The 72089-nt window shown below is 38.7% G+C and overlaps 1 protein-coding gene across 1 annotated transcript; it reads right to left on the bottom strand.

Annotated features, from left to right (window-relative positions):
* Positions 1 to 36919: 36919 nt before the first annotated feature.
* Positions 36920 to 37952, bottom strand: LOC131050598 (uncharacterized). Its single transcript, XM_059210753.1, has 2 exons — positions 37627 to 37952; positions 36920 to 37460 (listed from the first exon to the last, which is right to left on the bottom strand). Exons 1-2 carry the CDS (start codon positions 37922 to 37924, stop codon positions 37399 to 37401), a joined length of 360 nt encoding a protein of 119 aa, XP_059066736.1. The 5' UTR covers positions 37925 to 37952; the 3' UTR covers positions 36920 to 37398.
* Positions 37953 to 72089: the final 34137 nt, after the last annotated feature.

The following is a 72089-nucleotide window of genomic DNA, read 5'->3' as shown; positions in this document are numbered from 1 at the left end:
ACTTAGAAGTTCCCATATGCCCCTTGTTTCGTAATTATTACAAATTTACAAGCATAATGAGAAAAAAATGTCATTGATGTAATGATTACTCGTAGGGAAAACCTGCAGTGACCAATAAAATAGATGGTTCATATCCCACAAAAATTAGAAAACTTATTAGAAATCCTTATGAAAGCCTTCACTTTCTTAAAATATATAGTTGGTTTGAACCTTCACTTTCTTAAAATATATAGTTGGTTTGAACTTTGAAATTGAACTAAATCGTATGGTGTTAAGAATTGTGAGACTAGAGGGACTTATGAGGCATTACATTCTAAAAAACTTAGCTAATGAAGAAAAAGGTTAGAGGGTGAAAAGATCAAAGCAGTAGATTAAATTCAATATTCATCATCCTCCTTTCCCTCTAAACAGATACTTAAGGTGTTTATGTGTTGAGTAGATCCTCTTGTCTTCTAATTACTATCAACATATTTGAGAAAAAAAAATTATTTAGTGACCATTCGTGAAGATTATCTTGAGATGTTTAAAAAATACATGGGTCAAACTCCACAAAAAAAAAATCTAAAAAAAAATACTAGATTTTTTGTTTCTAAAATTTGAAGTTAAGGCTAATAAGAAACCAAGATTTCTTTGTGAGAAGCACCAAATGGCCAATGACCAGTTTCAAATCTCATAGACTCAAAAAAATATTAATCATGCATTCAATTTGGAGAGTAAAGTGCTATCATTGCAAGCGATCTCCTGAAAATCATGAAGAATTGCAACAATAACGTGAGGTGAAAAGCCCTTCCACTCAATTACAATTGGCTCCTATAATATAAAAAGAATACGTTAATGCAATAAATTAAGGAATCAAGGATGGTGTCCATGTCATGCCCGTCTTAAACCTCAAAACAATTACAAACCCTAGTCACAGCAGTAGAGAAACCCTAATCGCAGCAATCACGAAACCCTAGTCACAGCAAACTAATCATAGATTTATATGGGTAATTAAAATGCAAGGGCTGACTCTTATGTGGCACCTTAGTTGATGAGTTCCAAAATTAAGAATAAATTGAAGTTGTTTGAGACCGACCCCTAAAATGCCATCATCATCCACAGAGAATTAAAATAAATTTTAATTGTTTATGAAAGAGGCTGAGCTCTTGGGAATAGATGCCACCCTTATGAAGAGACATATGAGTGGGTATAAAAGAAAGAGGAGGGAGAAGGGGGGCATAAAAAAAGAGAAGATCACTCTTATTTTAGAACAAATTTAGAAGAGCAGCACAGACATTAAGCAGAGCAGTGATCATTCATGGGCTGCAACTAAGATAATCTGAGTACAATGAGAATAACATAAATTAAAGAAGATGAAATATTATATGATTTAATAGCATGGATAGAGATAAGCAACAACAAACTTGAACCTGGAAAGTACAGTTGCAGATGTATAGTCAAGCAGATCAGACATTCTGACAGATATAATCATTAGTAGCTTTGATACCAATTGTTAGAATAACCGGTGGATAACTGAGAGGGGGGTGAATCAGTTGTCAACATATTATATCAATCCACTTTATTACCTTTAACCGAAGCATATAAACATTGAATACCGGAATAGCAGAAATAGATATCGGTGAGTAATAAAACTTAAGTATGAAACAGAGAATCAACACGATGCAACCATACCACATAACACCATGATTTGTACGTGGAAAACCCGGTAAAGGGAAAAACCACGGTGGGAAGCCTACCCACAGTTAGATAATACTTCTGCAGAAAGTATGTGATACAATAAGGGGTATGCACATGCAGAAGGGCACACTGCCTAGAGTGTACTGCTCATTACAAAGGAGTTTCACTGACTACAGAGAGGTTATAACCACCTCAATATAATTGGGCAATAATCCAGAAGAGTGAACTACCAATGATAGTATCTACCATGCCTGATTACAGTTTTGGTTAAGCTCAATACCGGAGGCCTTTGACCTCTTACATAAACCCAATCCGATCACCTATGATCGACCAAATCTCCTTCGCATATGATCTTTCATTATTCACACATTTTATTCCCTGACCATGATCTACAATGAGATCTTAAATCAATTTATACAAACCTTAAGGTCTAGACCAATTAGGTCGGCCACCTAAAAGATATTACAATAAGATCATTACATACATCCATATTACAATGATATAAAATGTCTGCTTTAGACCAAAACAACATTAACCAATCCATAAATCATCCCAGTAATATGTAGACAACACTTAATATCACGTTACATGATACCGGTCCATAACCTAGATAGATATAGGACCTAATAGATCCACCACGCCAAAGCGATGTCTCCAATCAGTCAAGGCACGAACAAAGATCACCTTTTGCATCCTGAATTCCATCTAGAAGCCACACCAACACCACTTATGCATCCTGTCAAAGATTCTTAGTAAAATCTTTGTCGGTAAAACCTTAAACCCTTACCAGTATAGGCTTACTAGAGTGTATGATAGAATTTAATCATCAAGTCAATACCAATTGACCAAAACATACCCCAGAAACATGCAACACATCAAACCAAACATATTCCATTGATCCAAACATGTCGGTAGTATCCAACTGATAGTCCCTTGTGTCGGTAACACTAGTTCTTCTACCAGTAACCAAAATTTGTCTGCCAGTAGCCAATTATAACAACTAGTGTTGAAATCAATGACAAAACATCAATGCAACATATAATCAATTACTTGATATTGCCAATAGATACCACAAAAAAATGGTATTGCAGAGAGGAACAATCGGTCAGTTGTTGAAGCTTCTAGAACGATGCTTATACAAGGAGGAGTAGAAAAAACTTTCTGGAGAGAAGTTGTCAACACAACTGTCTACACTATGAACCAGATATTGATAAAGAGAGGTAAGGATAAAAATCCTTATGAATACTAGTATGGTAGATTGCCTAATGTCAGTTATTTTAAGATTTTTGGCAGTAAATGTTTTATCAAAAGAGGTGGCTATGTTAGTAAGTTTGAGGCTAAAAGTGATTAAGGCATATTCCTTGGTTACTCCACCAAGAGTAAGGCCTGCAAATGTTACATCAACTAGACACAAAGAATCATTGAAAGTGTTGATGCTCGAGTGGATGAGTATCCTGAAGTCTCAGGAGAAACCAATGAGGATAAAAATAATGAAAAACCTTGCATTCTGATTTTGGAACCAAAACCGGTGAAGCCAGAAGCTGGTGAAGTGAATGTTGTTGTACCAATTCAATTGGAATAGGTAGATTCAGAAGAAGAGAATGATAGTGAAGAAGAAGAACCTGAAGATAATGATCATGTCATTCCAAGGTATGTGAGACTCAATCATAATGCTGACCAGATTATTGGAGATAAAGATGTTGGAGTGTTAACCAGGAGAAGAATTAGAGAGAATTCATGCATGATCTCCACTATTGAGCCTAGAACTGCTAAGGAAGCATTTGGAGATAATCACTGGATTAAAGCTATGGAGGAGGAGCTTGACCAGATTGAGAAGAACAATACATGGACCCTAGTACCTAGATCGATGAATAAAATTGTGATAGGTACTAAATAGGTATTCAGGAATAAACTGAATGAAGATGGTGTAGTAGTTAGAAACAAATCTAGACTGGTATGCAAAGGTTATGCATGGGAAGAAGGTGAAGGCTATGATGAGAAATTTGCACCAGTTGCTAGATTGGAAGGTGTTAGGACTCTACTTGCATTTGCAGCATATAAGGGATTCAAAGTATATCAAATGGATGTGAAGTCAACATTTCTAAATGGAATATTGGAAGAAGAAGTATACATTGAGCAGCCAAATGGTTATGCTATGACTGATGAAAAGGACATGGTGTGTAAACTGCACAAGGCACTATATGGTTTGAAGCAAGCACTGAGAGCATGGTATGAAAGACTACGTTCACACCTGATGAAGATAGGTTTTCAAAGAACCAGTGAAGACATGAGTGATGACTTTGCAAATGAGGTGAAAAGTGAATTTGAAATGTCTCTAGTAGGTGAGATAAAATTCTTCATAGGTTTGCAAATTTAGCAGATGAAGAGTGTTATTTTTATCACATAGTCTAAGTATGTGAAAGAGGTATTGAAGACATTTGAAATGAGTGACTGTAAACCGGTTGCAACACCAATGGTTATAGGTTGTAAACTGTCTAAGGAGGATGAAGCCACATCTGTTGATGAAAAGGATCGCATATCAATGATAGGGAAACTACATTATGTTTTTCATAGCAGGCCAGATATTGCTCATGCAGTTGGTTTAGTTGCCAGATTCTAGAAGAATCCAAAGGAGACACACTTGATAGCAACCAAGAGGATGTTCAAATATTTGAAAGGTACTATTGACTATGGATTATGGTATTCATATGTAGGTAACTTTGATTTGAAGGTTTACACAGATGCAGACTGGGCAGGTAATGTTGATGATAGGAAGAGCACAACCGGTGGTGCATTCTTTCTTGGAGGAAGACTTGTATCTTGGAGCAGCAAGAAGAAGAGTTGTATATCACAGTCTACTACTAAAGCTGAGTATGTTGCAGCGTATATGAATTGTACCTAGACAATTTAGATGAAACACATTTTGGAAGGATTCAAGCTAAAGATTACAAATCTAGTAAAGATTTTATGTGACAACACCAATGCAATAAATATTTCAAAGAACCCGGTGTTGCATGCTAGAACCAAGCATATTGAGCTAAAATATCATTTCTTGAGAGAGAAAGTGCAGAGTAAAGGTGTTATTGGAATATGTATCTACCAAGGAGTAGCTAGCATATATCTAACTAAACCTTTACCTAAGACTACTTTTGAGTATCTTAGAGGTCAGCTAGGGGTTGTGCCCCTACATGAGGTCAATTGAGCAAGATCTGGTATACATTAGTCCTAGAGCTAATCGATGAATCTTGAAGCAGGATTGGTGTAGAGTGGAGTTATTCCATAGGGGGAGCATCAAGTTGCAGGTTGATGTTGTAGGACAGTGAAGTATGACACTACATGTTTTACTTTCACTTTGGCATTGTTGTCAAGGGGGGAGAAGAACTATATGATTATGGGGAGAAGAATTGTATGATTGATAGAGAGAAGATCTATAGCCAGTTACTAGCTGAAGACATGGAGACTCAGTTGAAGGAGAGTACATGGTAAAATGTAAACCAGGATTCCTATTCACAATCAAGGGTATTGATACTTGTATTACCATCAATGCCAAAGGGGGAGATTGTTAGCATTTGCATGAAGATTGCATTAACGAAATTTTATGTTGTCATTAATGTCAATTATAACCAGTAATGATGTTGTAATAATGTTGTTTTACAATCGGTAAGTGAGCTTGTGAAGGAAACCAGTATTACTAGATAAGAAGTGAGATCAACCGGTAAACCCTACTTGTTGATATGCTAAACCCTAACCGATATAGCTTGGTGAATCGATTGTATTGGTCTATGATCAAATGATGAGTAGTAATGATTATGCCACATATGCATTTGTATGAGAAAGGTTTCAAATGGTTTTTGGCACATAGAGATAACGGTTTTATCTTGGGAATGAGAAAGTTCATTGCATGTAATGGAAACTATGTGATGAGTTACAAAGATCGATGAAGCAGTGATCAAGGAGCAGTCGAGGTTGTCTTGAATCTTGTGTAATGATTTCAATGTAATCCAACGGTCATACTTAAACCGATTTGTTTGTAATATCTATGAGATCTTAGGTTTGTGATGTGTTATTGACCTATTATTTTGCTTATAAGATCGATGAGTTGTTTTGTTGTAGTGTTGGCAATTTTGGTTGAATGTAAGAGTGATTGGTTATCAAACCAATTTATGTATCTATAGTATGTGTAAAGGCATATAGGAGCATGAAAAGGATCTGATCAAGTAGAGTAGTGCTATTCACTATATCAGCAAACCCATGTTGTTCTCTAACAATTACAACAGTCAAATCCCTTAACCGGGTAAGCTCTAACAAGCTTAGTGTTATTGAAATCCTCTAACCAGGTGATCCATTAGATTTGATTTCAAATCCTCTACCGAGGTTACTCCTAATAGGGTATTGCTTCTAATAGGGCATTATAATCAATCCCTTAACTGGGTGGTCCTTAACAGGATCTGTTCTTAATAGGACTTATTGTAAAGCTTTAACTGGCTTGGCTCCTAATAGGGAAAACTTTAGAAGAGTTCAGAATACTTGTGGGTATTCATCCCCACTGTGGTTTTTCCCATTTGGGTATCCACGTCAAAATCATTGTGTCAAGTGGTGAATATTTTTGTGGTTATGTTTGTTATGGTTAATTTGCTTAGCTGCTAAATCCACTTAGATATGATATGTTGACCGACAACAATCTGAAATGTGCTTTTACTTTTGTCAGTAAAGTATTTGGATATTTTGGTTAAAAGGTTTGAGAGTTTCAGAGTTGTTTTACTGTTATTTTGTTATGATAGTCAACCGGTTTACTTGACAGTGATATTGCATTTGATAGTTCAATGTTTCAACCAGTCAGTTTTGAGTTTAACTTGAGAGGTTGTTTTGTTTAGTGAAAAGTTAAGGTCAGTTTTCTATCTACTTATTCACCCCCTCCCCTCTCAGTAGGTAACTGAATCCTTATTGATTTATCATACCATCATATCTATCTCCATGAGAAGAGCCTGAGTCTGCACCAACCACTTATGCCTCTACTTCCTTCCTTTTCCTTAGTTGAAGCACCCTACGACCCATGCCTTCCACTTATGCCTTCTCCAATTCAATTGTTGCATCCAACTCCATTATTTGCACAAAGGCTTTCACATCCTCCCAGCTATATTTGGCTTCATCTCTGTGATGCACTTTGCATAATCCCTTTGACCATCAAATGAAAGGAATTAAATCCCCACCACGGCCCTTCTCTCTACCTTCCACACCTTCCCGGATATTGAAGCCTTCACCTGGAATAGCCCATTCGAGGAAAGAATCCAAGCCATCCAGGTAATCTCTATGGACAATTGTCTCCATAACCTACTTCACCATGCCCTCTAGCTCACCCACATCCAACCCCCAAGCCATGATTAAGGAGTAGACATCCATGTTTGTTCTATACCTATGCCTCACCAAGCCGAAAGCCATGCCTCAAATTAGTTGCAGACACTTTACCAGTCTTTCATCATTGGAGAGGAACATTCTCCTCAACCTTCTTTCAGAAACTTCAACAAAAAATGGGCATAATTGTCTGCTTGTGTTCACAGTAAAATTTGCCTCCATGGATTTAGTGTAGCAACAGTCTCACAACCCTACACAACAAACTCGAAGCTTCACTAACAAGAAACTATTTGTCAAAGTCTCGAGAAGAGGACAAGCACAAATAGATATATACATACACTACAAAATCGATCATTAAAGTTGCATGTCCTCATTACCCTATCGCCAAACCTCACATCACTTCACTAGACATTGCATTAATTGTGTTTAGGCAGTAAGGATGTTTATTAAAAGATTCAACCAGACACCAATTCACTCTTGGATGCCTTCTAAGGAAAGTTACCTAAAGTCTTCCAACCTTATTTACCAACCTCATTTTGATAGGGTCTCAACCTCCATATTCCTCGATAGCCTAAAATGACTAATTCAAAAATCTTCAAAGGCAGTTAATTCTTCCACTATTTTAGTAATTAAATTTTGGAGGTGTCATGCATGAATTATCCCCTTCAAGATTGCCTGAATAATTATGAGGGAGTCACCTTCCAAGTGTATTTTTGTAGCCCCCAACTTCTTACCGATTCTAACAGTCGTTAATGTTGCCAATGCTTCTACAACATTGTTTGTTCCAAAATCTAATTTATTCGCTCCCAATGCAAAGATATCCCCTTTGCAATCACAAACAATGAAGTCAGCGTCTGAATGGTCTAGGATTCCCCTTAGAAGCTCTGTCAAAATTTATTTTCTACCATCCTTCCAAAGGTTGTTCCAATCCTTGACAATTCATTCTTTTAAACCTGAATTAACCTAGCCAGGCCCCTTAATAGGCCTAAGAGGAATACCAACCCTCTTAACGAGCCTAAGATGAATACCAGGCCAAAGGGCCTATATTCGTTTGTCTTCCAAAGAGAATAAAACCTCTGGATTAAAAAATTGGGAGGCTCCCGCCTCAACTACCTCCTCTATAATATGATTAATTATCCACTTCAATCTATCTATTTGTTCCTCCTTATCTAAGAAAATTTGTCTAATTCTTTTTTTCCAAATTTCCCATATAATTATAGAAGGACAGACCTTCCAAATGCATGAGAAAGTTGATTTTTTCCATACCATGGGCCAACTTTCAAAAACTTTCTTTAAAGTTTCCGACATCAGACCCTACCACCCCAAGGACCTTATCAACATCTCCCAACATAAGGATGCTATGATGTAGTGTAGAATTAAATGATCAATCATCTCCTCTACCTCATCACACATAACATACTTTGTTGCTCCACAAAAACCCAATCTTTTTCTTCTCTCCCCTGTAAGAATGTGGCCTCTAATCACCAAGCAAGCAAAGGTTCTTGTTTTAAGTAAATATTATGTTCCCCAACACAAACTAACCGGCCATTCCTCTCCCCTTTCTTCTACCTCCAATAATTGATACCCTAGTTTGACTGAGTATTTACCTTTGATAGCTCCACACCACACCACTTTATCATCCTTGTTCACCCTTTGAATTTTCCTTGAATTAAAAATCTCTTGCATTAATTCTCTTTGCCGATCTTAGATTTCAGCATTCTGAAGAGATTTCCATACCCATTCACCTCCAAGAGCATCCTCTCTAAAACCCAAGCAGTTGCTAACTTTTTCATCCCAATGCTGAAGGAACCAAAGACTTAAGTCTTGTAATTCACCATTTTCTTCTAAAGTCGATAGACCATTCCAAGAATCATCCCAAAATTTTGGTTCCAAACCATTGCCAACCTACCAATAAATATGTTCAACTATAACCTTTTGGCAGGAAATAATGAAGTTCCAAATTGTTGATCTGGAAGGGGGACTGCAAATAGTAAAAATCCTACAATCTTCTACAAGAGTCCAAATATTTTTCTTTTAAGATCCTAAACCATAGTTGAGTGGGTTGACAGTAAATGTTCCACACCAATTTCGCACCTAAAGCCTCGTTCATGATGTTCCAGTCCCTTAGACCTGCTCCTCCTTTATTCTTTCCCAAACAAATCTTCTCCCACGAGAGAAAGGGTATTTTATCCTGATCACTTACACCATTCCAGAAGAATTTTCTCATCCTCTGCCTAACTACCTTCATTACATTTTAGGAATCTTTAAGCACATCATTGAAAATATAAGAATAACTGAAATTACCATTTTTAACATTAATAATCTACTTGCCAAAGCCAGCCATCTGCTTTTCCAACCATCCATTTGTTTCAAGTAGCAATCCACCAAATCCTTCCACACAGTAGATCTACTTGCTCCTAAAAAAAGTGGGATACCCAAATATTTCCTAGGAAGGGGGCCCAATTTCATACCTAATATAGAACATATCTCCCTTTGTTTTTCACAACAAGTGTTGAAGAATAAAACCACAATTTTTCTCCAATTGATACATTGCCCAGATGCTCTACTATACTTGTCCAAGACCTCTTTCATAACCCTGGCTTCCCTAGAAGTAGCTTCCCCAAACAAAAGGGTGGCGTCAACAAATTGCAGATGGGAGATATTATCAATACCTTCTGCCACTTTAGCACCCTTCCAAATTCCATCTCTCCTTTTTTTTGGAAATCAACCTTCCCAAAGCTTCAACCATGATCATAAATAAGAAAGGTGAAATTGGGTCCTCGTGCCTTAACCCTTTCTCAGAGTCAAAAGAAACCTTGGGGACTACCATTCACTAATACTAAGAAGTGAGGTGTTTTTATAGAACTTTCAACCCAATTCACCCATGCAACACAAAAACCAAATTTCTTAAGAAATTTTAAATGGAAATTTCTATCCACTTCATCATACACCTTCCTATTATCCAGTTTAACCAACATTATTTCAGTACAGGCAATCCGTATTGAATGAATTGCCTCATGCACAACAATAACACCTTCATAGATTGAACAGTTCAGAGAAAAGCCACTACATTATGGAGAGATTACCATTTCAAGAACAACCTTCAACCTATTAGCCATCACCTTCGAAATGACTTTATAGACCATGTTGCAAAGAGAGATGGGCCTAAAATCACCAAAGGATTGAGTTTCCTCTATTTTAGGAATAAGGAAAATAAAATTATTATTAAATATGATGAGCATATGATGTAATTATGATGTAACTATGATGTAATAGTTACATTACATCATAGTATTGTGGAAAACCAATAGACTTTTCCACAACCTCCAAAATATCATTAACCAAAAATCCCCACATTCGCTAGAAAAAGAGTGTCAGAAAACCACCAAGTCTTGGTGCTTTGTCTCCACCCAACTAAAGAGAGCAATTATGATTTCCTCCAAAGAAACACTCTTTCTTAACAAGGCATTTTGAACTTCGGACACACAATGTGGAATAACATTCAAAATTTCATCTATCTAGGAATTATCTTTAGGTCTGCCCCTAAAGGCCTTAGAGAAGAAACACACTTCATTAAAAATTTCATCATTTTCATTAAGAACACTTCCATTGGCATCTTGAATTGAGAAAATCTTATTACAATATCTCTTGACCTTAATTGAATTATGAAAAAACTTTTTATTGTGATCCCCTCTTTCAGCCATCTATCTCTATATTTATGCCTCCAAAAAAATTCATCTTGCTAAAAGCTCTGCGTAAAGCTTGTTGAGTTCTTTATATTTTTGGAAATCCTCCTCTCTCATACCACTTCAATAACTTTCTGATGCAAAACACCTAAATCATGTTCAATTCTAATCTTTTTAGAGAAAATATTCTTAAAAACCTCTATGTTCTACTGTTTCAACTGCTCCTTGATATACTAAAGTTTTTTCAAAGAAACAAAGGCTTTATTTCCAGTTCATTGTGGTGCCTTAGACCACCATTCAACAACTAGCTCCAAGAAACCTGCCTCCCTAAACCATATTTTTTCAAATTTAAACGAGCATCGGTCTGGTACCACATCCTCATGGATCCTTACACTAACTGGATAGTGATCAGAACCCATGAGAGGAAGGATGTCATCTTAAAATATCCATTGTGTCTCTGCCCAACTTCCCCCCAATAAAAGTCTCTCCAATTTCTCTACGATATTTGAAAGACCGCTTTGGCTATTCGTCCAAGTCAACTCTTTGCATTTAAATGAAACTTCAAAAAACCCATTGTTGGTCACAAAATTACTGAAGTCCCTTTATTTTTTATTTTTTTAATCAGTACCGCCTCTTGTAAGAGGGTTTTAAAATGGCATTAAAATCACCCCCCAAAAGAAACAACTTATCACTATTATTCGTCAAAACCTCCGATAAAGCTTCCCAAGCTCATCTTGATTCAACAATGATGTTTGGTCCATAAACATTTATCATATAAGTTTGAATGATGTGGCTTTGACCAAACCTCAACCCATTGCCAATAATTTTCTACCTTGATAATTTGAACTTCCACTACAGCTTCTTTCCACAATATTCTCAGGCCTCTAGAAGCTCCTACAACTTCCAATAAATGACACTTACACTCGCTAAAAAGCCTACAAAACATGGCTACATCTATCCCACATAATTTTAGTTCCTTTATAAACACTACCTCAAATCTTGTTTGCTCAAGGCATCTTTTGATCAAATGAATTTTGTCAGGGGTGTTGTAGCCCCTGACATTCCATGACAGGGCCTTCATTGCTCCCGAGAAAAGGCATAGCCTCTTCCCAATCTTAATTTTTTCTGACTAGCTACACAACTAGTCATTTCCAACTTTACTCTTGCCAATTTAGGTCCTTGTTTCTTTTTTTCTCCAACATTCACCTTTACCTTTTTTGCCAATGTTTGTTCCAACGATCTCTTTTCCATAATACCCATTACCGCGTTCAAACCCAAATCATCCCCACCCCCTACTTCTTCATCTGTAGGGGAATCTGATTCCATATCATCAAATAAACTCCCCTCCTCTCTTGCATCCTCTAAAGATCTCTCCAGGTTTCTAATTGGAGAGATCTGAATATCTTTAAAAATGGGTTCCATATCTTCAACTCATTCCTCTTCAATCTACAGCTACTCTTGAAGTGACTTTTTCAAAGAGACCTGACAATCCTCCATCTCCTCACCCAGTTTTGTTGAATACAATGTGCCACTGAGAGGGTGGGTGAATCAATGGTACCTAAAAATCTTAACCTTTTAAACCAAGCTTTGAGTATCAATTAACAACCTAATCACTAAAAAGGGTATATCGGTGAGAAAAGAGAAGGAATCGAATGCAAACACACAAAGATATACAATCACATAACACTAGATGTACGAGCAAAACCCAATGTGGGAAAAACATCGGTGAGAAATTTTGCTGGAGTCTACTTCTCCAATCCAGCCTCACAATAAAACAATGAATTACAATGATTTAGGGCACCAACCCAAGGAGCACCAACCCCTACTAATTTAGAGCACCAACCCCTGCACCAATCACCAACTCAGTGTAATACAATGAAATGCAACTTAATACAATGATAGCACCTAGTTGCAAATAAGTTTTGCAACACCTAATCAACTTCTGTTTGTCGGTTACCAACTTCCTCTGTTTCACCAGTTGTTCCACTACCAGTTATCAGATTGCTCTCTTCAATCACTTACCAGTTACTCTCTACCTTTCTTCTCTTCTTGTAATCTTCACCCTGCACAGTATCACTCACGGATGCCTTCCTAACTATTCAATCCCCACTAGTACACTTTGACTATTAAGACTATAACAGCTCACCGGTTACTCTGTCACTACAGATAAAGACCTCTTACGAGTTATGTCTGCTAACACCACAATCTAACTATCTATGAAATAACTCTCAAATAGATTGTCTCTCTTCTTTCTCAATCTCTCTTTTCTCTCACAACTCGCATCTAGCATCAATCATCTTCAGTCTCTAGTTCACTTATTTATATCTGAGGGTTCTCGCCAAAACCAATATTCAAATGGTGGCGTGCTAGGGTTTTCCTCCACCAACTCAATCCGCATCAAATCTGATCGGATCTACATTTTTGGAATGATGATCTACATCACATCAATCAACACCGCCATATCCTCACCTTCCAATGCACGTTTTCTATTTTTAGACATCTGCAACTAGTATTTAGGCCTTTCTCTGTACATCGCCATTAATGCTTCAGTTGTTTCCTTCGACCAACGATCACAAGGATCGGATTGTCCTGCAAAATCAGATCAATCATCTTGCCTTTTTGTCTTCCTCGAGCCGCAACATCTTGCCATCAACCCGTGATTTGCGGGTTCTCCATTACTGTCGACCTACTCATCACCTACCATGTTGATGAGCACTTCACCGACCTCTACATGCTCACCACATGTCATCCTTGTCGACATCCACCTCTTCTCAGACTGCTAAGTCAGTGTTGCAACCTCTTTAGACGGTTATGTTAGTTTGGCATCATTCACCAACCAAGACACACTACTGGTTCAACTCACCTTACCAGTATAACCTAACCGGTTCTCCTTCATGCCTGCTAACTTCTTCTCTGTTGGTGAAACCACTTGTCTTGCCATCAAACATAGTCAAGCACATCAGTCCATCGACTAAGACTATTTACCATTGGTGTTGCACTTCTCTTTGTATATCGGTGATCACAATCCTGTTATCCTTTGCTTGCTTACCGGTGCACCTATTTACTGGTAGATGCTACATTTCATGCGTATTGGTAACATACCTTAGTTGGCTACTTGCATCTTGCTTCTTGCATATCGGTTGACATCAATAACAACCTTATTTGTCTACTTGCATACATTGACCATCATTACTCATCGATCACCATTACTCCTCACCGGTGATCATTCCATGATGGTTGACATCAATGACAAACTAATGCCAATGATCTCCCCCTATGACATTGATGTCAACACACCTACAAGACTTCATACTGGTACATTGCTCCTCCTTTGACAATAATGACTAAGGGTCAAGGTATTTCATTATCCGGTTTATTCTCCCTCTTTGACACAATCTGCATTCTACCATAGCTGGTTCATTCTCCCCTTTTGACACAATCTTCATTCTGTCATAACTGGTCCATTCTCCCTTTTTGGTTCATACTCCACCGGTTAGACTGTGTAGACTCCCCCTTTTGTCAAATCTTTTATGTGTGATTGTGATCAATACTAATGCATTAAAACATAAACTCCCCATGTGTCTAGCATGTGGTTCAAGAGATACAAATATATCTATGAACTCCCCCTGAACCATAAATCTCCTTATAAAATTAAGTGCATGAGGTAGGTGACACAACTCCCAACTTGTATCTCAAATACTCAAAAGTGATAACCGGTAATGGTTTGGTGAATATGTCAACTACTTACTCACTTGTAGGGACATATTCTATCCTTACTTCCTGCCCTTCAACTTTCTCCCTGAAAAAATGATACTTGATGGGAATATGATTTGTCCTTGAATGCATAACCAGGTTCCTTGAAATGTTAATTTCACTTGAGTTCTCACACCGGATAGGGATGGGATCATAGATGTCTACCTGAGTATACTTGAGGGTTTGCTTCATCCCTAACACTTGAGAGTAGCAAGTACCAACAACAATGTATTCTGCTTCAGTAGTTGATAAGGAAATTGAGTCCTGCTTCTTGCTATGCCATGAAACCAACTGGTCACCTAGGTAGAATGCACCTCCACTTGTGCTCTTCTGGTCATCAATGCAGCTTGCCCAATTAGCATCAATGTATGCTTCCAAGGTAAATTCCCCTTGCCTAGGGTACCATAGACCATGATTGAGTGTCCCTTGTAGATATCTAAATATTCTTCTAACTGTATTCATATGTGACTGCTTAGGTGTTGCTTGAAATCTAGCCACCATGCATACTGCCTGCACTATATCTGGTCTAGAGGAAGTTAAATACAATAAGCTTCCAATCATGGATCTATAAAATGTACAATCCACTATCGGTGAATCATCATTCTTGCTAAGTTTTCATTCGGTCACCATGGGAGTACTCACCAGTTGGCAATCCTCCATTTGAAACTTCTTCAACATGTCTTTTGCATACTTAGTTTGTGAGATGAATATCCCCTTGTCTGGCTATGAAATCTGCAAACCAAGAAAATATGTCAACTCTCCAAGCATTGACATCTCGAACTCCGACTGCATCTAATCAGCAAAATCTCTACAAAGAGTGTCCTTGTTAACTCCAAAAATGATGTCATCTACATACACAACCACAATGATCATGTGGTTTCCATCTTCTTTGATGTATAAATTGTTGTCAACACTCCCCTTTTTGAATCCTTGCTCCTTTAGGTACTTATCTATCCTTGAATACCATGCTCTAGGAGCCTACTTTAAACCATACAGGGCACATAATGGTTTCATCATCATGTAACAAAAACCTTTAAGGTTGCTCCATGTACACTTCTTCCAAATTTTCATTGAGCAAGGAAGATTTTACATCCATCTGACATACTTTATACCCTTTGTAAGTTGAAAAGGCTAGAAAAATCCTAATTGTTTCTAGTCTAGCTACTGATGCAAATGTTTCTTCAAAATCAATGCCCTCTACTTGTGAGTAACCTTTGCACACATGTCTAGCCTTATGCCTAACAATCTTACCTTCTTCATTCATCTTGTTCTGATAGACTTATTTGGTGTCAATGATGTTCTTGTCTGTCGGTCTAGGGACTAACACCCAATTTTTGTTCTTCTCAATCTACTACACTTCTTCTTCCATGGCATCCATCCACTTCTCATCTTTGTTGGCCTCATTGAAAGTTTTGGGTTCCATCTCTGTAATGAGGCAGAAGTTTACTTGCTCATTGTTCTGGGCTAGTCTCCTTCTTGTTTTCACACCATCATACTTGTTTCCTATTATCTGCTCTTCCGGGTGATTCTTCTGCACATACCGGTTAGGAGTCTTACTGGTTTCATCTTCTAGTTCATTGGTAGTTTGAACTTAAATGTCTTTGTCACCAGTATCATCATACTAGTAGTCTTGTGGTTGTCTTCCTTTATTCAAATCTTCATCAACTCTGACATGAACACTCTCAATGACTCTTCTCAGTCTCTTGTTGTAGCATTTGTTGGTCATACTGTGAGTTGAGTAATCTAGGAATATTCCTTCATCACTCCTAGAATCAAAACCACCAAAACCATTCATGTATCTCTTGATAAAGCATTTACTTCCAAAAACCTTGAAGTATTTGACTGATGGCTTCCAGTCATACCACACTTCATAGGGTGTCATATTACTATTTTTTCTTTACTGCACCCGATTTAGAGTGTACACTTTAGTATGTATTGCTTCCTTCCAATAGATATCCGATATTTTTGCCTCATTCAACATGGTCCTAGCCATCTCCTTGACTGTCCTTTTTTTTCTTTCTACCACTCCATTTTGTTGTGGTGTCCTTGGAGTTGAGTATTGTCTTATGATTCCATGTCTCTCATAGTAGTCCTCAAATTCATTAGATGTAAACTCTCCACCCCGGTCTAGTCTTAGGCATTTTAGATTGTAACCACTTTCCTTCTCTACCATCTTCTGGAAGATCTTGAATCTCTCATATGCCTATGATTTGTTATGGAGGAAGGTGACCCATGTCATTCTTGAGTAATCATCAATGAAGAGCATGAAGTATCTCTCACTGGCAAGAGCTCTTGTCCTAGTTGGACCACATAGATCAATGTGCACAAGTTCAAGTGGCCTTGAAGTATTATATTATTTAGTCTGAAAGGTTACCTTAGTTTGCTTTCCTTTTACACATTCATCACAAAATGTGCTTACCAGTTTGATGATCTCCGATATGTGTCTCACAAAACTCTTCTTTCTTTTTTTGACTAGGTTATCAGAATTTATGTGGCCTAGTCTTCTATGCCAAAACCGGCTCTCATCCACTTGTCCCAACATGCATTAGGATTCAAAACATTCTTTCAGATTGTATACATTCCCATCCATCCTCTTACCATCTGCTACAATATGATCGGTACTCTCCTTCCTTATCTGGCAACTGGTAGAGTCAAAAGTGAATTTATATCCTTTGTCGCACATTTGACTCACACTCAGCAAATTGTGCTTCGGGCCTTCTACATAATACACATCATGACCTTTGAATTTTTCATTTATGTTCAGAGTACATTTTCCCTTTATCTTGATTGAAGAATTGTCTCCGAACCTCACTGAGCCACCATTCCAATCTTCAAACTTGATGAATTTCTTCTTGTCTTCGATCATGTGGCTGGAGCACCCACTGTCAACTACCATAAATTCCTTCTTTCTGCATGTAGTTCAGTCTGCACAATCAAACTTGACTTTTCTTTAATCTTGTCTTTCTCAACCCACACCAGTTGAGTTTCCTTCTTCTTATTAGCTGTAATTTTATACTCTGGTTTAGCGACTGGTTCCTAATCAGGAGTTGTCCTCTTCTGCTTGATTTTCTTGTTCTTACAATTCTTTGAAATATGTCCAAACTCATGACGGTTATAACACTTCACATTCATATTAAAAGATGAGTCTAAAAACTTATTATAGTAAACCGGTTGACTTCTCCTACATTCATAACTTCTATGACCTAAACTATTACATTGATAGCAAATGGCATTCATTTCCTGGAGTGTAGCAAAGGAATTTCTACTTTCATAACTCATAGTGGGCTTATTCATCAATCTACAATCAGCTATCCTATGACCAAAATTTTTACACCGGTAACAATAACCATGAAAGTTTGGTACATATCGGTTTGATTGCCTTGGGTCTACAAACATTTATCTTCTCGGGTTGTTTCTTCTCATGTTGCTGAAGTTTGTGAACCCTTCATGTTCAACATTTTCTTTGCTCCTAGGATCTATAATCTGGTACATTGAGTGAGGCTTCTAGTTCATTGGTTTAGTATATCGATTTGTAGGATGGCCACCTGCAGCTTCTGTATATGTCTTCTTCCCAATGTCTTTGCTAACAGTGAATGTTTTCTTCACTTCACCTTCACTTGAAGAAGTGAAATGTATCTCCTTATTGGATGTGTCTTTGCTATTTGAACTTTGTCCTTCTTCAAATCCTAAACCATCGACATCTTTTGAATGCTTTTGTTTGATCAACATCTTGTCCAAGGCTTCAATGCTACCTTCATACTTGCTTCTCATTTTCAGTTCTTCCTTTCTCTTTTCAAGCTCATTTCTAATCTTCACTATTTCTTCTTCCAGATCTTGATGCTCCTTCTCCATTTTTATCAAGTCACGGGATGTGACTTAACATATCCTCTTAGCCTTTTCCAATTGGAGTTTCAAATCAGTAATTACTTGATTGGACTTATCCAAGGATTGCTTCGAAAGATCTTATACTTCTGCAATAGCATGCTTGACCTTCTTGAGTTCTTTTCTTGTTTTACTCAACCCTTCTAGTGCACTTATGAGTTCACCTTCTAAGTCCACCTCACCTTCAATGTCCTCATCTTCTTCTTCATCATTTACCGGTTCATCTACTACCATAAAGAGACTGAATATCTTTCTCCCTCTCAGCAGTCATCCTCTTATGCACTCTCTTCATTTGTGGCATCATCCTCAATGGTGTATAGGCTTTTCTTCTTCCGCTAGCTCCTTCTTCCTTGCCAGTAAACCTTATTCTCTTTGTTGTTACTTGAAGATCTGTCGGTTCTTTGTAGCTCTTCTTCATCAATCTCGCCATAGGGGCATTTAGCAACAAAGTGTCCTATTTTACCACAGTTAAAGCATTTTAGAGGTAGTTTACCCTTATACTTACCGGATCCTCTTTTGAGCTTCCTCACAAAGTTTGCTACTTTTACATTAGAGTCCTCACTGGATTTACCATGAGCAACTTCTTCTTTTCCTTTCTTGATGGATTTTATGTTAGACAATTCAAATAACTGGAAAACAACTAAGAGGGGGGGTGAATCAATTGTCATAGATTACTAGAACCATTAGCACTTTAAACTTTAATGTCGGAACCCAAAACATTAATATCAAAATAACAGTTAAACCAATTAAGTATAAACAATAATCACAGAATAAAAGCCATCTACATAACACTAAGATTTATATGTGGAAAACCCAATAAAGGGAAAAAGCACGGTGGGAATCCTACCCACAGCCAGATAATACTTCTGTAGTAAGTATGTGAATTACAATTGAGGGGCCTACACTTACAGGAATGCCAACAGCCTAGAGCGCACTGCTCATCACAAAAGGAGCCTCACTGACTACATAGAAATCTAGACTACAATCCAGAGAAGTGTTGAACTGCAAAAGATAGCATCTCCTATGCTTGAGTACAGTTCTGGTTAAGCTCAATACCAGAGGACTAAAACCTCTTACATAAACTCAATTCGATCTCCACTGATCGACCAAATCCTCTGCCTGAATGATATTACATTATTCGCACATTGCATCCCTTGACCATGACCTCTAACCATAACCATGATGATCTACAATGAGATCTTATATCTATATATACAAACCCTCGACCATAAACAATTAGGTCGGCCACCAGATAATAAACCACTTACATAATTACAAACCATGTCGGCCTTAGACCAAACAAATAATATCCAACACATAAGACATCTTGAAAATACATCGAGAGGTCCAATCCACACGTTACATTAAAGTTGGTCCATAACTTAGATCAATCAGGACCCAGTATAGGTCCACACGCTACATCAATGATCTCCATCCACCAAGTCTCAAACATGATCACCAACAACATCCTGAAACTTCACTAGAAGCTGCAACAACACCACTTATGCAATTCATCAAAGATCTTCATCAAAAATCTCTATCGATGAAACCCTTGCTGGAACCAGAAACTAAGCTTCTAAGCAATCACGATAGCATCCGATCACCAGACCAAAACCAATTGACCAATTATGAGAATGAGTATTATGAACAAGTCAATTCCATCACCAAACTATATCGAAGCCTACCAGATCATGTCGGATCTAGATCAACCAGAAACCACTCAACCTACCGGGACCAAAAGGGTGTCGGTAAAGCATCCAAACAACTAGTGTTGGCATCAATGACAAAACATCAATGCAACACATAATCAATTCCACCAAATGGCCAACAATATCCCCCTTTGGCATTGATGGCAACACTAGATGTGAAAAACATCTAAGTACCAAGAAGTGCCAAACAAGTCTCCCCCAATGGAAGACAACCAACAATCTCCCGCATACAGCTCTAAATGTCAATATCTCCCCCTTTTGTTTTTCTTATTCATATATCTCCCCCTTTGATTTTTTCTTTTTCTTTCTTTGTCTTTTTCACGTCAATATCTCTCCCCCTTTGATATCAATGTCAGAAATCTGACAAAAACATCAAACCAAGAATATAAACCACTGAATCAAAAAGCTGACTACTCCCACTGAGCAGTAGCATCCCACATCAGTGTCAGAATGAATAGTATCTTTGATAATGCATGCCAGACTGAAGTCAAACCGCATCAATCAAGTCTCTACCGGAGGGGCATAAAATCCCAATCTATCTCTCAGGTACTCAAATGATTCCTTGGGCAAAGGTTTAGTGAAAATATTTGCAATATTCTCTTTAGTGTTCACATAAACCAGTCTAACTTCATTTACTTCCATCTTTTCCTTCAAAAAGTTATACTTGATAGATATGTGTTTTGTTTTAGAATGAAATACTGGATTCTTTGATATATCAATAGTAGCAGAGTTGTCACAGTGAATAACTACCAGTGCATCACAATCCACCTTTATATCCTTCAACATTTGTTTCATCCATAGAACTTGTGTACAGTTAGTAGCAACAACAACATACTCAGCTTCAGCGGTAGATAAAGAAGTACATGATTGTTTATTGTTGATCCATGAAACCAACTTCTTTCCAAGAAAGAAAGCTCCACCGAAAGTACTTTTCCGGTCATCAACATCTCCAGCCCAATCTGCATCTGTATATGCACATAAAGTAAATTTATCATCCTTAGGGTACCACAAGCCATATTCTGATGTACCTTGTAAGTATCTAAAAATCCTTTTAATCGCAATCTCATGATTTTCTCTAGGATCACTCTGAAATCTTCAAATAATACAAACAACATTCATAATGTCAGGCCTAGACTAAGTCAAATAAAGAGGACCTCCAATCATAGAATTGTATCTTGTAGGATTTACTGGTGCAGAAACATCTTTTCTTGTCAATTTCTCACTTGTAACCATAGGAGTACTTACCAGTTTGGAATCTCCTATACCAAATTTCTTCAACAATTCTTTAGCATATTTAGTTTGACAGATAAAAATACCTTTGTTAGTCTGAGTAATCTGCAAACGTAAGAAACTTTTTATCTCACCAATCATAGACATCTCAAATTCTTTCTCCATAATCTTAGAAAATTCTATGCATAACTTATCTTCACCTCCAAAAATAATGTCATCAACAAATACTTCAATAATCAGTATATCATCATCAGTGATCTTATAATATAAATTACTGTCAGCATTGTCTTTAGTAAAATCAAGCTTCAAAAGATATTTATCCAACCTAGCATACCAAGCTCTAGTGCTTGTTTCAATCCATATAAAGTTTTTCTTAACCTACAAACGATATTTGTGTCATCTGGTAGTGGAAAACCATCAAGTTGCTCAATATAAACTTCCTCATCAAGATCCCCATTCAAAAATACACATTTAACATCCATCTGATAAACCTTGTAGTTTGTGTAAGCAACATAGGCAATAAATAATATTATAGCTTCAATCCTAGCTACAGGTGCAAAAGTCTCTCCATAATCAATTCCTTCCTTCTGAGAATATCCTTTAAAAAACAATCTAGCCTTATTCCTTATAACTTGACCATCCTCATTCAATTTAATCCTAAAAACCCATTTAGTTCCAATTATATTTTTACTTTTAGGTCGGGAACCAAGGTCCATGTGTTATTTTTCTCAATCTGATCTAATTCTTCCTCCATAGCTTTCAACCAATATTCATCTTTACATGCCTCAATTAGTGATACCGGTTCAACTTGTGAAATTAAACATACCTCATTAGTTGTCAGTCTTCTTCTTGTCATCACTTCATTGCTCTTATCCCCAATGATCTGATCTTTTGAATGATTCAATCTCACATATCTAGGAGTCCTCTGACTTTCTGTTCCTCTTCCATGTTCTTCAGTTACTATAGAATTATCTGATACTGTCGGAGTAACTGGTTCAACACTCTATTCCGATAAAGGTGCTACTGGTTCAGATATAATCATTTCCACTATCGGTTCCTTCTCATAAACTCTGATTTGACTTATGTTCAGCTCATCTAATTTGGCATTAGCACTCTCCACAATTCTTTGCAATCTCTTGTTATAACATCTATATCAGCTCATCTACTTTGGCATTAGCACTCTCCACAATTCTCTACAATCTCTTGTTATAACATCTACATGCTTTGCTTTTATTAGAATAACCAAGAAATATGCCTCAAATTTCCCAATGATATCATCTCTCCTGATATAACATTTACTACCAAAAACTATGAAATACTTAATTGTAGGTGTATTGCCAAACCATAATTCATAAGGTGTCTTACCGATTTCTCCTTTGATATGTACTTTGTTGAATGTATAAACTGATGTGCTCACTGCTTCTCTCCAGTAGATATGAGGTAGACTAGCTTCCATCATCATTGTTCTAGCAACATCCAAGACAGTTTTGTTCTTCCTTTCCACAACTCCATTCTGCTAAGGTGCCTGGGGAGCAGAAAATTGTCTTTTTATACCATGCTTCTCACAAAAGTTATTAAACTCACCAGATGTGAATTCTCCACCATGATCTGATCTCAAACATTTAATCTTCAATCCTATCTTAGTTTCCACTTTAGCCTTAAAGATTTTAAAATTTTCAAATGCTTTAGATTTTTCTTTTAGAAAAGCAACCCACGTCATTCTAGAATAATCATCAATGATTAGTATGAAATATCTATCACCTTGAAAACTTTTAACTCTAGTAGGGTCACACAAATCACTATGAATAAGATCAATAACATCATTTGATTTATCTTGTATACTCTTAAAAGAGGTTAAGACATGTTTACCCATTTGACATTCTTTACATACTGGATTATAGGGTTTCATAATCTTAGGTATATCCCTAATTGTCTTAGTTGAACTGATCTTCACAATGCAATCAAAATTCACATGACACGGCCTTTTATGTCATAGACAACAATCATCAATCTGTGTAATCAAATATGTCTTCTCACTGGATTTCAAATGAAATACATTACCTTTTGTCTGTGTACCGGTTGCAATCTCCAAACCAGATCTATTAATGATTTTGCATTTTCCATCCTTGAACTATAATTGAAATCCCTTATCTACCAATTGTCCTACACTCAAAAGATTATGTCTTAAACCTTCAACATAATAAACATTGTCAGTATTGTTTTTACCATCCAATGATATGGTTCCTTTTCCTTTGATCATACATGCTTTGTCATCTCAAAACCTAACTACACCACCATCAAATTCTTGCAAAGATGGAAACTTCCCTTTATCTCCAGTCATATGATGTGAACAACCACTGTCAATTACCCATTCATCCTTGTCTTCAATTTTAGCAGCAATTGCCTTCTCTTCCAGTGTCGGATCATCTTCATTGATAGCCAGGAACACCCATTCCTTCCCATTACCGGAACCACTAGCAGAGTCTTATGTTAGTTCATCATCAGAATCAGTAATGCCTTCCTCATCCGCTATGTAGCATGATTTGTCTCTATTTTTCTTGAACTTATACTTGTTTTGATATCCAGGGTTAGGTTTAAATGATCTTATTTCTTCAAATCTTGAATTTCTTTCAGGACATCTAGATGGAAAACATTTAAAAGGTGTTTTTCCTTCATACTTACTTCCTATCGGTCCTCTAGGTACTCTTCTAGCAAATAGTGCTTCAAGATGCTCAAACTCATCATCTTCTCTCTTCGTATATTCTAATTCCTTTGCATACAAAGCTTTCCAATCTTGCTTACCGGTTGCAGATATAGATGCATGAAAAGAAGGTTCAGTCTTCACAGCTCCAAAAGGTCCAAATTGTTCAAGCTCAAAAGCAGATAGTTTCCCAACCAAGGTATCTATGTTGACAGATGTATTAGTTAATGTTCTCAACTCATTAATAGCAGTAGCCTTCATTTTGTAAGTCAGTGGTAGGGCTCTCAGGACTTTAGAAACAATTTCATCTTCACTCAGAGTTCCACCACAACATTGAATTCCCATAACAATCTCATTTACCCTTTCCATGAATGCAGTAATCCTTTCATCTTCTTCCATATTCGGGTTTTCATAGCTCACACGATAACCATCAAGTTTAGCAATCTTCACAGTAGGGTCACCTTCATTAAGAGTCTCCAACCTATCCCATATAGCCTTTCCAGATGATTTGTTAGTTAATCACATTATTTGTTGATCAGAAAGTGCACACAAGAGGGCTTCTCTTGCTCTACAATCATTCTCAAGCTCCTTGTCTAGGTTTTTCAGAGGAGGATTGTCAGATCCTGGATTATAGGGTGTGACACCATTTTGTGTGATCTCCCAAATCTCCTTACCAATACATCTCAGATGAGTCTCCATTTGAATCTTCCATATTGTGTAGTTTGTTCCATCAAGCCTCAGAACATCCCTCTAAAACATAGCTCCAGAAGAACTAGATGAACTTGAATTGTTAGTCGACATAGGATCTTCCTCAAGCGGTTAAGCTTTCTACAGAGAGGACCAAAGCTCTGATACCAATTGTTAGACAGTTCAAATAACTGGAAGACAACTGAGAGGGAGGGTTAATCAGTTGTCACGGATTATCGAAACCATTATCACTTTAAACTTTTATACTAGAACCCAAAACATTAATACCGGAATAGTAGTTAAATCAATTAAGTATAAACAATAATCACAGTATAAAAGCCATCCACATAACACCAAGATTTATACATGGAAAACTCGATAAAGGGAAAAACCACGATGGGAAGCCTACCCATAGTCAGATAATACTTCTGCAATAAGTATGTGGATTACAATTGAGGGGCCTGCACTTACAGGAAGGCCAACAGCCTAGAGTGCACTGCTCAATAAAAAAGGAGCCTCATTGACTACATAGAAATCCAGACTACAATCCGAAGAAGTGTTGAACTGCAAAAGATAGCATATCCTATGCCTGAGTACAGTTTCGGTTAAGCTCAATACCGGAGGACTAAATCCTCTTACATAAACCCAATTCGATCTCCAATGATCGACCAAATCCTCTGCCTGAATGATATTACATTATTCGCACATTACATTCCTTGACCATGACCTCTAACCATAACCATGATGATCTACAATGAGATCTTACATCTATATATAAAAACCCTCGACCATAAACAATTAGGTCGGCCACCAAATAATAAACCACTTACATAATTACAAACCATATCGGCCTTAGACCAAACAAATAATATCCAACACATAAGACATCCCGAAAATACATCGAGAGGTCCAATCCACACGTTACATTAAAGTCGGTCCATAACCTAGATCAACCGGGACCCAATATAGGTCCACACACTACAACAATGATCTTCAGCCGCCAAGTCTCGAACATGATCACCAACAACATCCTGAAACTTCATCAGAAGCTGCACCAAAACCACTTATGCAATTCATCAAAGATCTTCACCAAAAAGCTTTGCCAGTGAAACCCTCACTGGAACCAAAAACCAAGCTTCTAAGCAATCAAGATAGCATCCAATCACCAGACCAAAACCAACTGACCAATTATGAACATGAGTATTACGAACAAGACAATTTCATCACCAAACTATACCAGAGCCTGGCGGATCATGTCGGATCCAGGTCAACCAGAAACCACTCAACCTACTGGGACCAAAAGGGTGTCGGTAAAGCATCCAAACAACTAGTGTTGGCATCAATGCAACACATAATCAATTCCACCAAATGGCCAACAGTTGAAAGAAGCCTCTCTTTTAGAGGCTCTTTCACCGGTTGTCCTCATCTCATAGGCAGTTAAGGAGCCAAATAACTCATCTATTGAAAATGTTTTTGGTCCTTGGCTTCTTCAATAACAAAGACCTTTGTATCATACTTGGAAGCAAGTGATCTGAGTACCTTCTTGACAATGACTTCATCAGATACCTCTTCTCCAAGTCCTTTGATAGTATTCACGGTTTCATCTACCCTATGAAGATAGTCTGCAATATTTTCTTCTTCTCTCATCTTCAGGCCTTCAAGCTAACCCCTTAGAGCTTGCAATTTGGCTTCCTTGACTTTGACATCTCCTTCAAACAATCTCTGCAATTTATCCCAAGTCTCCTTGGCGGATGAGCAGTGCATGACCTTAACAAATTCATTGTCTGACAATCCACTTAGAATGACATGCTTGGTTTTAGCATTGTTTTCATATTCCCTCTTAGCATCTGGATGAGTAGGAGGAGCATTAGGGATAGTGTATCCATTCTTAACAAACATCCACACATCAAAACCAAGAGAGGAGAGATAGGTCTCCATTTTCTTCTCCAGAAGGCATAGTTGGTTCCATCAAACATGGGAGCTTTTGAAGAGACAAACTCATTTTTTGTCATTGTGTTCTTTGACCAGAATCTACCCAAGCTAGAGAAAGCTTTGACCAACTGGGAACCTAATGCTCTGATAACAATCGTTGAACACAATGTGCCACTGAGAGGGGGGATGAATCAGTGGTACCTAAAAATTTTAACCTTTTAAACCAAGCTTAGAGTGTCGATTAACAACCTAATCACTAAAAAGGGTATACCAGTGAGCAAAGAGAAGTAATCAAATGCAAAGACACAAAGGCATACAATCACACAACACCAGATGTACGAGGAAAACCCAATGTGGGAAAAACCTCGGTGAGAAATGTTGTTGGAGTCTACTGCTTCAATCCAGCCTCACAATAAAACAATGGATTACAATGATTTAGGGCACCAACCCAAGGAGCACCAACCCTTGCACCAAGCACCAACTCAGTATAATACAATGAAATGCAACTTAATACAATGATAGCACCTTGTTGCAAATAAGTTTTGCAACACCTGATCAACTTATGTCTGTCAGTTACCAACCTCCTCTGTTTTACCAGTTGTTCAACTACCGGTTATCAGTTTGCTCTCTCTGATCACTTACTAGTTACTCTTTGTCTTTCTTCTCTTCTTCTAATCTTCACCCTGCACAGTATCATTCATGGATGCCTTCCTAACTATTCAATCCCTACCGGTACACTTTTACTGTTAAGACTATAACAGCTCACCAGTTACTCTATCACTGTCGATAAAGACCTCTTACCAGTTATGTCTGCTAACACCACACTCTGACTATCTATCAAAGAAATCTCAAACATATTTTCTCTCTTCTTGCTCAAGCTCTCTTTTCTCTCATAACTCGCATCCAACATCAATCATCTTCAGTCTTGAGTTCACATATTTATATCTGAGGGTTCCCGCCAAAACCAATATTCAAACGGTGGCGTGCTAGGGTTTTCCTCCACCAACTCAATCTGCATCAAATCTGATCAGATCTACATTTCTAGAATGATGATATGCATCACATCAATCAGCACCGCCATATCCTCACCTTCCAATGCACATTTTCTATTTTTAGACATCTGCAACTGGTTTTTCGGCCTTTCTCTGTACATCGCCATTAATGCTCCATCTCTTTCCTTCGACCAATGAGCACAAGGATCGGATTGTCCTGCAGGATCAGATCAATCATCTTGCCTCTTTGTCATCCTCGAGCCGCAACATCCTGTCATCGACCCGTGATTTGCGAGTTCCCCATTGCTGTCGACCTACTCATCACCTACCACGTCGATGAGCGCTTCACCGATCTCTACATGCTCGCCACATGTCATCCTTGTCGACATCCACCTCTACTCAGACTGCTAAGTTGGTTTTGCAACCTCTTCAAACTGCTGCTATTTTGGTTTGGCATCATTCATTGACCAAGACACACTATCGGTCCAACTCACCTTACTAGTATAACCTAACTGGTTCTCCTTCATGTCTGCTAACTTTTCTGTCAGTGAAACCACTCGGCCTGCCATCAAACACAATCAAACACACCGATCCATTGACTAAGACTATTTACCAATGATGTTGCACTTCTCTTTGTATATCGGTGATCACATCCCTGTTATCCTTTGCTTGCTTATCGATGCACTTGTTTACTAGTAGATGCTACATTTCATGCATACTGATAACATACCTTACTTGGCTACTTGCATCCTGCTTCTTGCATACTGGTTGACATCAATAACAACCTTATTTGTCTACTTGCATACATTGACCATCATTACTCACCGGTCACCATTTCTCCTCACCGATGATCATTTCATACTGGTTGACATCAATGACAACCTAATGCCAATGGGTTTCTCCCACCTCAGAGAGTTCAAATAAGCATTCTTGTCTTTGCATTGATTTGGCGTAGCACTTAATGACCTTTCGCCAACTTCTAAAATCTAGGACTTTAGAAGTCCCTCAACACTCTTCTTTGTTGTCTCCACATCAATTATCCTTGTGTGAATAGTGTTCTCCTTCACCAAGGATATTTTAGAACCATCTTCCAAAATAATATCATTATAATCACACTCTTTCTAAGATGACATGAAATCCTTACCTTCTTTTGCCAAACAATTATCCCTTCCTGGGATTTATTACTTGTTAGAACAGGCTCTGCCTTTGAGTTGTTTTTGGTATGAAAACCTATCTCCTCCTCAAGGTCCCTTTCAACTTCCTTGTCGTCTTCCACAACCATACCTTCATTCCAAAAACCAAGGCTTCGCTCAAACTATCTTAGACTCTAGTCTTCCCCAATAAGTTGTTCCCATCTTTTCGACATCACTTCCAAAAAATCGGGATCTTCAGCTAGGAAGTACTTTCGTTGGAAAGCAATACATCTGTTAGAGCATCTTGATCAAGGCCCTTTCCTTTATCCATCCTCGAACAGTGCCCTACTGGATGTTCAAACCCTTTACAAATCTTACACATTTCTATCATCTCCTAAACTTCAATCGATTGTTTCCAAACACCCTCCTCGATTTTTAGTTCCACCGTTTTTGGAAGAGGGTGCTTTGCCTGCCAGAGAATGTTGATCCGAGCATACATGCTATAATCCTTACTTGTTATGGCCTCCTCCGTCTTAACAAAAGTTCCTAGCTTATTCCCAATCAGCTTTAGTGCTTCAACATCCTAGTATTCATGGGGCAGGTTGTACAAATGTATCTAAAGCAGTACCTCCGTTATGATTTCCTCTTTTGGGTTAAAGTTCGGAGTCCAATCCTTGATAAAGAACCCCTTACCACCCATTAAAAAGGGGCCACTGTTGAAAATCCATCCTTATCTTTAGAGCTCAGAAAAATAACTAGATAAAAACCATTAGGTAAGGTTTTTAGAATGGTTGCTTCACCCAAATGTTCATTGCACCAATTCCCAACCCTTCTAAAAGTCGGCCAAGGGCCACTGCATTTCATAAAAAAGGCCTTCTCCTTAAAGTTACTCACTAAGTCATTCCAAGCTTGGCCATCAATCATTAAAGAGACAACAGTAGTATATTCAACATTAGGGTATCCCTTCTCAGAGCGTTGTAAATTGCCTTGTGGTTTTGGCCTCCAAAACTTTTTCTCTATGTTTCGAAAGTCAAAAAGTGTGTTTGTTCACAGTTCTACGAAGCCCCATCTGTTCCTTGTGGCCGCTTTCTGCTGAGTTGTTTTATCAGCTCCATGATTATGTGCATTGTTGGAAGACTTTGTTGGAGCCTTCCATGCTTGTTTACGTGGCCGCCGTGGCCGCCAAGGCCAATTCTCGATTTAGCCCCCATATCTTCGGTTGAGAGGCCACGATCTTTGGCCTTGACCTAGTCCTCAAAATTCCTCGACCCTGCAAAACCCTAGCTCCTTCATTTTCCAATCCCCTTTGTGCATAATAAAATAATTTAAATAATATAGATATTGCATTTTTTTAAATGCAAAGAATTTTTTTTAAGAAAAGCATAATCTATATCATTTATTTTATTTAAATTATGTTATTTGAAGTCAAATTTTTATTTAAAATTAATTTAATATATTATTAAAAAAAATTACTAGCCAGAATATAATATAACATTAAAAAATTTATAATTGAAAAAAAATTATAATAATTAGTTTATCAAAACTATTATTAGATGGATAATTGAAAAAACCTTATAATAGATTTTAAATGTAATATTTATTTAAAAGTCTAAAGAACAAATTTTATAATTTTAAAATGCCAAAAAAAAATTTTAAAAAGCAAAATCTATATTATTTAAATTATTTTATTGAAATTCAAATTTTGCTTTAAAAACATAATCTATATTATTTAAACTATTTTATTTAAATTCAAATTTTGCTTTAAAACTAGTTCTACAATATTATCATATTCAAAAAAAATTACTAACCAAAATATAATATAAAATTAAAAATAATAATTTAAAGAAAAAAAAAAAATTAAATGGAAAGATAAACCATATTATGAAGATTGCTATCAGATGTCAATAGATGCAACTTGTCGATCAAGTCCTTAGATTACAATGGAGACCTTCCTAAAAATAAAATTTTGGATCCGCTTCCCCTATTTTTTCCTAGCTTGTACGATAGTGTAAACATTTTTTCTATTTCAGAACCTGGACATCAGAATCCTCTTAATACTAATCAATTGAAGGGGTTTTTAATATAATGCATTGGCACAATTTCAACTTTAAGTCTTTAAACAACGAGATGGGTAGTCTATTTTCAATTCCAAGACAATTACTGAATCTAGGGCTTCTTTGTGAACATACTCTTCATCATATACCCAGTCAACAGGTACACATTCCCATTCTCTCTGAGTTTGTGTTGTAAATTTCAAATACAAATATTTAATTATAGGTAAATGGAAAAGAAGACATCAATGTGCAGCTATAGAAAGTAAGAATTAAAATAGCTGCCTATGGATTGAATTTACCGTAACCAAACCAGCAGTGGGCAGCAAAGATGTTGAAAGATCGGTAGAATTTAGGGCAATATTTAATGTATTCTACAGTTAAGTAAAATAGAAAGAGGTGTATGATCTATGACAGGCAAGCTCAAAACCTCCACCTGAGAGTGGCTGCAATATATAAACTGTAAAATGCCTTTCAAAAGGTTTATTCCCAAACTATAAAATCAAAACCAGTATATTAAATGACTAGGGGAGTGCTTTCACTTTCTAATATCTATGTATGGATTGTCACAATTTCAAGTTTGGTGGTTGATGCAATGTTAAGTCAAGGACAAAGGTTGAATCTTGGGGATTTTTGCGAGTCTACAAGAACAGAATGTTTAAATGTCTGTTAATGTTGTTTGAATTGACAAATAAACTGACTAGGAATTTGGATTACACATCCAATCCCTCAGTATATTTAAAGTTCTTAATGGAAATTTTGTTGAGTCTTTTAATTCTTGACATCTGGAACCCTCAGATTCAAGATTAGAGGGGTTGCTTTTTATATAACTGGCGAATAACTTTTAGCAATTTTGGTACTTAGTGTAATTTCATGTTTAATACAAAAACTGGATCTTGAATACAAAAATGGCCTTCATCATATACTCTATGAAGAGGTACACATTTCAAATATCTGAGTTTCCGAGTTTTAAATGAAAACCAGCAATACTTTAGCGATCTTATATTTACAAGTAGATTCTAGTTCAAACCCCATAGTGGCTTGTTGTAGGCCCATTGGACTTAAAACTCCACCAGTGAGAAGATACAATGAAGTAAAATATTGTCAATGCTTCACCAAATATCCCAGCTCAGTCTTTTGCCGTGGATTGATTTGGATTCCACATTCCAAAACTCTCATAGCACTGATCCAGGGGAAGTTATTTTTATGTATTACTATGGCTCAATTACCGCAACTCTGATGATTGGGCTATTAGCGTATTTTAAGCACAACATAAAGACTGCTTCCAAAGGTCCTTTGCAAATTTTGGCAACTGACCGTTTCTGGTGTCAGATTTCTCCCAGGCAATCCTTAACATGTCCCATTGTAGTTGGTGGTTAAGTAAACTTTGGTCAGCTTTGGTTTAAATAGCAGAGTGAAAAAATATAAAAAACACTATATTTCATATTTTTGGATTTCTTTATTCACTTTTTGATGGTAACCAACTTAGAAATATCCAAGTAGAGGTCAGTATATGGCTAGCACTGAATAATTCCTGTGAGAGTGCCTGCATCTTATTAGAACCCTGCAGTTAATCAAGTTTTAACTTGGGTAGTACTTGGTGTTAAAATTGAACCAGAATAGAGCAGAAAACAAAACTTAAGAATAAGAACACGAGACTTACCCTGGTAAAACCCTCCACTTGAGGGTGAAAACCCCAGCCCACACAAATATGTCTTTTATTTATATCTCAAAAAATAAATACAAACGTTGATAGTTTCAGATAACTATCAATCACTCTAAGACAAATACGATTCTCTGAAAAATCACTTAACAGAGGAATCGAATAATACAGCTCACATACATATTATTATAAGTCTTCACAAATTCTAATAAATCTGAAACACATCATAGAACAAATATTGAATCACTGTTCTGATGAAATCATACACACTGCTCTTGACTTGCTTTAAGACAAATTTAGCCTGCAACAAAATAACAAATCTGCCGAAGAAGAAGCTTAAATGAAGATAGGCAACACAATATATATATATATAATATATCGTATGACTGGGCAAATGAACTCCACACAGGAATACAAGAAGACACACATGGGAGAGAATCGGTTACAACACCAACAGCCACCGAAGCATAAAAGATTCAACGGATAGTCAACGAACATCAGGATACATAATTGAAAGTCTATCGGGCAATAATGCGATGCCTTTCCAAACCTCGTGTATATGAATTGGGAGCTTCATAATTGTTGTAGCCTTCTATCATCACCAAGGCCTCAATTTTCTACACCCTCTAATTCTGTGTACATGGATCTATATTATGAACAAATCGTGCAGTGTCATTTGATGGAAAGATGAAGACGACACTGTTAGCTGGTACTAAAACTCTTCTTGTTCCACATTTGTCTAATTTTGTAGTTTTGGACTTGGGGTCTGTTATAGTTGTCTTTCAATCCAATCATCCAGTTGAGTCTTGAAATGAGGGAAGGTTAGGACAGGTTATAGAGGCAACAAATGGATTAAATAAAGTTTAATATTTATCATTTGTGTGAATGATTCCACAATCAAAGTACCAATTGAAACAACAATCAAAATAAATTCACTACATTCCAGTTCATCAAGATTGCAAGAGTAATACAAAGTTACAAGCATAATGGGTCGACGGCTAATCAAATTCATTATATGACAAATGTAGCAGCATGCTCAATGCTAGACTCGTATAGTTCTATAATTGAACAAAGGAAACCCTATATTTATACCTTAATTCTCACCAATTTGCATCTTTGGGTTAACATGCAATTGTGATGTTGGACTCGACTTGTTCTTACTCATCCTACAATCCATGTGCTACAAGCGTCTTCACTCTCTTTAGAGCAAGTGTGTTCCTCTTAACACGATGAAGGAAGAAGCTATCCACAGATGTGTTCCTCTCAGCAACAAAGAAATTACAAATTTAAAAAGGAAATTTGCTAATGTGCTTGACGATGAGAAATGCCCATTCAATTGCCATCATGCTACTATAATTTCTTATGCTAAAGACTTCTTGTCTAACTTTGTGGAACCTAGATAACCTTCCACTTATTTCGAATCATTCAGATCTCCATGTCTTTGTGGCAACCTTTATGGAGCATCTGTCCACCTCATTGTCAACATTAGGGAGATTTTTTATCAATATTATGCATATATCACTTTGAGATCAATACATAAGCAACCATTTACTAAGAATGTTGTGTTTCGCACATCTACTAAATGATGAGACTAAATGTGCTCATTGTAGAACTACATGTTGGTGTCTTTTTGTCATAGATCTAATTACTAATAAAATTGAGGATGCGATGATGGTTTTGTATTTTGCATTTGACTAAAAAATGTTGGTGTCTTTTTGGAGATCTAATCACTACTAAAATTGAGGATATGATGATGGTGTTGTATTTTGCACTTAACCAAAAAAAAGTTGCTCTTCACTTCTTTTGATCTTGTTCCCAAACTATAACTTACGTTTGGCCTATTTGATTCCCTTTTACGTCACGAGCATTAGTTGCAAGGGCTTTTGCAACTTAGCCATCCTCTTCGAGAGAATAAGATGTGATGCATATATAGAATCAATAAGTTAGATAAATTCCTTTCTTAATAAGGGTTGCATTTGATGTGTGGTACGTGTAGATAAACATCTTCAATTTTCTTGCATTGGCCACAACTTATTTAATGTATTTAAAATTGCTGATATTTTTGAATACATTGCAAATGATAAGTACAAAAAGAGTCATGGCTACGAAGAATGACAATGGCAGTTTGTAATGATGAAGATCTATCAATGGGTTTTGCTGATCAAAGGCAAAGCAAAGAATCAGCCATGAGCAGCAAACTTCAAGAGCATTGACAAAGAAAATCAGTGTTGGGACTGAGTTGATGGAGTTTAAAGATAAAGGATGGCTTTTCAAAGCCATGCACCACAGTGAAAAGCATGAACATGGTCCTATAAATGATGACAGAGTAGCAAAGACACCATTGTCTATGATAAATGGCAAGCAAAGAAGTCCCTATAGTATGAGCAACATATATGTGAAGTTCATATTCTTTAAAGAGCAGTAAATAGGGAGGTTTGTAACAGTCACAGCCCCAAGGATATAAGCTATAGCAGTCCACAAAGAACAGTTTACATGCTCAGAGGAGACATCACAAATCAGAGCAGGGATAGACAAGATGCAGAGCATCAAAATAGAGTCAACAGTAGTCCATTAATGGTAACAACAGCTACTTAAGGCGACAGCATGAATGTATGGTAAAATACAGTCCAAAGACAGAACATTAGGTTGTTAATAGCACTGTCAAACAAAGGTGAATAAAAGAGCAATCATTGTGACATTATTTGTTCATGATAATGTCAGCATTCACAGTCATGAAAAAGCATAGCAGAGATAACTGATGCAGTAATCAGAACAAACACATGACTGCTATCAAAGTGCAAAAAGGATAGTGGACAACTTGTGAACACATCACAGATAGAATAATAATGCAGTCCTTATAAGAAATGATGCTATAAGCTATAGCAGTTGGAGATGAGTTTCTCAAGGAAGATACAAATGACAGTCATGATCAAAACCAAAAAGACAATCATCTCAGACTTCCACAAGTCAAAGAGCATCAAATACACTCTTTGAAACAAGAAAGAGACAAACCTAATGACCATACGAACAAGCCAAGAATAATGGCAGTGGATTAGACAACAAAATAATGATGCAGGGGCATCCACGTGGAGGAGCCCCCAATTTGAAATTTCAAACCTGCAGTCATAATTTGAATGTTAATGCTTGAGTGGAGTCCCATTAAGAATCTAATTTTGGCAAATTCGTAAATAGCTCTGAAAGTAACGGAGGAGAGTGAATCAGTGGAATTAATGTTTTGGTGTGTCTCTTTATTGTTGGCTGTAGCATTTTCCTGGAGCAGATGTTAAGGGCGGCAGTTATTTCTATTTTTTGGAACGACCTATGCAGAATGAGGGAGACATGCATCAATAAAGGGAAAAAATAAAACAACAGAGGAGTGGTTAATAAAGAGACGGAATAAGCTACGTAGGGTGGAAAGGAGAAATAAGAGTCTTCGTGGGAGACATGAAGGGGAGAGTGGAAGGAAAGAATGGTTCGTGGGGAATGAACAAGGGTAGAGCTGCATAGAGGAAAGGCATAGGCCCAAATAGGGAAGAGTGGGCAGAGATTGGTAGCAGTCCAGGCAAAGGGGAGCTGCATTGAGATCGTTGTGTGGAGAAGATCCAAAACAGAGAAAGGACTGATTGCACAGGTAAGAAGCATTTGTTAGTGAATTTTGGAGTGCATATAACAACAGGAGCGAGGCATAGACGAGTGTGTAGGATGAATATAGAAGATTTAGGTTGCATGTAAACCCAATTTTGTGTGCCACAGGAAGGCCATGCATCGTAATTGGATCTGCTGATATATTAGTTTTGAGAAATTAATGCTTTTATGTGCAATCTTCATTTTGATTGTGTAAATTTGAATCTGGCAGAAGAGAATCTCTGCATATGGTTGTTGTGTTTTGTGATTGAGTGTTTAAAACCAGGAGGGAATGGTTCCCACTTCCCACTGCATCAAATAAACAGTCTATGGATGATAGTGAACAACATTTTATAACAGACTGTGACACTGAAAGAAGACAGTCATGAACAGTCTAAACAGTGAATAGAAGCAGTCACAAGGATAATTCCTTATGTTTTCACCATCTAGGAAACAATCCCAAAGATCAAAGACAGTCTATAAGAGCATAATGCAGTCATAGGGGACAGCAAGCACATGAATGATCATAGCAGCGAATTACTTGCCAAAATCACTAACAAAGTTCTGACAAAATCATGAAGCGGACATTAAGAGAGCAATCTAAGATGAGGGCTTCATGTGATAGCCCATTGGTAGAACAGCAAAGTACAGAAATCACTGTCAGAAATACAGAGTAGAAAGTTCCAGTCCAAGTCCACAGTGAATAAAGATTAAAAAGGCAGTCCAAAATGATATAAAACCACTGTCAAGAACAGAGATATCTTAATGGTGAAAATAAGCAAATAGATTAAAGATTAAAAATGCAGTCCAAAAGGATATAAAACCAATTTGCATTGCAAAACAGAAATCAAAGAAAGCCGAATTTATTTTTTCTTTAACAAAGTTTTCAAGGTAAATTAATATGTCCAGCTGTAAACATTATACCGACTACCCTGAAGCCGGTAGGGATTACTAAATATTTCGAGCATACATGCATTATAACTGAAGCAGCAGGTAGGCATTACTAAACGTTTCGAGCAAACACCTATTATAACTGCAAAATAGGTCCAGGTAAGGATTACTAAATCTTTCAAATATACATCTATTAAAAACAGGTCCAGCTGAAAACATTACAGTGAGTAACCTGCGGAAGACAGGATTTACTAAATCAAAAAACGGCATCGCTTAAAATTTCTGCAATCACAGCACCGACAAAGCCTGATGCAAATCCTTCAACAATATTACCTGTCCGGTTTGAATTATCAATCCGATTTCCTCCTTGTAAAGTAGCTGGGGGTTTACGATGGATTAGAAGGCCCTGCGTATCCAATTTTGCACAGATCAAATCTAGGGTATAGCGGCACAGTGTGCATTCATATCGCCAACCCTGACATCTTTCGGCGCAGAAGCTGCAAATATAGCTCGTATCGTTAAACCTAACAAGTTTTAGAAGATGATCCGTGTGCTTGGTAAACATTAATTCCTTGGGAAGGGTGAGGCACAGGGGATGGAATTTCAGACTAGGTTTCAGCATAAAAGGGGATCTACGCCAACGAGGACGATGTAAGAACCAACCTCTGATGGGCTTCTTGCAAGCGCTGCAATTGTTCCGGAATCTTGTCTGAGAGTGGAAATATAACTCCTCAACAGCTAAATTTGGCTTCTGGTACACATCAGGTAGTTGGGCACACTCTCGATGCAGCACGAAATCGAAATCGGAATCGGAATCGGCGCAATCTGGATGACGACATAGATATCTCCCATTCAATCCCTGGTCTTTGCATCCACTGCAGTCGTAACGGTGTCCGCTAGGAAGCCAAACAAGCTTATGCTTATGGCGGGGGCAAAGAAGTTCACTCTTACTGGTATCCATTGGAGAGGAGGACAAAGAAGGTCAATGTCAAAACCCTTTAAATAAATAAATTAAATTACTTAAATTAAAATAAATTGCATATTTCATATTGTAACAAGTTAGAATTAGTCCTATAATTATGTGGAGAGATTTATTAGGCTTAAGAACGTGTAAGATTCTTCATTAATAAAAAAGAAACTCATTTAAGTTTGACTTGCATTTGTTAAATAAAATTATAAAATCTAATTTATAAATTTTTATATAAATATTCCATTTAAAACTTATAATATGTTTTTTTTTCAATTATTTTTTAATATTTTTAATTATATTTTGATTAGTAGTATTGTTAAACTAATTTTAAAGCTAAATTTGAATTTAAATAAAATAATTTCAATAATATAGATATAATTTTTAAATTTTTAAATAAATTTTCCATTCACAAATTATTATAATTTTTTTTTCAACTATTTTAAAAAAATTTATATTATATTTTTTATTAGTAATATTGTAAAACTTATTTTAAAGCAAAATTTGAATTTAAATAAAATATTTTATTGGCTCGATAATAATATATCATTTTATTCAATCTCGAAAGGATTTACATCACAATTCAAAGAGAACTTCCAAAAATATAACCACTTATATCCATGAAGCACCAAAAAAACAATGTCAATTGAATCAAAATAGCATCCAGCTAAAATTGCCCCTCCATACATCATTGTGAAGCTTTTTCAAAACATCACTCACATACAATTTACAATTTTCACATAAATTAAAACTACCACCATCCACCTACTCTGTTCATTTAATGCATTAAGATTCAAAACAAGGATAAGCCCCTCGAAAGAGTAACAAACAACAAAGGGTACTGTAAACACAGCATAAGAAAGATTTTATCTGTCTCCATGAGAAGATCTCGAATCTGCACCAGCCACTTGTACGTTTGTTGCCTTCCTTTTCCTTGATTGAAGCACCCTATGCCTTGCGCCTTCCGCTTATGCCTTCGCCAATTCAATCACCACATCCAAGTTTATTATTTGCACAAAAACTTTCAGAGCCTCCCAGTCGTATTTGGCTTCAACTCTGCGATGCACTTTGCATAATCCCTTCTACCATTGAACGAAAAGAATTAAATCCCCACCACGACCCTTCTTTATGCCTTCCACACCTTCTCGAATATCGAAGCCTTCACCTGTAATAGCCCATTCGAGGAAAGAATCCAAGCCATCCAAGTAATCTCTATGGATAATTGTCTCCATAACCCACTTCACCATGCCCTCCAACTCACCCACGTCCAACCCCCAAGCCATGATTAAGGAGTAGACGTCCATGTTTGTTCTATACCTATGCCTCACCAAGCCGAAAGCCTTGCCCCGAACTAGTTGCACACATTTTACCAGTCTTTTATCATTGGAGAGGAACATTCTCCTCAACATTCTTTCAGAAACCTTGCCGAAAAATGGGCATAATTGTCTGCTCGTCTTCAGGGTAAAATTTGCCTCCATGGATTTACTATAGAAATAGTACCACAATTCTGCACCACAAACTCGAAGCTTCACCAACATGAAACTAGTTGTGAAATTCGTGAGAATAGGACAAGCACAATTAGAATTAAAGTTGCATGTCCTCATTACCCCGCCGCCAAACTTCACATCACTTCACCGGACATTACATTTATTGTGTTCAGGCAGTAAGGATGTTTATTAAAAGCTTCGACCAACCATCAATTCACTCTTGAATCTCTTCTAAGGAAAGTTGCCTAAAGTCTTCCAATTAATTCACCAACCTCATTTTTATAGGGTCTCAACCTCTGTATTCCCCAATATCCTAACATGACTAATTCGAAAATCTTCAAAGGAAGATAATTCTTGTACTATTTTAGCAATTAAATTTTGGAGTTGCCATGCATCAATTCTCCCCTTCATGATTGCCTGAATAATTATGAGGGAGTCACCTTCCAAGTGTATTTTGTAGCCCCCAACTTCTTACCGATTCTAACAGTTGTTAATGTTGCCAATGCTTCTACAACATTGTTTGTTCCAAAATCTAATTTCTTTGCTCCCAATGCAAAGACATCCCCTTTTGAATCACGAACAATGAAGTCAGCGTCTAATGGTCAAGGATTCCCCTTATAAGCTCCATCAAAATTTATTTTCCACCATCCTTCCAAAGGTTGTTCCAATCCTCGCCAATTCGTTCTTTTAAACATGAATTAATCCAGCCAGGTCCCTTAACAGTCATAAGACGAATAACAACCCCCTTAACGAACCTAAGTTCAATACCAAGCCAAAGGGGATGTATTCGTTTGTCTTCTAAAGAGAAGGGAACCCCTGGATTAAAAAATTGGGAGGTTGCCGCCCCAACTACCTCTTCTATAGTATTATTAATTGTCCACTTCAATCTTTCTATTCATTCCTCCTTATCTAAGTAAATTTGTTTGTTTATTTCTTTCCAATTTTCCCATATAATTATAGAAGGGCATACCTTCCAAATGCATGAGGAAGTCGATTTTTTCCATACCACTGGCCAGCTTTCAAAAACTTTCTTTAAAGTTTTCAGCATCGGACCCTACCACCCCAAGGACCTTATCAACATCTCCCAACATAAGGATGCTAGCCTGAAGTGTAGAAGTAAATGATCAATCGTCTCCTTCGCCTCATCATACATAACACACTTGGTTGGTCCACAAAAACCCAATCTTTTCTTTTTTCCCCTGTAAGAATGTGGCCTCTGATCGCCAACCAAGCAAAGGTTCCTGCTTTAGGTAAACAATTTTTTCCTCAACACAAACTAAGCGACCATTCATCTCCCCTTTCTCCTACCTCCAACAATTGATACCCCAGTTTGACTAAGTATTTACCATTGACAGCTCTACACCACACCACTTTATCATCCTTATTCACCCTCTAAATCTTCCTTGAATTAAAAATCTCCTGCATTAATTCTCTTTGCCGATCTTAGATTTCAGTATTTTGAAGAGATTTCCATACCCATTCACCTCCAAGAGCATCCTCTCGGAAATCCAAGTAGTCACTAACTTTTTCACCCCAATGTTGAAGGAACCAAAGACTTAAGTCTTGTAATTCAACATTTTCTTTTATAGTTGAGAGGCCATTCCAGGAATCATCCCAAAATTTCGCTTTCAAACCATTGCCAACCTGCCAATAAATATGTTCAACTATAACGTTTTGGTAGGAAATAATGAAGTTCCAAATTGTTGATCCAAAAGGGGGACTACAAATAGTAAAAATCCTACAATCTTCCGCAAAGTCCAAATATTTTGCTTTTAAGATCCTAAACCATAGTTGAGTGGGTTGACAGTAAATGTTCCACACCAATTTCGCGGAGTCCAAATATTTTGCTTTTAAGATCCTAAACCATAGCTCAGTAGGTTGAGAGTAAATGTTCCACACCAATCTGGATCTAAACCTTTGTGTTATACACAGTCACAAATAAAAGAAACAGCTAGTTAATTTTCGACTTACCCTCATCCTACGTTTTTGGAGTCAGATTAACTACAACCGATGTATTTTAATAAGGACCGTGCTTTCTAATTTTACCTGCTTTAATAGATGGTTTTGAAAAAATCTACTTTTCCCTCCTTTTATATGTGTTGGATTTTTCTTTCTTTTTTTTCAATTATTGTGTGCCTTCTATTGGTAGTGAGGCGGTTCTTCAAGGTATACCCTGCAAGCAAACCTACGGGTCACTGGCACCCCCCCTGCAGGGTGGGAATAGTAAAAGTTCTGGGAGTCGCTCCTAAGACCAGGTAGTAGTACCCTCATGTTGTGTTAAATCCAATAATGCCAATATGCCAATAATGGTTTCCCCACGGTGACCTTATTTTCTTTTTTCTTTTATTTAAAAAATAATTAAATGGAACAAAGTATATGTCTAGTATATGTCTATGTTAAAAACATTTAGTTTAAATAAATAAATATTTTTTATAAACAAACTTATTTTTCTTATAACATTGAATATATTAACTAGCAGTTGCACTTTGGTGTGCAATGGGTATGCTGAAGAGGGTGGAATGTCAATTAGGGAAAAAGTTTGATCTTTTTTTGTATAAATTTGTCTAGTACATGAGCTCAGTTAGTAGTGTATACACCTAAAAATGGTCTGAAGATAGTTAATTAAATATGTAATTATTTGATTAACCCCCCTTCCCAATTAATTGAATTCACAAGCAATTTGATTAATTTCTCTATTCATCTACTAGTAAATAAATCTACATGATTTATTTACATAGTTCATTTCATATCCCCCTTTGATTAATTAATTCTCCTCATTTTAATCAATTCTTCTAATTCCTAATTAAGATTAACAAACTCAAGTTTGTTGAGATTAATTATCATTTTCCAAATTATTTGAATTTCTATCCACAAGGGAATGGGCAAGCAGAGGCATCAAACAAAACCATTCTGAAAAAATCCTCAAAAAGATCGTGAATGATGCTGGAAGAGATTGGCATATTCAATTGAACCCTGCTCTATGGGCCTACCGTACCAGTATCCACACACCAACAAGTGCCACACCTTTCTCTCTTGTCTATGGATCAGAAGCAATACTACCAATAGAAGTAGAGATACCTTCTCTACGAGTATCATTAAAATGCCTTATCCTAGATGAAGAACAACGAGTATCTAGATTGTAGGAGTTTGAATTAATTCATGAATGAAGACAACATGCCTTTGATCATTTAAAGGTATATCAGCAAAGAATGTGTCATAGTTATAATCACAAGGTCAAACTGAGAACATTTCAAGTTGGAAAAATAGTACTAAAAGAAAATCCATGCAACCAGACAGATCGAGAAAAGAAAGGAAAGTTTGAACCAAACTGGTTAGGTCTGTTTGTGGTCACAACAATATTTGGGTCAGGAGCATACCAGCTATCAACACAAAACAAGGATCAGCTCGAGGAACCCATCAATAGCATGCATCTGAAGAAGTTTTATGTCTAAAAAGCAGAAAATCTAAAAACAGTGAAAAAGCAAAAAATCCAAAAACAGTGAAAAAGCAGAAAATACAAAAACAATTAAAAAGCAGAAAATGCAAAAATAGTGAAAAACAAACAAATTTAAAAAAAAAAAATCAAATATTAGAAAAAGTGCAATAAAAACAAATGGTGAAAACTTGGCAAACAGGCGCCATCTATCCGCTAGCTCTTCCATCTATTAGTTCATGCATCCTTCCACTTGCATTCATTTTTTTTTTTCCGTGAGCGTTGTTCATATCCATCATAAAGCCTTTGTACATACACAGACATCGCATGTGATTTCTCACCATGGTTTGGATCATTGGGTATGTCATAATGACTTTGTTTCTAAGCTCGGGGGCAAAATCATACACCTAGCTGGAGGCAAAATTATCGATCATTTTGAGCTTAATCAAATAGGTAGAACAATAGTCAGGCAACTCTTATCAAGCAAAAACTGAGGCACATCCAACGTTGAACACAAGATCAAATTGTCAACCATCAAACTATCACATGTCAGTCTAAGCACATCACACACTTTTCAATGGATGATATATTTTGGATAATGATTTTAACATGATTGTTCAACTTTTCTATCTTGATTTTCGCTATCATGATTTTTGAGTGACTCCAAGATGTCTCTAACTAGAGGAACAAGGAAGGAATGATATTTTTCTTGTTTGTTGTCTGTAAATTAATCATTAATATTGCAAATTTGTCTCAGGACATGATCATTAGAGTATCATCGAAGACATTTTTGATTTGCGTATAGAAATGGTTAATATTGTGTTTTACGCAAGCAACACTCAAGACATCTTGGTTCAATTATGCCTCGATGCTTGTGCTAACTTGCAATGTCAAAATCCAAGAAAGTAGTGCTCAGGTCATCATGGTTTAATTATACCATTGATGTTTGCACTCACTTCCCATATTTTAAAAAGCTCAATGATGACACAACACAATAACCCAGTGACTGGTCCGGTCGTAGCTTTGCATTTCATTTGCATTGACATTTGCATTTAGCTTGCATTTAATTCTTGCATGGGTTCCCACAAGCTCATCTTATCCAAGGTTAAATCTATCGCAGGAATCATCAAGGTATCATCATAAGTGTATACATAATCAGGCTGATGACTCATCTCTCTCCAAATATTGTCGACCTAGCACAAATTTTATGTTACCCCCTCAGCAAAACCAACATCAACATATCTGAATCTTCCTGCAACCTGATATCAACAAACTATCAGTTCTTTACCCAATCAACCTTATCAATTCTATCAACCGATCACATCTAAATCTATCCTATCATGTCTTATACAAGATGTATCTTTCCTAGAACCAGACGTTCTGATCAAGTCTTATACAGGATATATCGTTCCTGAAACCAAACGCTTTGATCATCTTTGTCTTATACAAGAGGTGTCATTCCTGAAACTAGACTTAATCTTGATCTTATCAATCTAATCAATCAATCTCTATCAATCATCAAGAATCACATCATCAAAGAACTCGCACTTTCATCAATCAATGTTGCAGAAATCGAATCATTTTTAATCGGGATATCAATTTTGCAAAAATTCATACACTCTAAAAATCAATTATCTCAATTGATCTCCCGAGGGGGCATCATCGTACTGCAATTTATCAATCAATGTCTGGGGCATCCTATCGAGCCAATATCATCATCAAAATGAGATTATTCTTTGAATCAATGCGTCATCACACCTCGCTTCAAAGAGGGGCAAAATGTATACACCTAAGAATTGTCTGAAGATAATTAATTAAATAAGCAATTATTTAATTAATCCCCCTTCCTAATTTAATTGAATTCATTAGCAATTTGATTAAATTCTCCCTTTCATCTACTTTTTAATAAATCTAAGGATTTATTTAATAGGTTCATTTCAATAGTCCCCTTTGATTAATCAATCCTCCCCCCATTCAATCAATTCTTCTAATCCCTTAATTAATTAAAACAAAACAATTTATGAGTTGTTGAAAATTAATTAGTCTTTTCTTATTATTTGAATTTTCAAATTCAAATTACCCACATGCCTCCTAATTTCTAACCACCTAACCTAACCATCCCTCTAACCTAACCCATTTCACTTAACCTTGGGTTTAACTAACCCTATCCTATCTTGCACATCCTAACCTCCTTATACTAACCTCCTATGGTGTGGATATTCTCCCCTTGAGACACATGGCACTTTGGCCACATGTCTCCTCTCTTGGACACTTGCCCTTTTATGAGCAATGCTCCTTGACACTTGTCACCACAGAGATGACAAGTATTCCTTCCTCCAACCTCTTCTCCAACCTCAACCTCCTATGGTGTGGATATTCTCCCCTTGAGACACATGGCACTTTGGTCACATGTCTCCTCTCTTGGATACTTGCCCTTTTATGAGCAATGCTCCTTGACACTTGTCACCACAGAGATGACAAGTATTCCTTCCTCCAACCTCTTCTCCAACTTCCTCCAATTTCACCCTTGATATCTTCAGACTCAATCTTGACCATTGATCCCTGCCACCTCACCCCTGGCCTTGGAAATCCTATAAATATCCCCCATTTTGGAGCATAAAGGATCCCATCTCATTATCAATTTAGTCATTGTTACTATAGGCATATCCATTCTAGCATATCATTTGAGCATTGTTACTATAGGCAATTGCATCTTAGATCTAGTTTAATTTGATCATTTTCTAGCATAATTGTTGAATCATGTAGCTTAATCAATCTCTTTTCTAGCATAATTGCATCATCATCATGGCTTAATCATGCATATCATTAGCTTAATTAGACTCTTGGATCAATCTAGCATAATTAATCTCATCTAGTTCGCATATCATTATCATTTCAAATCCTTCGTCTAGGTGTAGTCAAGTCACTGGGATTGCTTATCCAGATCTGAGAGCAAATCTATACTCGCATCTCTTAGGAGGTGATAGGTCGCTTTGTCATGGTTCACCTTTCATTTGCCTTTAATTTGCTAACCATGCTTGTAATGATCTATTGAGTGTTTGTGTTGCAGCTGTAGGTACCACACTTCACAGGCACGACAAATCTATCTATTAGTCTATCTTTCTCAATTGAAATTTTTATCAAATCTCATTGGGCCCATATCAATGATGCTCATCTATCATGAGGTCATTATGAATCCTCTATCATCTTGCACATACATCGAGATAATCAGAATTGATCATCAAATTTCATCAATCAGGAGAGTCTAATTTTATCAATTAGATAGCTAATCAAATCTTACCCTATCAAAAATCAAATCGAATCGACAACAATCCAACCTCTTTATCAAACATCGTGACGGTTGGAGATCAGATAAACACCAATTTTTTTATCGAAATCATCAAAACATCAATTATCCGAAAAGTCGATCAGATCATCCAAATTCATCAAAAATTCAATCACAATCAAAAAACTTAAATGATCAAGTCATCAAAAATCAAATGAATTCATCAATAATTGAAAAATTCAATAAAGGACAAAAATTGAAAAAATCAAATCATTTTCTCAAAAATCGGAAAATCAAATCATTTTCTCAAAAATCGAAAATTCAAATCATTTTCTCAAAAATTGAAAAATCAAGCCAACATGGTCGAAAATCGAAAAAAGCAAAAATCAACTGAAAAATCAAAAAAAGAAAAACGCAAAAATAACCAACAAATCAGGAAAAAAGAAAAAAAAGAAAAAAAAAAATTCAGACCCCATGCCCTGATGGTGGCGCCAGCGGTGCCTCTCGCGGCACCTGCGGTGGCACCGACAGCGCTGCCTACGGTGCTCGCGGTGGCGCCTCCATGGCGCCACCACTCCCAAAATGGCAATTTTGTTTTTTTGAAAATTGATTTTTTTTTTCAAAAACTTAACATGATAAATGCATAAAAATTTTGTTTTGGGGTGCAAGTTTCAAAAAAAAAATTCGAAAATAAAAAAATCCTAAAAACCCATTTTATAATCCGAAAAACCCATGTCAAAAATGTTTTTTTTTTACAAACCCACATGGCGAAAATGCTAAAAAATGTTTTTTTTCTACATCCTAACCTCTTATGGTGTGGATATTCTCCCCTTGTGACACATGGCACTTTTGCCACATGTCTCCTCCCTTGGACACTTTCCCTCTCATGAGCTAGGCTCCTTGACACTTGTCACCACAGAGATGACAAGTGTCCCTTCCTCCAACCTCTTCTCCAACTTCCTCAATCTTGGCCCTTGATATCTTCAGATCAGATCTAGACCGTCGATTCCTGCCACCTCAGCTTTGGCCTTAGAATTTCTATAAATATCCCCCATTTTAAAGCAATAAGGATCCCTTGCATTTATATTTTTAGCATCATTACTATAGGCAATTTGCATTTCAATTATCTAGTAATTAGCATTTTGGATTAATCATAGCGTGCTAATCTAGTATCTTAAATCATGCATTTCATATCATTTGCATAATCAATCATGATCAAGTAGCTACTCAACTCTTGAGTTGCCACTTTGGAGGTCATTGCTCCACTGAGAACCAATCAATCCAACACCTTCAAGGTCCTCAAGAATATAGGAAAATGGGACATTTCAAGGAAGGCTTATGGTTTGCATCTTTAATTTAGTTTTTAATTAAGCTTTCCATTATGTTTTATTGTCTCATTATATGTGTATGCCTTTCTGTTTACCACATTTTTAGCATCACAAGTAGGTCATTTAGAAAATGGTGTTGATTGTGTAACAAGGATATCAATGAAGAAGTGATTGCTTCAGATCATTTATGCATCCACTTATAGGTATCTAAACACAACTGAAACAAAATTTATGAATGAGAAAGATAATCAGGCTCCATTATCAATAGGCTCATGTTGTGTTTACTATAGGAAGAGAGGGAAGAGATGTAGAGAGAGAGAGAGAAAGAGAGAGAAACATGCGTAGAGATAAAGAGGGAGAGAGGAAGATAGAGGTAAAGATGAAGATATGTAGTAAAAGATGAAGATCTAGAAACAAATAGAGAGAGAGAGAGAGGGGGGGGGGGGATTGGGGAGATAAGGAGAGGGACAGAGAAAGAGGGAGAGATGTAGATATATGAGAAGAGAAAAAGATAAATGTGCTCAAATGAGAAGAGAAAGGGAGAGAGGGATAGATAAATAGATAGATAGGAGGGATAGCGAGTGAGCAAGGGACTAAGAGATGTGTGTGTGTGTGTGTGTGTGTGTGTGTGTGTGTGTGTGTGAGAGAGAGAGAGAGAGAGAGATTGAATAGGAGAGGAGTCTATGAAAGAGAAAGTAGAAGAGATGGAGTAAATGAGATAGAGAATAGGGAAAGAGATAAAGAGATGAATGTTAGGGTTAGGGCTCAATTTTGATAAAGGTTTGTATTCAATTTGGTATAAGGGTTCAGTTTAATTTGCTATATGATTAGAGTTCAATTCTAGTTACATTTCAATTTGGTTTAAAGTTAGCATTAAATTTGTGTTAGGATTCAATATGATTTAATCAAGTAGGGTTTATTTTAGTTTAATATTAAAGTTAAGTTGAATTTTATTTATTGTTGATGTAAATATTAAAACATAATGGATTGATAGATATCCACGATAAAAAAAACCCCTTATGATTAAAATTGACACCTGTCATATTGTATGATTAAAATAAATAAATAAAAATGAAATTAAATAACTTCAATGAAAATAAATTAAACAACTTAAATTAAAATAAATTGAATATTTAGTATTGTAACAAGTTAGAATCAGTTTAATTACGCCGAGAGGTGTATTAGGCTCAAGACAGATGCAAGATTCTCCGTCAATAATGTTGACTCTAAATTTTACCTTAAATGTGAACAACCTTATGGGAAATTCAGTGATGGGGGACCTGCTCACATTAAAATCCTCAGGACAAGTTTTTGGCCAGATTATCTTCTTTTTCCCTCTCAGCTTTCCAGCAATACATGGTGTACAGGACAATTATCAGCTCGGTGTTGCCCCCAGCGGTCCATGTTTTGCATTTGAGGATTGGAGTAGCACGATGATGACAAATGGAGAGGTTTTGCTAACTGGGCCCTTTTTTTGACACCCACCTTGTAGCACAAATGGGAAAGGGACACCTGGCACCTTCATGCTGGTGGATGTGTTTCTATTTGTAGAGGTTTTTCATAAGAGGTCTCCCCGCTTGTCGTGTTTTCTTCTGTGGTTAGCAAAATATTTTCTGCTTGGGCCGGTATGAAGATCATTGTAGGCAAGAACCAGAGCCTCGAGGCCATTTTGCTGGGTGTGACCTCCCAAAATGACACGGTTTGGTTTTTCCGTTTAGGGGTGGTTATGCATGTTTGGCATATTTTGGAGCTGTTAGCAAAGCCACGGGCTCTATTTATGCTTTTTTTCCCCTATTGTAGGGGTTCAAAACTTTTAAGAAAAACAATCAAGGATCTTAGATAATTTGAGCTGTTATAGTTTCTCAAGAGGAAGGTCAATCAAGATTGTGCATGCGGCCTTTGTGATTACCTCTTTTGGATGCTTGAATAGGCTTTTATGTGCACTTTCCTATATTCTTGATGACATTAGAGATATCTATCTAATACTCTATCTATTAAACTATGTTCCGTACTTGTTATCTGGTGGATGCATGATATATGTTTCTTTATGTTTTTCAGAGGAATCTTAATCGTGTTTTAATTTATGTTTTGTTTAGGCATGTAGATTGTTGAATGGGCTTTAAAACCATGTGTTTCCTAGTTTTATATGCTATCTACTTTTTATGAAATGTTCTGGTGCATCGCCTCCATAGCATAGATCATTTTTTTTTAAGTTTCCTTCTTTTTCCTTTTCCTAGAACCCCCAAGGAAGAGTCGGCTTCTCAATCCGGAGGTTATTCAGTGAATCCTGTGTAGTAGGTCCCCCATCACTGAATTTCCCATAAGGCTATTTATTTTCAAAGTAAAATTTAGAGTCAATAGTTCTTTTTCCGACACGCCTAGTGGGACCTCAAGTTCAAATATAATTCTGAGCTAGTTTATGAGTCATAGGTCTGTCACCAGGAGTCAGACAGCTTTAAATCCTCACCTTCTCTTGCCACCTCTAGTGATCGTTCATCCAGCCACATCTTCATCCTAACAGAGCTTTCCCACTTTCCCTGCAGTCACCCGCACAACAATGGCACATATTCCCCCCATAAATTTTGTGACCTGGGATAACGAGAGCCCTCTCATTCCCCCAACTCCACCTATGGTCTGAGGAGCTATCCCTGCAACCGCACTAAAAGTCATACCCAAGTTCACTGGAGAATGTCATAAAACTCCTAGGGAGCATTTACAAGATGTAGCCACTATTTGCACTATCTATGGAATTATCGAACAAAATGTGGCCTTAAGATTGCTCGTAGCTTCTTTCAAAGGAAGAGCTTTGGATTGGTTCAGATTGTTGGGCCCTAATACTATAGGATATTGGGATCATCTGGGAGACCGTTGTTTCCAGAGGTTCTTTGATAAGGCTGACAGATCGTCTTTGATGCACCAATTTATCACAATAAAGAGGGCCCCTCAGGAAACACTAATTGATTTCAATATAAGGTTTCAGTAGACCTGGCAAAGGATACCTTTGTCTGCTCGCCCCCCAATGGATATGGCTTTCGTATTCTACTTAAAAGCTTTCAATTCTGACATATAAGTGATGATCCAGTCCCTAGGAGGCAATACGCTCCCGCAAGCATTCGACATAGCAGTCCAAGCGGAAAACAACCTAATCAATGTCGGGAAGCTAGCTCCCCACCTTATCATGCTAGTTTTTCCTAAGATATCTCCTCAAGTCTTAGAGGAAGCCGCTCCTAGTACATCTACTCCACAATCTATATATTCATATCCCGCTCCCCCGCCATCCTCTTTGGCTACCGAGGTCAGTGATATGAAGAACCTCCTGAGATCCTTCTCCAATGAGATTGTCAATCTAAAGAGAGCCCAGGTCTCGCCCGCCAAGCCTCCCTTCCAGCAAAGTTTCCAAGGCAATCGACCTCCATACCAACATAACCAACATACAAATCACCATACTGACAAACCTTCCCAGCTGAATGGCCATATAGTCCTGGTCCCAAATCCATTGCAAACTGTCTATCCAACCACTGGTAAGGAGCTGACCGTGGGTCAAAATAACCTGGCAGATGATACCAATTCCTAGTGCTTTCCGTGTAACAATGCTCATGCTCCGAGAAATTGCCCAAGAGGGAACTTGCAGTAGAAGGTCGCAGAACAAAGAAGTCTAGGCGTGACATCGGACGATTCTATGTATACATCTTCGAGTATGGATAATGCGTCTTTTGTCACTCAAATACAAGGAATCTTGTTGCAACAAGAAGTAGAGATCACCCCAGATCATGCGATTTTCTCGTGGATGGAGGACGAGGATGTCGTGCTCACCAACAACGCACCCACTTCAAAGGATGGAGCCCCCTTCGTGCAGTCGGATTATAACCTTCACTCCAAAAGGCGTTCCATCAAGGAGAATGTCGGCATCTCGAGAGGAATGCCCGTGGACAAATCTCCTGAACAACCGGTCATCAGCTCTGCCCATCCGAGAAAAGAGTTCATCCCTTATAAGCCTAAGGAGCTAAAGATTCCCACACCTTAAATAGTAGACGTGGTGGAACAACTGAAGAAAGCTCCAGCTCATGTCTCTCTGTGGGACCTCCTGAGTATTCCTGAGCAAAAGAACTGGTTGAAAGAGGCCCTGTCTAATGGCGAAAAGGATGCAAGCGGGAGCACTTCCAAATCTCCACAGATCAACGAAATGGGTTTCCAACCCGCAGCAGACAAGTCACACTCTCCGGTTGTGTTGACTAATTAGGTCCCACCCCCTAAGGTTCAACTAGAAGGTAAGCCTAAACCAAACCCATTTTACCTTACCCTTATAGTTGGGGATAAACTATTACATAATTCCACAATAGATTCTGGAGCTAGCACCACTTTCATGCCTAAGCAAATCGTCGAGGAGTTGAACATTAGGTATGAAACTTTGAATAAGAGGGTTATGCAGCTTGATGGGAACAGGGTCCAGACCGTAGGTCTTATTAAAAGCCTTCCTCTGACCTTATTCACATGTCCTAGCGTTATGGTGTCCCAAGAAGTAGTGGTCATTGACATCCCTCCTATTTTCGGGCTCTGTCTTTCCCGAGACTTCACTGCTAAAATAGGAGGCTATATGTCCTTAGATTGGTCCCATCTCATCCTCCTCCCCCAACACGACGCCAAGATAAAAATCCTCTTAGAACCCCTCCATGATGAGCATGTAGCTAACTAGGCCATGATTAATTTCGAGCCTACCCACACTTCTATATCAAATGAAGAAAGAAAAGTGGTAGAGCTCTTAGAAGATGAAGTGACTAGGAAATTCCACCCAAGCAAGAAGTTTTCCTGAATGAATTCATAGATTCTGATCCCTTTTCTAACTACCACGCCACCAACCTAGGTACCTATTGCATTTTTAATGAAAACTAGATCATCCCGAAGCTTACTAAAGAACCATTTTTGAAGAGCAGTTATCTTTGGCATTGTGGACCTTGTACTTTGACGGTGCAAAATGCAGGATGGGCTCCGAAGCCGGAATTTGTCTCACACCTCCCTCAGGTGAACAAATCTTAAAGCCTTTCCAGTTACAATTTGCATGTTCTAACAATGAAGCAGAGTATGAGGGATCGATCCAAGGCCTGAGCCTGGTGGAAAGGATGGGCATTAAAAATTGAAGGTCCTGGGTGACTCTGAGCTAGTTGTCCATCAAGTTCAGGGGATATCCAGTGCCAAACACGTTCATATGAGATCCTACCATGCCAGAACGTGGGGTCTAATAGAGAGTTTTGATGCTTTCAATATTGTAAGCATCCCCCAGAATTTAAATGTTGTTGCTGACTAGATGGCCACAATCAGATCATGATTTGACCCTACCACAGACTTACTCATCGGACCCCAAGCAGTCTGTGTAGTCATCCACTGGGCTATTCTTGATAATGATACTCACTGGCAAGTTTTTGAGAGCGATGAGCAGATCACTTTATTCATCCAAAACTCAGGAGCATTTGCAGATCAGTTGCAACCCAAGGTGAAAGAACCCTACGAAGATCAGATCATCCAGCTAAAATCCAACAAGCTCCCAAACGGTTTGATCACTCTGGAGAACCTGTTTGACCATGATGACGCTAAGAATGACAAGCGAAAGCTCACGGTCAGCAGAGGGGATTATGTTGAAATGTCGGTAGGAAGTGGGAGAGTTCTCAAGGTGTTTCCCCTGAAGACTAAAAGAGATTGGCCCAATACTGTGATGAATATGAAGGTGTCTTGGCTTGGTCTTATGATGATTTAAAAGGATACGATCCTAGCATCATCCAACATACCATTGAGCTTGGGGATGGAGCTAAGACGGTCTGACAGAAGCAAAGGTTGGTCAACCCAAAAATCAAGTCTCTCATGGCTCAGGAGTTGAAGAAGTTGATCGAATCAAGGATTTTTACCCCATAAAACATAGCACATGGGTATCAAATCTAGTGCCCGTAAGGAAAAAGAATGGAGATATCTGGCTCTATGTAGATTTATGAGATCTGAATCAAGCGTCTCTCGAAGACTACTACCCTTTACCATCAATGGAGCAATTACTGAGCACGGTGGTGGGGTCATAAATATTCTCGATGCTCAACAGTTTCTCGGGGTACAACCAGGTAGTGGTAAAACTAAAAGACCAGCACAAGACAACGTTCACCACCAAATGGGAGGCGTTCGCATACCAGAAGATGCCTTTTGGGTTGTCAAATGCTGGAGTGACTTTTCAAAGGGTCATGGATTTGGCTTTGAAAGAACTCATTAACATGATCATTTTGATATACTTAGATGATCTGACTATATTTTCCAAACACTGAGAGGATCATTTTGATCATCTCGAGCTAGTGTTCCAAAAATGTCTTGAATTTGGGATTTCCCTAAACCTAAAGAAGTGCATCTTTGGTGTCCCTCAAGGCAAGTTACTTGGGCATATAGTATCAAAATAAGGTGTTTCCATTCACCCAGACAGAGTCAAATCCATAAAAGACCTCCCCCTTCCGGTCAACAAAAAGGGAGTCCAGTATTTTTTAGGTAAAGTCAACTTTGTTAGTCATTTCATTTCAGACTTTACCAGAATTATAAGACCCATCACCCTAATGATAAAAAAGGATATACATTTCAAATGGACTCCTAAAGCCAAAAGAGCCTTTGATAGAATCAAAGATGCTATCTGTTCAGCCCCTATGTTTTCCTACCCAGATATGTCAAAGGAATTCACAATGTATGTCTTCTCTGGCCAGTATAGCATCACCATGGTCCTAGCCCAGAAAGATGTCAAAAAGGGGGGTGAACATCCCATAGATTTCCATTCAAATATCCTCAAAGAGTATGAGGCCAAATATAATTTTGTTGAAAAACATGCCTTAGGCGCAGTGAAAGGATTGAAGAAATTCAAGCATTTCATCGCTTGTAATAAAACTACGGTGTATGTAGCTCATCCTACGGTGCAGGAATACATTATGGAGGGTGACATCACCAAAAAAGGGCAAATTGGATCATCAAGATCCTGAAATATGATGTCGACGTCAAGCCAACAAAGCTCGTTCGTGGGAGGGGCCTTTGCGAATATATAGTTTAGGGATGCAAACCCCGTGAAGATGAAATGGCTACGGAGGAGGTTGTTATGTTTTCACCTGATGCTCCACAAGCTTGCTGGATCGAGGCCAGGAAGAAATTCATGAAGACTGAGATTTTTCCCAAGGATCTCCCTCTCGAAAAGAGAAGGTTTTACAGGTTCCAAAACAACGGTTTCCGTTTGATAGACGAAGTACTCTTCAAGAGAAATTTTGATGGAATTCTGCTTTGTTGTGTAGGTCGGAGCCAAGCGGATAAAATCCTACATGAATTCCACTATGGCTCCTTGGGAGGCCATTTCTCTGCACCTACAACTGCTATCAAAATTACTCAAGCTGGATATTTTTAGCCTTCTATGTTCAAGGACACACACAATTTGGTAAGGGAATGCTAAGAGTGCCAGTATTATACTGGCAAGAGTAAAAGAGTTGCAATACCCCTCATTCCTGTGTCAGTAGAAGAGCCTTTCGCCTAGTGGGGTCTCGATTTCATCGGAATCATTAATTCCCCCAATTTGGCCAGACACAAGTGGATCCTGACCACCACCGATTATTTCACCAGATGGTCTGAAGTCGTTCCTTTGAGGAACTCATCAGAAAGTGAAGTGTTGGCTTTCCTAGAAGACCTGGCATGTCAATATAGTTCTCACAAAACCATCATATCAGACAATGCGCGTGCATTCACCGGCTCGTGAATTACCCAATTTGCCCTCGATAGAGGTATCTATCTTAAAACCTCTTCTAATTACTATCCTCGGGGGAAAGGACTTACTGATTCCACTAACAAGAACTTGATTAGACTATTTAAAAGGATAGGTTCTAAATATAAGAGGGAGTGGCACCATCATTTGAGAAGCGCATTATGGGCAGACCGCATAACACCTAAATAAATCCTAAAAAATTCCCCATATAAGCTGGTATATGGGAAAGATGCACTTTTCCCCACATCTCTAGAGATCTGAGCCCTGTAGCTACTGAAGTCCATGGAGGTGGCGGAGAATGGCCCTATGGCTGTAAGATTAGCGGAGATTATGGAGCTAGAAGAGGCAAGGGAGACAGCCTTTGCGGCTCTCCAAGACAGGCAGGAAACCATCAAAAGGTGGTTTGACAACAAAAAGAGCTCCAATCTGGTTTTCAGCCCTGGAGACCTCATGTTGAAATACAATGAAAGAGCGGTGAAGCCTGACCAGCATGCCAAGTTTGATTTCCTATGGGAAGGGCCTTTCCGCATTCTAAATTGCAAAGGTTTCAACACATTCTAACTCGAAGACATGAATGGAGACCCCCTCTGTATTCCGGTTAATGGTTTCCACCTCAAGCCATTTCACTAAGCCTTCTCTTCTCATTTAGTGTATATATTGTATATATTGTGAATAGTTCTTTTGAGTGCCTAATTTATTTCATTTATTCCCCAAGCTAGTGCCAAAGTAAAATAAATTGCAAAGAATGCCAAAGTTGAGCAAAGAAAAAAGAAGGTTTGTTATATTAAACATTCTGGTATTTTTGTTACAATTAGAGAGCATGCTCTTGGCCCCCCATTTTTACAAAAGTGATAAAGCAAAAGTCAAGTAGCGGTGGATCATCCCTGGTTCATTGATCTTCTATATCCTTGTCTTCATCCATGAGGAATTTTGAGTCCTCGCCATCATCAGAAGAGTCCCCTCCTTTTGACCACTTAGGGTCAAAATCGCTTCTAGGCTCCCAAGGTAGGAAAACAACAACCAGGTTTGGCCGTTTATGTGGTGTCAGAACTTGAGGGATGATATAGTCACTGAATTCAGTATACCATTCGGTATCTTTAGGGATGGGGACTATCAGATTGACACGCAGAAGGAATTTTGCGGCAAGCTTGGCACGATATCGATGGGAAGACAATGTCATTGTTTTCAACCCACCAACGAGCAGATGCCAAGCTACTTCCTCGTTGTTATTGATAAACCTTTCCAGGTCAGATGGTAGCGGGAGCCCTCAGAAAGGGACATGATATGTAATCACATCCTCCAGTCTGCCCAAGTAGTCTTGGGAAAAGAGAGCCTTGGTCAGCTGCAAAGCTAGCAGCCCAGGCTGACCACAATCCAATAGTGAAGCTATAAAACGCGAGCATATGTCTGTGTTCACTCAGTACCATTCCGCGTTATCAATGAAGTCCTCTCCGAGCACCCACTTAATGGCAGCAATCATCAGAGGATTTTTTCTCCGTGTCATCAACTGCAATCTCTGATAAGAGATATTCCCTAAGAAAATGACCTACGCTTTGCTGCTGACAAGCCTAACTGGAATATTGGCACCCCCCAATTCGTGGTTCCCATGGTCCCATATTGTCCTGACCTCATAGTGGGTTGTGTCGATGTTTTCAACCCCACCACTTTCTCTATCAATGACTCCCTCTTGAAGGTGGTGATATCTCCAGAGGCTATTAGAGATATGATGTGCTACCCTGTTTTTGAAGGGATGAAGGTTTTCTTAGAAAGTTCAATGGAGGAATTATGGGGCACTAGGAGAGACGCATTGACTATCTGTCAAAGCATTCTCAATCGAAGTTTGTCTTCCGGACTTTTGAAGTTTCCCCTGCTATATAGCGACCTGAGGCAAGAAGATATCAAGGACATTTCTTCTACTCTTGCCTGGTTGTGCGGTTATGATAATGACCGAGATATTACAGCCGCAACAATGGGATTTCTCTTTAAGTGCAGGAAACAAAGGGAACCTTTTCATTTTGACTTCTCAATTACTATAGCCAGGGCCATAGTTAAGCAATTATCAAAATTCCAACAGTTGTGACGCTTCAGGTTTTCTTCAGTTCTAGTCCATCTGCTCCTACACCAAAATGAGGCTTTCTTCAGCCAGTTCATGCGGTTGGCTATTTGTGACGAGTCAGGGAATAGAATGTCAGTGTTCACTTGGACACCCCTCTTGCTAGCCTCTTATGATGCATATCAGTTTTCAGACTTCTTCTTGACTCCCGCGCTCAAAGATCTTGGTTCAATCCCCAATGAGCCATTAGCCCGCTTCTCCCAAGTTCAAATGAATAAGATGCAAAATGAGCGTCCCCCTTGCAACTAGTTCATAGGTCATGACTTTTCCTTCGTCTAAGTGCATGGCTTCTCTGAAGAGCCATTCCATCTGCTTACCTATGTTACTGAGCGAACCCTGACTCTCAAAATCGCGCGATAGTTGGTGAGAATTGAAAGGGCTATTCGAGCAAGTAAGGCTATTGGCCCAATCACTCTAGCATGGAGGAACATTGCAGAGGAGGTCTTGACGTCTAAGATGGCGCAACTTGGTCTGGTAGTTATTGATGACTTCTGGAGTTATGACCCTAATGGCTTCCTCAGCAAGAGAAGGAATGTTGTAAAGCATGAGCCTCAAAACTCATGGGAAGAGCGTACAAACCCCTGGGTTGATGACCCGAGTGTGTATGTGGGTCTTGATGATTTTCTTGTTTTAAGACGCCCCCCATGATTGAGTTTTTATTCACCCCTACAAAGATTCAATCCCGCAAAGCCTATGCCCCGGGCGATGCTAGAAAGTATGAAAACTTTAGCCTGGCCTAGGAAAAAGAGGGAAGACTTTTGGGTCTACCAGCAAGAGGTGAGTCAGCCCAGAGCTAACATTGGAAATGCCCCTTTGGACGAGCGGTTTGAGAAGGAATGGTGTCATTTAAATAAATCTAATAATGAGATAGGTGACAACTCCTCACGCGGGGAATCATCCCTTGAGGTGGCCCCATGACAGAGGGTAGAGATTATAAATGTTGAAGGGCAAGATCTAGAGCCTCAAATTGTCCTTTAGATAGTTCAACTCGTAGGCCCCATTCCTAGGTGAGTAAAAGGCGGTCTGAGATGCAGTCGTATGACTCCCCTCTGAAGAAAAGACAACATTCTAGTGCAGTAAGGAGGAGTCCACCTTCTCAAATCCTAGAGACATCCTCAGATCTTCAGCGATCTGTGCCTTCCACGACTCAGGTACATCCTCCTTTATCCTTGTCTCCTTCTCATGTTGTTTCTTCAGGTGTCTCCATTGCCACAATGCAAGCCCCAGTTCCTACTACCCTCACCTTGGTCCCTACTGGGACACTGGTTGAACCCCAAAATATATTCCCGCAGACCTCCATTCCTTTCCCAGCCTCTTCTTTTATCCCCGCATCTTTTCCCACACATATGTCTAAAGCAACCTTTGTGTTGCATAGGCTGGGTTTTGGAGAGTCCCTTCCTCTGGTTATGGGAATAGCATCCACAAGCCCTTTCCATCGGGAGCTCCCCCCTTCGTCCTATTATTTTCCCCATCGACCCTGGCTCATCCCATCCAGACTACTTTCGTTGGGCCTATTTCATATTTTCCCTTTGGGGTCCCCCCTAGCGCAGCTTTTGCAGGTTAGGCTATTGACAACCCAGATGATTTCTAGCAACAAGTTGCTTATTCTAAGACTGCTCACCTTGGTAAGACGGGCAAGCGAAAAGAAAAGGAAGGCGCCCGTCCAACCCATCCTCATCTACAAACACATTTCAGTGAGGAAAAAGATTGCCTTTTCTTTACAAATATTTTCTCCAAGGTTGGCAAGCTAGAGTCTCAGATGAAACCATATGACTACACATTACATGCTATCGGCGCTAGCCTTCAAAGTGCCACAGCCTCAGACAAGGTAGAAATGATGGAGGAAACCTTAAAAGTTGTATCTTCAGATTTCATCGAAAAGAACCACTGTCTGGAAAGGATCCAAGTGGAAAATGCCAATCTCTGAGAATCCTTGACCCAACAAAGAAAAGAAGATAATGCTCGAAGCTCAGAAATCAATCGCCCGCAAAGTCTGCTAGCCCAAGCCAATTTAGGAAAAGGGAAGCTACAGTCAGCCCTTAACAATGTAAGCTCTTAGTTGAAGGGCTAGGAGGCGATGAGAAATGTGGCTCTGAAGGAGTTGCAAGAGGACTCAAAGATTTAACAATTAAAGGCAGCTTCTAAAGATGCTACTCAGGTGCAAGTGCAGCTGCATGAAGAAATTCACTTGAAGGAGGATTACGCCCGGCAGCTGAGTGAGGCTCAAGTGTTGTTGTCCGAGGAAAAGATGAGGTTTGAGGCAGAGCTAAAAGTAAAAGAGGCTAGCCTTGGGTAATCTGAGAAGTGCCTTCTAGAGGTGGAGGCTCTCTTGTGACATGAACAAGATCGAACATCACAACTTCAGCAAATGGTGCAAGATGGAAAGGCCATAATCCTCACTCTAGAGAATCAGATGATTATTGAACATAACAAATGCAGAGAGCTATAACAAGAAGTAACTACAAAAGGTGATGAAGTCTTGCGACTGCTGAGCATTCCGCCCCCGGTGCAGGTTTCTCAGGACTTTTCGACAATTTTATTAGAATTGTATGTTTCACACTAGGAGAAGATTAAGCAATATGGCCCCTCACTTCAGCCTGTGTTGAGATTCATTCGAGAAGCACAATCCCTTTGTGTGGAAGTGGAAGCTCTAGTAAATAGTTCGATGGTTGTTTTGGGTCCCAAGATCCCTGTGGCTCAGGACTTGATCCAAATGTTGTATGCAACTCAAGATGATGAATTGAGAGAGAAGGGAATAGCCAATCGCAAGTAGCTTATCAAAAGGATGAATGTTTTCATCAATCATCATAGAATGGTCATGCATGTATCAACCGCACTAGAGCCATTACAAATCTCTATCTCGGACATCAAGAAGCATATAGAAAGATTTGTTTCATTGGGCTTGCCTTCCCCTTTCTCTATTGATGGTATTGTATTAGGGGTTGAATAGTTATCAAATCAAATTGAACACCTACAACAAGATAGATCTTTCATCCAGAACCTGAGTGACCCTGCCTTAGCCAAGGATGTAGAGCATCTTCTGCATCCCCTTTCCCAACTCTACACTCTTTTAAAGTTGGTCCATGATGAACCCGTAGGCTTGTCGTTCAGTGAGGTCACCTGCTTGGACCAACACTATCAGAATATGGATGCGCAAGCATTGCCTTCTAAGGAGGATTGGTTGTTATTGTAGTAGGTCTCCGACCTGCTCCATCCTATCTTAGCATGAAGTCTGGTCTTCGAACCAACAATTTTGGGTTCCTGTATTCTGCAGGCAGAATTCCCCCGATTAGTTGCCAAGAAATGTTCACATTAAAATCCCTGAGGCAAGTTTTCGGCCAGAGTATCTTCTTTTTCCCTCTAAGCTTTCTAGCAATGTGTGGTGTACAAAACAATTGTCAGCTTGACGTTGCCCCCAACGGTCCGTGTTTTGCGTTTGAGGATTGGAGTACCGCGAAGATGACAAATGGAGAGGTTTTGTCGACTGGGCCCTTTTTTTGGGGCCCACCTTGTAGCACAAACGGGAAAGGGACACCTGACACCTTCATGCTAGCGGATGCGTTTCTATTTGAAGAGGTTTTTTAGAAGAGGTCTTCCCATTTGTCGCGTTTTCTTCTGTGGTTAGTGAAATATTTTTTGTTCGGGCTGGTATGAAGATCATCACAAGCAAGAACTAGAGCCTCGGGGCCATTTTGCTGGGTGTGACCTCGCGGAATGACATGGCTTGGTTTTTCCGTTCAGGGGCGGTTATGCATGTTTGGCATATTTTGGAGCTATTAGCAGAGCCACAGGCTCTATTTATGCTTGTTTTTTCTCTTTTGTAGGGATTCAAAACTTTTAAGAAAAACAATTAAGGATCTTAGATAATTATAGCTATTATAGTTTCTCAAGAGGAAGGTCAATCAAGATTGTGCCTGCGGCCTTTGTGATTACCTCTTTTGGATGCCTAAATAGGCTTTTATGTGTGCTTTCTTGTATTCTTGATGACTTTAGAGATATCTATCTAATACTCTGGTCGATTAAACTATGTTCCGCACTTGTTATCTGGTGGATGCATGATATATGTTTCTTTATATTTTCAGAGGAATCTTAATTGTATCTTAATTTATGTTCTGTTCGGGCATGTAGATTGTTGAATGGGCTTTAAAACCATGTGTTTCCTGGTTTTATATGATATTTGATTTTTATGAAATGTTCTGGCGCATCGCCTCCATAGCATAGATCATTTTATTTTATGTTCCCTTCTTTTCCCTTTTCCCAGACCCCCTAAGGAAGAGTCGGCTTCTCAATTCGGATGTTATTCAGTGAATCCCATGTAGTAGGTCCCCCATCACTGAATTTCCCATAAGGCTGTTTGTTTTCAAAGTAACATTTAGAGTCAATAGGACCTATTATGCAAAAATCACTGAATGACCTTCGGGTTTAAGAAGTCTGCTCTTCATTATAATTGGGGAGGAAAAGGGAAGGAGGAAACTTAAACCAAAATGGTCTACACTATTTAGGCGATGCACCAGAACATTTTGGAAAAGCATAAACATCATATAAAACCTAGAAACATCTGGTTTTGAAGCCCATTCAACAATCTACATGCCCAAAACCATTCAAGAGAATAATCTAAAACAACACTCATTCAACATAAAATGATATTAACTATTCATTCGACAGATCACAAGTCTCAAAACATAGTTTAATCTGTGAAGTCTCACAACAAATATCACAGAAGTTATTAAATTTGAAAACAACACAGAAGTCAATATATATTAAGCTTCAAATAAAATCATCACAGAGGCCATAGGCACAATATGATCTATCTATCATTAACTAAATTAAATCAACATAAAGGCTTCTTCAAATGAGCCAAAATCTAAAAATTTCTCTAAAAGTCTGAACCCCTAAAACAAGGAAAACATAAGCATAAATAGAGCCCTCGGCTCAGCTAACAGCTCATAGCATCAACAACCTTCCAGCAACTTCTTCTGACCAGAAAACCTATCGTGGCACCTAGCGAGATCATACCCAGCAAAATCATCCCCGAAGTTGTTATTTCCACCATATCATGGCGGCCTCCATACCTGCCCAACAAAAAAAACTTCGATGCAAACTGCATCCTGACTCATGAACCACCATGGAAGGCACATGACAACTCGGAGGACATCTAAAAAAGAGTGCAAAAACAAAACCAAATCGGGCAGCGTAGAGGCACTAAGTGTCGTTATGCTCGCATGATGAATGGTGGGGTCGAGGAGAGAGCCATGTCATAAAACCTGAGCCACTTGGCGACTCCGTGTTCCCCCAAACTGTGAATAAAAAAATCGAGCGATCAGAAGCAATGTCGAGATGACATCTAGCTCACGCATTTTGTACAAGGAGTATAGCTGGAAAATCAAAAGGGACGGGCATCACCCGATCAAAATGCTGCCTACGGATGACTCTGAAATAATGTTAACATTTCTTGGCGACTAAAATGGGGAATTCTGCCTGCGGAATGCTAGAACCCAAAATTGTTGGTTTCGAGACTAGACTTCATGTTAGAACAGGATGGAGCAGATCGAAGACTTGCTGCAATGGAAACCATTCATCCTCGGAGGGAAACACTTGCGCTTCCAGATTCTGGTAATGTTGATCTAAACAAATTATCTCATCAAATGGCAAGCTTGCCGGTTCATCATGGACCGGTTTCAAGAGTGCCTAGAGCTGGGCCAGAGGATGCAAGAGACGCTCGACCTCTTCTGCCAAAATGGGATTGTTCAGGCGCTATAGGAAGGTCCTATCTTATTGCAAATTCTCAACCTGGTTTAACACTTTTTCAATTCCTAGTACAGAACCATCCACAGGAAACAGAGAAGGCAGACCCAATGAAAAAAACCTCTCTATGCACTGCTTGATGTTTAGGTCTGAAATTTGTAATAGCTTAAGTGCCACTGATACATGCATAATCACTCTATGCTGGTTGATGAAGGTATTAGTCTTCCTGATCAATTGCCTGTGGTCTTCAATCCCTTTCTCTCTCAACTCTTCATCTTGAGCTGCATACGATATCTAAATTAAGTCCTGGGCTACGGGGAGCTTGGGACCAATGACAAGCATAGAGTTGTTAATGAGGGCACCCTCCTCGACACAAAGGGATTGCGCTTCCCTGAGAAATCTCAGCATAGGTTGCAGTGAAGGGCTATACTGCTTAATTATTTCCCAATGGGAAACATATAACTCCACCAGGATCGAAGAAAAATCTTGAGAGACCTCCATGGAGGAAGGAATATTTAACAACCGTGAGACTTCCTCATCCTTTACTGCTATTTCATGTTGCAACTTCTTGCACTTGTCCTGTTCAAGAACCACTTGATTCTCCAGAGAAAGGATTTTGGCACTTCCATCTTGCACGGTTTGTTGGAGTCGTGACAAGAGATCTCGTTCCTACTGCAATAAAATTTTCGTGTCCAGGAATTTCCTCTCAGCTTGCTCTAGGATACTCTCTTTTCCATGCAACTCTGTTTCAAACTTTTCTTTTTCTTCTGAAAGAATGACCTGTGCATCAATCAGGTGTTGAGCATACTCTTCTTTTAGGTGGATCTCCTCACGTAGTTGTGCATGCATTTGGGTGACATCTCTAGAAGCTGCCTTTAGCTGTTGAATTTATTGGTCTTTCTCCTGCAATTGTTTTAAGGCCACACTTCTTGTTGTCTCTTGGCCTTTCAACTGAGAACTCACATTGTTAAGGGCGGACTACAACTTCTTCTTTTCTGAGTTAGCCTGTGTCAACAGTCCCTATAAGTGATTGATTTCAGCATTCCTAGTGTTGTCCTCTTTTCTCCATTGGGCTAAAGATTCTTGGAGGTTTACATTCTCTGCTTGCATCTTCTCCAAATGATGACTCTTTTTGATGAAATCTGTAGACACGACCTTCAAAGTTTCTTCCATCATTTCAACCTTGTCAGACGTCGTAGCATTCAGGAGGTTGACACTGATAGCATGTAGAGTGTAATCATTGGGTCTCATTTGGGCTTCTGGCTTGTCAACTTTGGGGAACATGGTTGCAAAGAAAAGACTATCCTTCTCTTCACCGAAGTGTGTCTGCAAGTGTGGAGGGTCTGGCCTGGAACCATCTTTTTCCTTTTTCTTACCAGCCTTGCCAATACGGGCAGTTTTGGAATAGGTAACTTATTGCTAATAATCATCCAGGTTGGCAATAGCTTGGCCTGCAAACACTGCACTATGAGGGATTGCAAAGGGGAATTGGGAAATAGGGCCACCAAAAGAGGTCTGAATAGGGTGTGGAAGCATGGTTGGAGAAAACAATGGGATGAAGGGAGAGGCTCTTGAAGAAAATGGATCAACAAATGCTGCTTCAACATTTGCGGGAGGAGTGGACTCTCCAAAACCAAGCCTATGTGAGATGGTGGTTGCTTTAGGTATTTGTGAGGAAAAAGCTGCGGGAATAAAATTGGGGGCTGGGAACAAAATGGAGACCTGCAGGAATGCTTCTTGAGGGTCAACCAGTGTCCCAATGGGTGCTAATGTAAGGGCGGTGGAAATTTGGATATGTATAGATACGAAATGGGCAGCAACAGAAGAAACAACTTAAGTAGAGGGAAAAGGCAAAGAATGGCGTGCCTGAACCATGAAAGTCACCGACCGCTGAGGAATTGAGGGAACCTTTGGGGCTCGAGAAGATGAACCTTTCTTTGCAGAACCCAGATACTACTTCTTACTAGAAGGGGAGTTAGGCGCCTGCTTCTTAGCTTGTCTCTTACCAGCTTGGGAACGGGGTCTACAAGTAGAATCGACGAGAGGAAGAAGAATATGAGGCTCATTGTCTTGCTCTTCAATACTTATAACCTATATGTCCTGCTGTTGGGCCAGCTCAGGGGATGAGTATCCACGTGGGGAGCTATCGTCCGTCTCTTCATTAGACTTGTTGTACTGGAGCCATTTGAGCTCAAAACGCTCGTCCAAAGGAGCATTCCCGATGTTAGCCCTGGGTTGACTCACTTCCTGTCGGTAGATCTAGAAATCCTTCCTCTTTTTCCTAGGCCAAGAATCTAACGTCATGGCTTCCAGCATGGTCTGGGGGATGGGTTTAGCTAGATTGTACTTTTGGATGATGAAGTAGAAGCTCAACTACGGGGGTTTCTTTAGCACGAAAAAATCATTGAGATTCACATATAGATTTGGGTCGTCCACCTGTGGGTTAGTCCGCCCTTCCCACGAGCTCTATGGTTCATGTTTTACTACATTTTTTCTTTTAGAAAGGCACCCATCTAAATCATAACTCCACAGATCATCAATCACTACTAAGTTGATTTGCACCAACTTAGATGTCAAGACGTTTTTTGCAATGTTTCTCCAAACCAGAGTGATGGGGCCAATAGCTTTGTGGTCCTCTGTAATGGAGATATCATGCTTCCCTACCCCTATGGTCCTTTCGATTTCCACCAACTATCATGCCATTTTGAGGGCGAGGGTCCTTTCGATGACATAGGTAGGTAGGCAGAAGGGCTCTTCTGAGAAACCATGCACTCGGATAAAGGAAAAATCACTACCTAAGAACCAGTCACAAGGAGGCGTTCATTGTACATCCAATTCATATGAACTTGAGAAAAATGAGCAAGTGGTTCATTGGGGATTGAACCAAGGTCTCTAAGGACAGGAGCTAAGAAAAAATCAGAAAATTGATAGGCATCATAAGAAGCCAATAGAATGAGTGTCCAGGCCGACACCAACATCTTGTTCCCTGACTCATCATAGATAGCCAATCGCATGCATTGGCTAAAGAAAACCTCATTTTGGTGCAAGAATAGGTGGACAAGGACTAAGGCGAATCTGAAACACTGAAACTGTTGAAACTCAATTAGCTTCTTTACCTTTTCTCTGGCTATGAGGATAGAGAAGTCGAAATGAAAAGACCCCTTCTGCTTTCGGCATTTGAACAAGAAGCCCATTATAGCAACAGTGACTTCCTGGTCATTATCGTGACCGTATAACCATGCAAGAGTGGATGAAATATCCTTGAGGTCATCGTGCCTCAAGTCACTACAAGACAAGGGGAGTCTTGGGAGTCTAGATGATAGACTTCGATTGAGGGCACTGTGACAGAATGAGACAACATCTCTCATGGTGTTCCAAAATTCTTCCATGACAGCTTCGAAAAACACCTCTGTCCCTTCAAAAAAGGGACATCACATCATGTCCCTTATGGCCTCTAGGGATATTACCATCTTTAGGAAAGAGCTGCTAGTTGAACAAGAAATGGAGTCGAACCCGTTGGAACATGCAGAACCATGGGGACCACAAATTGAGGGGCGTCACTATTCCAGAAATGAGATGTCATGGATTGCAGCTCCACTCTATGATGAATCATCATGCTGCATGCAACCTCTCTGAGGTTTTTGGGCTACTTATGGAGCTCGGGCTTGACAACACTCTCAAAAGAATCTATCACTATAGATGTGTTGCGGGTAGCCGTCTTAGACTTGGCCTTAGTTCTCAGGTATTTTGGCCTGGGTGAAATGGTGTGGGAAGAATAAGAGAGTTCGCCAAAAACATCTACCTATAATCCTCCCTGAACAAAGCCTGAGGGAGTTGCTTCCGCTTCCATTTTTTGCAAGAGAACTTTCCTCTCTCAACTCTTCAAAAGTTTTTTGGGCACTTTAGGTTGCAAAATGAGAAATAAGATGAATATTTGGTGACCTTCTTCTTTTAATGTACTACATGCCTAGATCTTCATGAAAGAAGGCATTTAATGACAAGTGCCCATTTGCATGTATGCCAATTCATTTTACAGCCGTAATTAACCTTGAGGAGGATGAGCGCCACCATCTACGTTTCCCAAGAGAAAACCTACTTAGTCTATCGTCAATCAAAGCCACTTGAGACGATTTGCTTGTCCAGATGAATCTCCCCTTAATGAAGAATATCAGCAGCCAGCAGGGATCACACAAGTTAAAACAGTCATACGGGGATTACGGTTTAAACGTGATGTACTAATACATATGCATGGCATCTGAGGACATCACCTCTTTCTTCAAGGTACCGAGACTTTGCCTACTTGTGCGAAGTGATGAGGAATGACAGGTGTGTTGAAATTCGAGAGCACTGGTCTTTTTACCAATTGTCACTTGAAGTTGAGAATTCATTATAAATATGTCTTTTCAGACATTCCTTTACACAGTATCATCTTCAATGATGAAGTTTCTTTAGGAAATGGATACCCCCATTAGGCTCATTAGCAGTAAGGCTCAGGTCACTTTCCTCGAAAATATTTCTAACCGAAGGCTACAGAGGATGACAAGGTGGAAGAATCCCCTAATCATCGATGCTATCAAATGGGTGCTCGGTGAGGACTTTATAGACAATGTCAACAAATACCCTGTAAACATGAACATTTGTTCGCGTTTTGTGGCTTCGCTGCTAGATTCTGGGATGACTGGGCTTCTGACCTTGGAGCTCACTAAAGCACTCTTCTCTTAGGATTATCTGGGGGGTTTGGAGGATGTTGTGGCATACCACATCCCTTTTAGAGGCCTACCTCTAGCATCAGATTTGAGACATTTCATCACTTCTGGTGAGGAGGTGACCTGGCACCCGCTTATCGGTGGTCTGAGAACAATGATGTTGTCATGTCATTGCTTTCGAGTGGAGATCGCAACATAATTTCTCCTCTGGATCCACCTGATAGTTCTTGTTCTGGATGGTACTGAATGGTACACCAACTTCAGGGATTACATATTCCCATGGGTCCTGACACCGCACGTCTAACCCAATCTGGTTGTTGTGTTCATAGCTAAGGAGCCTGGCAGCGTTTCTAACCATGAGTAGTCAAAGGGAGAGGATGTTGCAAGTGATGCTAGAGACTCTAATTTCCAGATAGAGGATGATGAAGATGAAGAGGATCCTTGAGGAAATGACAACCTGTATTTGTAAACTTCATCTTGCTTCTTTTGTTAAAAATTAGGCCAAAGGCTTACCGATGAATTGTAAAAAATACTCATAATATAATGATTTTCTTTTTTCTTAATTATGGTATATCTTGTGACTTTTACTTTGCCTCAGGAGAGAATGAAGAAACATAATTAAATAAATAAGGCACACAAAAGCACTATTTACATTATGTACATTAAAGAAAAACCGCTAATGAAAAGGTTTAAGGTAGAACCTGTTGACTAGGATCTTGATAGAGTCTCCTTGCATGTCTTCAAGATCAAAAGAATTGAACCCTTTGCAATCTACAATGTGGAAGGGTCCCTCCCATAATCCATCAAATTTGGCATGCTGACCGGGCTTGGACGCCCTTTCGTTGTACTTCAAAACAAGGTCGCCTTGTTTGAATTATGGGTCAGAACTCCTTTTATTGTCAAACCACTTCTTGATGGTTTGCTGATGGTTTAAGAGATGTGAATGCAACTTCCCTCGCCTCTTCTAGTTCCATAATTTTTGCCAACCTTACCTCCATGGGACCATTCTCTATCACTTCGATAGACTTAAGTAATTGCAAGGCTAGGAATTCCAAAGACACGAGGAACAATGCGTCTTTACCATAGACCAACTTATATGGGGAATTCTTTAAGACTTGCTTGGGTGTTATCCAGTTGGCCCATAACGCGCTCCTCAAGTGTTGATGCCACTCCCTTTTTGTGCTCTGAGCCCATCGTTTTAATGAGTCTGATGAGATTCTTGTTAGTGGACTTGGCGAGCCCATTTCCTTGTGGATAGTAGTTTGAGGAGATTTTTAGGTAAATACCTTTATTGAGGGCGAATTGGGTGATTCGTGAAACTACGAATGCACACACGTTATCCGATATTATGGTCTTTGGCGGACCATATCGGCACACTATATCCTCTAGAAACATCAATATCTTAGTCTCTGATGAATTCTTCAAGGGAATAGTTTCAAACTATCTAGTGAAATAGTCATTAGGAGTTAAGATCCACTTGTGTCTAGCCAAGCTCGGAGGATTGATCATCCGTATGAAGTTGAGTCCCCATTGAGTGAAGGGTTCCTCCACCATTATGGGCTTGAGAGTCATCACCGCTTTTCTACACCTGCCATTGTAATACTGGCATTCTTTGCACTACCTCACCAGGGTGTGCACATCTTTAAACATAGAGGGCCAAAAATATCTAGCACAAGTGATCTTGATGATGGCAGTTTGTGCCAAAAAGTGACCTCTTGATGAACCATAATGAAATTCATGTAAAATATTGCTAGCTTGGCTTTGGTTCACACAACGGAGCAGGATTCCATCAAAATTTATTTTAAAAAGTACACCATCCACCAAACAAAACCCGATGTTCTACAGTCTATAGAATCTACTTTTTTTGGGAGGGAGGCCTTCAAGAAAACTCCCAGTCTTCATAAAAAATTTCCGAGCCTCCATCCAACATGCTTTTGTTGGTTCGGAGGTGACCATCACAACTTCTTATATGGCTATCTCATCTTCTCGGGGTCCGAACTCTTGGGCTATGTATTCGCACAAACCTTTGGCATGGATTATCTTGGTGGGCCTGACATCAATGTCATACTCTAGGATTTTGGTAATCTAGTTCGCCCTCTTCTCTGTGATGTCACCTTCCATGATATATTCTTTGACTCAAGGATGAGCGACATACACGGTAGTCTTATTACAGGTGATGAAGTGTCTAAACTTTTTAAGTCCCTTGACTATGACCAACGCTTGCTTTTCAACAAAATTGTACATAGCCTCATACTCCTTCAGAGTCCTGGAATGGAAAGCTATAGGGTGCTCACCCTCTTTTTCTGCATCTTTCTGGGTTAGGACCACAACAATGCTATAGTGGCTAGAGAAAACATACATTATGACATCCTTAGAAAAATTGGGGTTGGATAGCACAGGGGCTGAACAGATACCATCTTTGATTTTATCAAAAGCTTCTTTAGCTTCGGGAGTCCATTTAAAATGTGTTTCCTTCTTAAGCATTGGGGTGATAGGCCTCGTCATCCCTGCAAAGTCTGAAATAAAGCGACTAACAAAGTTAATCTTACCTAGGAAAGACTGGACGCCCTTTTTATTGACAAGAAGAGGAAGCTCCGTTATTGCCTTCACTCGATCAGGATCCATAGAGACTCCTTCCTTTGACATTGCGTGCCCTAGTAATTTTCCTTGCAGGACCCTGAAAATACATTTCTTTGGGTTCAAAGAGATGCCAAACTCCAGACACTTTGGGAACACCAGCTCAAGATGATCGAAATGATCTTCTTTTTGTTTTGAAAAAATGGTTAAGTCATTCGATATAAGGATGATTTTGTTAATAATCTCCTTGAAGGCTAGGTCCATAGTTCTTTGAAAAGTTACACCAACATTTGATAACCCAAATGACATTTTGAGATAAGCGAAAGTTCCCTATTTGGTCGTGAAGGTTGTCTTATGTTGATCTTCTGGCTTCACCAATACTTGATTATAACCTGAGAAACCATCTAACATTGAGAACATCTCTAACCCAGCTACCATGCTTAACAATCATTCCATTGGTGGCAAAGGATAATGGTCTTTTAGAGACGTTTGGTTTAAGTCCCGAAAATCCACACAAAGCCAAATGTACCCATTCTTTTTTCTGATTGGCCCAAATTAGATACCCATGTGTTGTTCTTGATGGGGTCGATAATTTTTTATTCTATCAGCTTTTTCAATTCCTGGGCCATAAGGGACTTAATTTTCGAATTGACAGGTCTCTGCTTCTTTCAGACCGGCTTGGCCTCATCGGTAAGCTCAATAGTATGCTGAATGATGTTGGGATTGTACCCTTTCAAATCTTCATAGAACCATGCTATTACACCTACACACTCATCAAAATATCAGGCCAATCTCTTTCGGTCTTTAGAAGGAACCTCCTTTCCGACCTTGAGTATTCTCCCACCCCCTATGGACATTTCAGCGTAGTCCCCTTTATCAGTCGTAAGATTTCGCCTGTCATTTTTGGCATCATCATGGTCGAACAAATTTTCTAGGGTGATTAATCCATTAGGGTGTTTGTTGGATTTCATTTGAATGATCTAATCCCGATAAGCCTCTTTTACCTTAGGTTGTAGTTGATCTACAAAATCCCCTAAGCTTTGAATGAACAAGGTGATCTGCTCATCACTTTTGAAAACTTTCCAGTGGGTGTCATTATCAAGAATAGCTAGCTGAACAACCACATAGACTGCATGGGAGTTGGTGAGTAGGTCCGCAAGAGGGTCAAATTGTGATCCAATCGTAGCCAACTGATCAGCGGAAGCATTTGTCTTTCGAGGAATTCTATGGATATTGAAAGAATCAAAGCTTTCAATCAGATCCCATGTCCTATGACGGTAGGATCTCATACGAACATGTTTGGCACTAGAGATTCCTTGAACTTGGTGCACAACCAACTCAGAATCACCCAAAACTTTCAATTTCTTTATGCCCATCCTCTCTGACAAGTTCAAGCCTTAGATCAGTCCTTCATATTTTGCTTCATTGTTAGAGCATGCAAATTATAGATGAAAAGACTTCAGGGTTCATTTACCCTAAGGTGAAGTGAGGCAAATCCCAGCCCCTAAACCTACTTTGCATCTTGCACCATCAAAGTGTAGGGTCCAGAGTGCAGAAGACAACTCTTCTTCAGTCAATGGTTCTTTGGTAAGTTTTGGAATGACTTGATTTTCATAAAAAATGCAGTAAGTACCAAGACCTGTGGCATGGTGGTTGGAGTATGGAACAAAGTCTGTGAATTCATTGAGAAAGATCTCCTAATCGAGTAGAATATCCTCGGTCACCTCC

This window comes from Cryptomeria japonica, chromosome 8 (genome assembly GCF_030272615.1).
Source record: "Cryptomeria japonica chromosome 8, Sugi_1.0, whole genome shotgun sequence".
NCBI classification, from domain to species: domain Eukaryota; kingdom Viridiplantae; phylum Streptophyta; class Pinopsida; order Cupressales; family Cupressaceae; genus Cryptomeria; species Cryptomeria japonica.
This window is presented reverse-complemented; position numbering and strand designations above follow the sequence as displayed.

Coding starts and splice junctions, on each gene's coding strand:
- LOC131050598 (XM_059210753.1), bottom strand. CDS start 37,924: ATGGATACCAGTAAGAGTGAACTTCTTTGCCCCCGCCATAAGCATAAG. Junction 37,461..37,626: donor TTGCAAGAAGCCCATCAGAG/GTTGGTTCTTAC, acceptor CTATATTTGCAG/CTTCTGCGCCGAAAGATGTC.